This window comes from Capra hircus, chromosome 27, assembly GCF_001704415.2.
Source record: "Capra hircus breed San Clemente chromosome 27, ASM170441v1, whole genome shotgun sequence".
NCBI classification, from domain to species: domain Eukaryota; kingdom Metazoa; phylum Chordata; class Mammalia; order Artiodactyla; family Bovidae; genus Capra; species Capra hircus.
This window is the reverse complement of record NC_030834.1, coordinates 2,787,897-2,859,985: the sequence shown is the minus strand read 5'-3', so window position 1 is coordinate 2,859,985 and position 72,089 is coordinate 2,787,897. Positions and strand designations below refer to the sequence as shown.

Genomic DNA, 72,089 nt, shown 5'->3' with positions numbered 1-72,089 from the left:
TAATTTTGTGCACCATGATGGCAGTGTTGCGTGTTTTAATGTAAATATCTGTGTCCATCTATCAGAGATGATCGGGGCTTTTGAACTGCTGTTATGAACCTTGGGATACTTACAAGATGACACAGTGTTTCTGTTCTTCTCTCACATATTTGAAGTTTATGTATTTTTGGCCAATTGGCCGCTTATCTTGTTTGGCAGTCTCTCATGAATTTAAGCTTTGTCTCTAGCTCCAAGTTTTCCAGATGCAAACTCTTCACATGGGTGCTTCCAACCACCAGTTCTTATAATGATAAATTCTGTGTGTGCTAGTGTGGTTTTACACATTATATTTTACATATCGAAAATCACAAGTTTGGAGAGCTATGCCTTCATTTTCTCTATCACCTTGCTTTTTGAGATTCAAAATTCATTTTTACCTGATGATGGCAACTTGTTTAGATAAAGTCTCACCATTTTGATCGCGTAATTCTTTTACATATAACCGCTTTAATAAGAAAACTTTATCAAAAAAGCAGGTTTGAAGGAATAAAAAATTTTGGATGCATATATCTGAAAACAGCGTTAGATTATTAATGCTATTTTAACATTCGTAGATCAAGTATTTCAATACTGACAGGCATTGTTGAGTTTTTTACCCTAAGCATATTCTCTTGGTCCATCAGGGGGCTGTAAGAGAATGCCACACACCCAGTGGCTTATAAACAACAAACATTTATTTCTCACAGTGCCAGATGCTGAGACGCCAAAGATCTAGGTGTCTGGTGAAGAGCCCTCCTCCCAGTCCACAGACACCTGTCTCTCTGCTGTGTCCTCACATGGCAGACTGGAGAAGGGCCTTCTGTTCTTGAGAGTCCCACCCTCATGACCTAACCACCCCCCAGATGCACTCACAGTCGGGGTTAAGATTTAGCATGTGAACATTCAATCTGTATCACACACCAGTATTGACTTTGACTTGATATTACCATTTTTGATTGAGTAATCTGGTGTATAGGCAAAAGTGCCATCACTGTTATCATTGCAAGTTTAAAATTTTTAAAGCCACTTTGTTGTACAGCAGGAACCAACACAATATTGTAACATAATATATACTCCATTAAAAAATAAATGCATTTTTTTGAAGAAAGCAGTTCTCTATCTCTAAACTTGCCGCTTTGCACACTTTATCTTACCATTACCAAATGTAGTGGGAATTATTGTGTCCATTTCACAGGTAAGAAAATTAAGGCTCAGAGAAGTGAAGTAACTTCTCAAAGGTCTCTGACACAAATCAAGACAAAAGTCAAGAGACTCAATTCTTATGCATTTGAACACTGTTCTCCAAATCTCTGAAAAAGCATAGTGACCTTCTTGAGTTTGACAGGTTTCTACAAGTTTAGATGATTCCATTCAGATGGACTGCATACAGCTTAGAGCTCCGTGTTCTATACTGTCTCTTGGAGCTCCCCAGTTCAGTTGCCTGTGGGGATAATCTGCATGTAAGGCACTCTGCGGTGGTGGCTATAGACAAATGCTGGTGTCCTGAGCCCCGAATCTGTGTGCTGTCTTCTAGTGGGTGGCTTGATGGCATTAGGAGATCTGCCCAGGCTGAAGCCCGAGGCTCTGGTATTAAGAAGACGGTCACCATACTCCTGGCCAGTTATCTCTTCCTTAATCTTGTCTCTATTTCTGTTTCACCTGGTTTCACACTTCACTCCCCACCCAGTGACCTGACGTTTTTTTGCTGGCGATGCATTTGGGGCTGCCTGCACACATTTGGTAGAGTATGGATGTCACAGGGATCCCACCCAGGGGTGAGGGAACTCCTGTACTTGTCCGCTAACTCTTATCCATCGTGGTTTGAGGGCTGGGAGAAGCACGAATTCCCAGCATCTGTTGCCTGTAGGGATGCACAGATATGAGCAGAAAGGAGCTGGCCAGTGTGCCTCGGCCTTTTAAATGCCAAAGAGATGGGACTCCGACGCTGAGCATGTCTCCTACCTGTGGGTCTCCTGAAGTAGCATTTAATTATTTAGGGAGCAAATATATACAGTCTATGTAAAGTCATCTCCAGGAGGAGAAGATTAAAATGAGGATGACAATATTAGAAAGCAAAGATCATTGAGGGGGGTATAGGGAAAACTTTCTAGGATGTCTTCCTTTGCTTATACGCACAAGCATAGTACTCTTCTGCCATCAGACATGTTTTTTTCCCCGCACCAAGTAATCTCTGTGACATCAGCTGGATGTCCTGCAATTTAATTAAATTCTGATACTGATCTGAGTTAGTACAGCCCCATACGTTAAGGGCTAATCCCATAAGACTGCCCTCATTTTAAAAGTCAATAGTAAGTAGTAAGTCTCCAGGTTACTCTCAGTTTCTGATTTGGGTACAAGTCAGAGGTCCTAAGACCCCTCCTTGGATTGAATCACATGGTAGAACCGCTCAGAGAACTCAGGAAAGCACATTCACCAGTTTATTGTATAACAAAAGCTATGATAAAGGGTGCAGATGAATAGCCAGAGGAAGAGATGCATGCAGGGAGACTGGAAGGGCCCCAAGCAGCTCCGGTCCCTGTGGAGCTGGGTGCCCCATCTCTCTGGCACGGAGCTCCGTCAACACCCTGGAGGCTCTCTGAACCCCATACTCAGGGATTTTTGTGGAGGCTTCATCATGAGGGCTTGATCTATTCTTAACTCGGTTCTCAGCCCCTCTCCACTCTTTGGAGAATGTTCACAGCAGGTCTAGGGGTTACCCAGGGTAACGCTATGGTCGTTACAACACCTATCCCAGCAGGTTGCTGTGAGAATTAAAGATACACACACACAGCATCCCCAAATTTATACTTTCTTAGGATTAACATCAATGGGGATGCTACTAGTTGCTAGATACTTCTAGTTGGACATGATTCTTGGAGGGAGGCATTCATGAGACCATAACTTAGAGAAGACCAGTATCCCAAAGGGTTCCACTGGGTATATTTCTAAGAGACTGCATTAGAATTTTGCCCATCATCTAAAATATGTGGGTTTCTTGGCTCCATTTATATCAACCCTATTCACCTAAACCTTAACAGACATTTAGCAATCCTGATATTAAATTTAAGAATAAAGCAAATCCCAGTGCATTTATTTAAGAGGGAGAAAGAACCAGTTGGATTTACATGTGTATGACAAGAAACAGGAGGAGCCGGGTTCTAACCCTGTTATAAATCGAGAACTTGGGTGGGAAAGGCGCACACAGATGAATTCATAGGATCCTGCCAACAATGCTACTTTTAAAATAGCGCTTACAGGCTCTCTGGCAAAACAAAGGTGAAACCACTGGCAGGGCTCCAGCCTTAGGCTTGTAAAGCTCCCAGAGAGTGAACCCAGTGAAGAGAGGCGCATTCCGACCTGGAACCACGCCTCCTCTCCCGCACGCTTCCACCGTCCTACGCGTCCCAGCTCTTACAGAAATATTCAAACTTGGTTTACGAAACCATGACCTCAACCCACACTCACCACAGCCACAACCTCTTATCTCCTCTCCTTTGGCCGTTTCCCAGCACCCTGACTTCTGCCTGACTTCGCAGGCCTCGCGAGTCAGAGCAAAGCTTGTCTTCAGGAGAGTCGTTCGGAAAGGAAGTCACATAGGAGGGCGCCTGTGTACAGCGTTCGGGATCTTCATCCACATTTGGGTCCATTCTTCGGCTTCCAAAGAAGTATGAGTCAACCAGTTAGGAATCCCTATGGTGGCGTCCTTTGTTTATTCCAAATATTTTGAATTCTATTCTATGCCAAGCAATGTGCCAAGCACCAAGGATACAGCAGGATATGGTCCCAGCTCTCAGGGGGAGTCTGGCAGGGAGACAAGCAGATACACAGGCGCGCCAGGCGCCGTGCACACCCAGGAAGGGAAGCGGCAGGAGTGGTCGGGAGAGGCTCCTTGAAGACGGTGACTGTTCACCTGTCCTCTGTCAAGTGATGGGGGAGGAGGCAGATGTGAAAGGGATGGAGGGGATGACATATGCAAAGTCCTGGGGGTAACGTTCCGTATCAATGTGCCAACGAGGCTATTTTGAGAGTTGTGAGGGCACTCTATCCATGGGTCCTGAATTCCTGACCCACAAGCTGCAGGAGTTAAGAAAGTCCAGCAGTGCTGGCAGAGGCAACGGACTGAGACCAGGTGAGTTATACTGGGCGAGTAGAGTGTATTTGAAATTTGAGTGTGAACGTCTTTAGGAACTATGAGCTTTTGTTTGTTTGTTTTTTGCGGTTTGCCCCCATCCTGATACTTTCTAGTGCTGTCAACGAGTGGTTTACAAATTACGCTACCTCCCTGACACCTGGCAGATACTGACCCCTCAGTTCAGTCTCTCAGTCGTGCCTGACTCTTTGCAACCCCATGGACTGCAGCACGCCAGGCCTCCCTGTCCATCACCAACTCCTGCAGTTTACTCAAATTCATGTCCATTGAGTTGGTGATGCCATCCAACCATCTCATCCTCTGTCGTCCCCGTCTCCTCCTGCCTTCAATCTTTTCCAGTATCAGGGTCTTTTCAAATGAGTCAGTTCTTTGCAACAGGTGGCCAAAGTATTGGAGTTTCAGCTTCAGCATCAGTCCTTCCAATGAATCTTCAGGACTGATTTCCTTTAGGATGAACTGGTTGGATCTCCTTGCAGTTCAAGGACCCTCAAGAGTCTTCTCCAACACCACAGTTCAAAAGCATCAATTCTTTGGCACTCAGCTTTCTTTATAGTCCAACTCTCACATCCATACACGACTATCGGAAAAACCATAGCTTTGACTAGATGGATCTTTGTTGGCAAAGTAATATCTCTGCTTTTTAATATGCTGTCTAGATTGGTCATAACTCTCCTTCCAAGGAGCAAGCGTCTTTTAATTTCATGGCTGCAGTCACCATCTGCCGTGATTTTGGAGCCAAAGAAAATAAAGTCAGCCATTATTTCCCCATCTGTTTGCCATGAAGTGATGGGACTGGATGCCATGACCTTAGTTTTCTGAATGTTGAGCTTTAAGCCAATTTTTTCACTCTCCTCTTTCAGTTTCATCAAGAGGCTCTTTAGTTCTTCCTTGCTTTCTGCCATAAGGGTGGTGTCATCTGCATATCTGATGTTATTGATATTTCTCCTGGCAATCTTGATTCCAGCTTGTGCTTCATCCAGCCCAGCATTTCTCATGATGTACTCTGCTGCTGCTGCTGCTAAGTTGCTTCAGTCGTGTCCGACTCTGTGCGACCCGAGACGGCAGCCCACCAGGCTCCCCCGTCCCTGGGATTCTCCAGGCAAGAACACTGGAATGGGTTGCCATTTTCTTCTCCAATGCATGCAAGTGAAAAGTGAAAGAGAAGTCGCTCAGTCGTGTCCAACTCTTAGCAACCCCATGGACTTCAGCCTACCAGGCTCCTCTGTCCATGGGAATTTCCAGGCAAGAGTACCGGAATGATGTACTCTGTATCTAAGTTAAATAAGCAGGATGACAATATACAGCCTTGACATACTCCTTTCCCAATTTGTAACCAGTCTATTGTTCCATGTCCCGTTCTAACTGTTGCTTCCTGAGCTCCATACAGATTTCTCAAGAGGCAGGTCAGGTGGTCTGGTATTCCCATCTGTTTCAGAGTTTTCCAGTTTATTGTGATCCACACAGTGGCACAGCTTTGGCAGAGTCAATAAAGCAGAAGGAGATGTTTTTCTGGAACTCTCTTGCTTTTTCAATGATCCAGTGGGTGTTGGCAATTTGATCTCTGATTCCTCTGCCTTCTCTAAATCCAGCTCGAACATCTGGAAGTTCATGGTCCATGTATTGCTGAAGCCTGGCTTGGAGAATTTTGAGCATTACTTTGCTAGCATGTGAGATGAGTACAATTGTGTGGTAGTTTGAGCATTCTTTGGCATTGCCTTTCTTAGGGATTGGAATGAACTGACCTTTTCCAGTCCTGGGGCCACTGCTGAGTTTTCCAGTTTTGCTGACCTATTGATTGCAGCACTTTCACAGCATCATCTTTTAGGGTTTGAAATAGCTCCACTGGAATGCCATCACCTCCACTAGCTTTGTTCACAGTGATGCTTCCTAAGGCCCACTTGACTTCACATTCCAGGATGTCTGGCTCTAGGCAGTGATCACACTATTGTGATTATCTGGGTCGTGAAGATCTTTTTTGTATAGTTCTTCTGCATATTCTTGCCACCTCTTCTTATTATCTTCTGCTTCTGTTGGGTTCATAGAATTTCTGTCCTTTATTGAGCCCATCCTTGCATGAAATATTCCCTGGTGTCTCTAATTTTCTTGAAGAGATAAATCTCTAGTCTTTCTGTTGTTTTCCTCTCTTTCTTTGCATCCATTGGTCACTGAAGAAGGCTTTCTTATCTCTCTTTGTTATTCCTTGAAACTCTGCATTCAAATGGGTATATCTTTCCTTTTCTCCTTTGCTTTTCACTTCTCTTCTTTTCACAGCTATGTGTAAGGGTTCACCTCCTTGATTTTTAATATAAAGAGCCTAGTTGCTAGATACATAGATCATTCATTGAAAAAATAATGATTTTGAAACTATGATGAGGACTAGATATAAACTGGTTATTTTAACTTTCATGGACCATATAGTCTGAAATAAAAGACAGATAAGTAAATAGCAAATGGGTGTATAATATTTAAATTATGACAAATGCTTTGAGGGTATATTGTCACCCTGCTTATTTAACTTATATGCAGAGTACATCATGAGAAATGCTGGACTGCATGACGCACAAGCTGGGATCAAGATTGCTGGGAGAAATCTCAATAATCTCAGATCCCAGAGGACATCAGACTTATGGCAGAAACAAAAGAACTAAAGAGCCTCTTGATGACAGTGAAAGAGGAGAGTGAAAAAGTTGGCCTAAAGCTCAACATTCAGAAAAAGAAGATCATGGCATCTGGTCCCATCACTTCATGGCAAATAGATGGGGAAACAATGGAAACAGTGATAGACTTTATTTTCTTGGCTCCAAAATCACTGCAGATGGTGACCTGAGCCATGAAATTGAGACACTTTCTCCTGGGAAGCAAAGCTATGACCAACCGAGACAGCATGTTAAAAAGTCAAGACACTACTTTGCCAACTAAGGCCCATCTAGTCAAAGCCATGGTTTTTCCAGTAGTCATGTATGGATATCAGAGTTGGACTATAAATATATCTGAGTACTGAAGAATTGATGCTTTTGAACTGTGGTGCTGGAGAAGACTCTTGAGGGTCCTTGAACTGCAAGGAGATCCAACCAGTCCATCCTAAAGGAAATCAGTTCTGAAGATTCATTGGAAGGACTGATGCTGAAGCTGAAACTCCAATACTTTGGCCACCTGATGGGAAGAGCTGACTCACTGGAAAAGACCCTGATGCTGGGAATGATTGAAGGCAGGAGGAGAAGAGGACGGCAATGGATGAGATGGTTGGATGGCATCACCAACTCAATGGACGTGAATTTGAGTAAACTGCAGGAGTTGGTGATGGACAGGGAGGCCTGGTCTGCTGCGATTCATGGGGTTGCAAAGAGTCGGATACACTGAGCAACTGAACTGGACTGAACTGAACTGAGATGTAGTAAATGTCTGCATTAGGCTGGGTCTCTCTGAAGGAGAACATTAAAGCAGAGACTGGATGAGGAGAGTCTTTGGAAGAGTGTGGAGGAAATGTTTTCCAGACAGCAAAGGTGAAGCGGGTAAGCCAGGACTTGCACAAATGTGCTTCTGCTCATCGAGCCAGGCGCCCTGGGACCGGGCCGTGTCTGACCAGAGGGAGGGGTGTGCGGGTTACAGAACGAGGAGCAGACGCCCCTGAAGAAGGCCCTGGCTAGGGGAAAAAAAAACAGCACATGATTGCACTTGGGAGAACATTTGTCCCTTTAAAGTAAAATAAATACCTGGGAGGGTAGAGTTGCGGCACAGATTACTCTGCTCATATTGTGGGAAGTCCAGTAATGCTGAGGCAGGCAGTTTGTGGAGACCAGGGTGGCAAGGATACACCAAGGAAGATCTCTACTTGGAAGACCCAATGAGACACGTTATCTGGCTTCTGGGTAGATCAGTGCCCTGGGAAGCAAACACGTGGTGATACAAAGAATCAAAGGAACAACGCCAGCCTCAGACTGATGGATCCTGGCAGATACTGGTCTCCAGCTCCATGGGAAAGAGGAAGGAAATCCAGGGGACATGTACAAAGCTAAGGAATGGAGCAGAAACCCAGTCGCCAGAACTGGGATCAGAAGAGAAATAGGACAAAGCTTTCTGGTCTTGGTGCTATTGCTTTCTGGGCCTTTGAAATCTTTTCATACAGAAATTCAAGGAGGACAAAACTTGGTTTGCACAAAGGAATTACGCTCCTTCAGATTGGAAGATTAGACGGACAACGGAGAGGTGGTGATTCAGGCCAGTCATAGCGTAATCTTCCCATCTGGCGCTTTAAACAAAGCAGAATGTGGATTTAGCTTGCCACGACTCAGTCTGGGTGTACCAGTGGCAACTGTTAGTCACTCCTGCATTCTTCTCTGGATTGCATCAGACATTCCTTATCCACCACCTCAGGTCCTCTCTGCCACGCCTGTCCCTGGGGCTCTCTGCCATTTGTTTTCCCAGCTGCTATGGCGACTACACTATCGTGGGTACAGCCCAACCATGCCCTGCTTCCCACCCCAGCTGAACATTGGTTGACTGCCTCTCTGGACTTTCCTCGTAGCCTCTAAGCTGTGAAATGTGGTGGAATCTGACCTGGTGTCAGGCTATGTGCAGTTTGAAAGTGTGGGAGAGTCAATGTTCTGTGAAGGAACCTTGGGTCAAGGTGAGATGCAAGCTAGCTAAGGAATTCTTCCTTTTACTGAGACACAGAGATCCACGGGGCTCAGAAGATGATTGCATGAGATGGAGCAAACAGCTGTCCTTGTTTCTAAGCTGCAGCCAACTCGGTGACCTTCCTTCCTCGCTGCGTCCCTCTTTGTCTTAAGTCTACTTCCTGACATCACAGCTTTAATGAAGTAGTGGTATATAAGTTTTTATCTCTGCCAAGATAAAATTAGTTCTAGAACTGTGCCAGGGTTAGTAGCTTATAGGTTAGTACATGCACAACCCAATATTAGCCAACAGCTGCTGCTGCTAAGTCGCTTCAGTCGTGTCCGACCCTGTGTGACCCCATAGACGGCAGCCCACCAGGCTCCCCCGTCCCTGGGATTCTCCAGGCAAGAACACTGGAGTGGGTTGCCATTTCCTTCTCCAATGCATGAAGGTGAAAAGTGAAAGTGAAGTTGCTCAGTCGTGTCCGACTCAAAGACCCATGGACTGCAGCCCATCAGGCTCCTCTGTCCATAGGGTTTTCCAGGCAAGAGTACTGGAGTGGGTTGCCATTGCCTTCTCCAAGCCAACAGCTACATGTGGCTATAAGACCACTCAAAATGTGGTTGGTCCTAATTAAGACTGTGTAGGTATAAGATACATGGGTTTCCTTGGTGGCTCAGATGGTAATGCAGGAGACACAGGTTCGATCCCCAGGCCAGGAAGATCCCCTGGAGAAGAGAACGGCACCCACTCCTATATTCTTGCCTGGAGGATTCTGTGGACAGAGAAGCCTGGAGGGCTATCGTTCATGGGGTCACAAAGAGTTGACACTATTGAGTGACACACACACACACGTACAAGATACATCTTTACATCTTGGAGGTGGTACCAAGACGTCAGAGTAAGACTATGAGCTCACCTCTTCCTATGGGCACACCAACATTAAAACTGTTTAAAACCAATTATTGATGAGAAGGACCCAAGGAGTAGGAAGCAAGATTTTCCACAACTGAAGAGATAAAGAAGGAAACACAGAGATGGGTAGGAAGAGTGGGCCCATGGTGCAGTCAAGCCCCGCCCCCTGAGAAGACACCCACGTGGGAGGGTGGTTGCAGCTGCAGAGCTTCTCCCCAGACCCCCCAGCCTGGGAGTGCTGCTCGGGAAAGACGAGCCCTGGAGCAGCTGGCCCGGCAGGCCTGCAGAGCTTGTGTGCAGGAGCTGCTGGAAACAGAGATCTTGCTCTTAAAGGGCTCACGCGTGTCTCACGCTGTCTGAGTCCCAGCTCAGAGGCAGGAATCGGAAAGGTGCCTGGGTCAGGCTCGTCTGCTGGATGCCCTCGTGGGACAGAATTTTGGTGGTGTCTCTTTTGGGGAGCTCATTCCGTTACGAGGACACTTGTGTTGCCAAGTGCCATTTAGGCGCCTTTCCTCCAGCCTATTGGAGCGGGGCTTACCTGTCTATCGGACATCAGCACCAGTCCGGGGCCCCCCGGGCCACACGCTGGCTGTGAGGAGGCCTGGCCCCGTGCACCACTGGGCAAGCGGCCCCTGAATGAAACAGCACCTGGCGGCCAACCAGGGGGTGGGCAGAGGAGCCTTCCAGTCTTCTCACGGCAGCGGGCCCGTCACAGCAGAGGCGCCCACACAGCAGAGCGTATGGAGAGTGCTTCCTGTCTCCATAGGACGTCTCCTCCATTCGCCTCTTCTGCAAGGTCAGGAAACACAACCAAGATGCCCACTGAAAGTGAAAGTCACTCAGTCGTGTCTGACTCTCTGTGACCCCATGGACTGTGTCCATGGAATTCTCCAGGCCAGAATATTGGAGTGGGTCGCCTTTCCCTTCTCCAGGGGATCTTCCCAACCCAGGGATCAAACCCAGGTCTCCCACTTTGCAGGCAGATTCTTTACTGTCTGAGCCACCAGGGAAGCCCAAGAATACTGGAGTGGGTAGCCTATTCCTTCTCCAGAGGATATTCCCGACTCAGGAGTCAAAACGGGGTCTCCTGCATTGCAGGTGGATTCTTTACCAGCTGAGCTACCAGGGAAGCTCAAAGATACCTACTACATGGAAATAAATACAGGGGGACAAGGCAAACATGAAGTGATAAAGTAATATCTTGCAAATGAAAGAACAAGACAAAACTTCAGAAAAAGAACTAAACAGAGTGGAGATAAGCAACTGACCTGATAAAGAGTTCAAGGAGATGATTTTAAGGATGCTCAGTGAACTTCAGAAAAGAATGGATGAACACAGTAATAACTTTAACAAAGAGGCAGAAAATATAGAGAAGAGCCACACAAAGTGGAAGAATATAATAACTGAAATAAAAAGGGCACTAGGAGGGACCAGGAGCAGATTACATGACACAGGAGAAAGGGTCAGCAAGCTGGAAGACTCAGTAGCGGTGATCACCCTGCAGAAAAAAAATTTAATGAGGACAGTTTAAGATATCCCTGGGGCCACATTTAGCATTGGTTACATAGCGGTGGCAGTAGGGGAAAATAGAGACACCGGGGCAGAGGACTTAATCTGAAGACTATAGCTGGAAACTACCCAAACCTGGAAGAGGAAACTGACATCCAGATCCAGGAAACACATCAGTCCCAAAGACGGTAAACACGGTGAGCTTCAACCAAGACACATTCTGATTAAAATGGAAAGTTAGATACAGGGAGACTGTTAGAAGCATCAGAGGAAAGCAACAGTTATGCACAAGGGAACTCCCATAAGTTGATCAGGTGAATTTTCAGCAGAATTTTGCAGGCAGAAAGGAGTGACATTTTATATTCAGCACGATGGAAGGAAATACATGACACTATGTATTAAAAACCCTAAAGATGCCACCAGAAAAATTTAAAACTAATAAATGAATTCAGTAAACTTGCAGGATACAAAGTTAATAAATTTGTTTCATTTCTATAATAACAACAAACTGTCCAAAAAATAAATTTAGGTAATGATCCCATTTAAAATTGCATCAAAAAGAATAAAACACCTGGGAGTAAATCTAACCCAGGAGGCAGAATACTTGTATTTGGAAAAGTACCAATAGAAGACATTAATTAATGAGATTAAGGATGACATAAATAGATGGAAAGGTATACCATAGCCATTGATAAGAAGAGTTACTATTTTAAAAATGATCATACTACCCAAGGCAAACTAAATCCAGTGAAACCCCTAACAAAATACCAAATGCATTTTTTCATAGAACTAGAACAATGATTCTAAACTTTGTATGGAAACACTAAAGACTCAGAACAGTCAAAATGATCTTGAGAGAGAAAAACATCTATAGGTATCATACTTCCTGATTTCAAACTATACTAATCCTAATTTGAAAAGATATATGTCTTCCAATGATCACGGCAGTTCTAGTTACAATCGCCAGGGTATGGAAGCAGCCCACATCCATTAACAGGTGAATGGATAAAGAAGATGTGAAGTATACACTTATACACCCACATACACACAGTGGAGTATTACTCAGCCACTAAAAATAAAATCTTGTCATTGGTGGCCCCACAGATGGATCTAGAGGGTATTATGCTAAGTGAAATATGTCAGAGAAAGACAAATACTGCCTGATTTCACCTATATGTGAAATCTAAAAGCAAAATAAAGCACAATGAAAACAGATTCATAGATATAGATAACAAGTTGGTCACTGCCAGAAGGGTGGGGGTTGAGAGGATGGGAGAATTAAGTGATGGGGATTGAGAGGCATAAAGCTCCAGTCGTATATAAATAACTTACAGTGGGTAACATACAGAGCAAGGAATATGGTCAATAACACTGTAATAACTTTGCGTGTGAATAGATGGCTAATAGAGAGTGCGATTGTTTCCGAATTCTGATCTGTGTGCGTGTGTGCTGAGTTGTTTCTGACTCTTTGTGATGCTGTGGACTGTAGCCCACCGGGCTCCTCTGTCTGTGGGATTCTCCAGACAAGAGTACTGGAGTGGCTTGCCATTTCCTTCTCCAGGGGCTCTTCCCAATCCTGGGATCAAACTGGGTCTCGCATGTCTTTAGCACTGGCAGGCGGAGTCTTTACCACTGAGACACCTGGGAAGCCCATTTCATAATTTCTGCAAATATCAAATCAATGTGTAGTACGCCTGAACTATCAGTGCTGAATGTGACCTGTATTTCAATAAAAATACATAATCATATTTTGGACACATGAAAAAAGGATTAAAAATATTTTGTCAATAACTGCTTATGTTTATTACATAAATGGTGATATTTTTGGATATATTGAGCTAAATTAAAATACTGTTAACATTTATTTCATCTGGTTCTTTTAACATTTTTTATTATAGCTATAGTATTTCCATTGTACAGCCCTTGTATAAAATTTGTGGAATTTACCTTTTTCCCCATTGAAAAGTTCTCGGTACTTGTTTTCTACAATTTCTTCAAGATTAGTAATCAACAGTGCTTTCCCTGGTAGCTCAGATGGTAAAGTGTCTGCCTGCAATGCAGGAGACCTGGGTTCGATCCCTGGGTTGGGAAGATCCTCTGGAGAAGGAAATGGCAACCCACTCCAGTATTCTTGCCTGGAAAATTCCATAGATGGAGGAGCCTGGTAGGCTACATACAGTCCATGGGATTGCAAAGAGTCAGACATGACTGAGCAACTTCACTGGTTCACTGGTTAACAAGTGATAATTCCAAACCAAGGCAGCTTTTTCATAGGGGTCAAAAGAAGCAGTGGCTTGCACAGTTTGTCTGTGTGAATATTAAAATGACCACCTGTATTTGTTAATGCCTAATATGTAGGGTGTTGGGTTTATAATGTGGACAGTACCTGATCAAGGGCTTCTATTCAATGCCTTACTAAGCACATTAGATTAAGTGCAGCAGATGTTGAGAAGGCTAACAGTTTTATAAGCACTAATCTTCTGTATATTTTATTACGTGCATTTTTCCAAGCTATAATTGAATATCATGAGCGTGGTGCCTAAGGATTAACGTTTGTGCTTTTTTTTCGGTGTTCACTGCTATCATCAATTACATGTTGTGATTTGTCAGGCTAAATTAAATTTGTTGCAGGATTTGGCCCCGATCCTTCTCTCGGAATTTCCTGTGGCTTTCTTGCCCAAGGTATTTCATCACCAAACTGTCTTATTGAGCTCTCCAGCACATGCCACTGGGGATGCACCACTTACTGTCCAGGTCAAGTAACTGTGGATGCTACTTTGTTCTATAAAAAGATAAGGTTCTGGCTTCAAGTCACATTCCTTCCGTGGGAATTTGGTTCTGGCAGGATTGAAATACTGTTAAGGAATAGTTTGGTGAGAAGAGGCTTGAGGGACAAGAGTGAGGTGAGCTTGTGTTTAAAAGGAATGTGACTTGGGGACGCGGGCGGAGCAGAGGATAAGAATCCAGCTTCAAGCTGAGCAGGGAACTGAGGGAATGGATGTTAAAGATTCAACAGGAGCAATGGTTTTATACCAACAAACCGTGATTATTCGTCACAGTTCCACTCTATTTAAACAGAAGATTTCAGTTTCAGCTGCAGATCAACACAGCTGTAGAATATGTTACTTAATGTTTTCGGTCGTCAACTTATTGTTGAAGAAAATCCAGAAAACATACCATCCAGGAGTTTGAAATATTGATGGAGGACTATTTATAACCAAGCTTGATTCCAAAGCTGATCCACAATATTGTCCCAACAGACACAATATTTAGTTGACCCCTGAGTCAGATTCAGAAGTGAGTTTACACGCCATGGATTTATTAATTTTCTATCTTTTCTAGCTTTGAAATTTTGTCTCTTTTCCTCTCAAAAAAAAAAAAGTGTGAACTCAATGTAGAGAAACAATTCTATCGAAAGTTTTATTTTGGTAAGTGAGAAATTAACAAAAAGTTCATTGAGGATGTGCTCGTGGGGACTTCCCTGGTGGTCCAGGGGCTAAGACTCCAAGCTCCCAGTGCAGGGGCCTGGGTTTGATCCCCAGTCAGGGAACTAGATCCCACATGCTGCAACCAAGACCCCATGCAGGGAAATAAACAAAGATTTTTAAAAAAGACGTGTTTCATGTCTGAATGGTTACATTAGGATTAACTTTATTCAAAAGCACAAGTAAAGCAGAGAGCCGGGACAATCACAATAAATCAGATGTTTGGAACTAAAGTCCCTAAACTGTTCTGTAGCCTTTCAGGGAGTTTAGAGTTACGGGCAGAACAGCAGGAGAAGAATAGATGTCGAGTCCCATTTTTGTCCCACGTGAATCTTTATGCCAGAGAAGTCCACTCACAAAGTTGATTTAAGCCCATTCAGCGACCAGTGGAACTGTGACGGCACTTGAGGGTGGTGACAGCCCCCCACGGGACCCAGTCGAGTCCAGTCTGGTTTTGTTTTGTAAAAGAACATCTTTTAAGAATTACTGTTAACAACTTTGCTCATAAAACTGAGATTATGCTGTTTATGACCCAGAGAGGTAGGTTATCACAGGCAGAAATGTGAAAGGAAATGAATTCTAGCTGGGATCTGGTTTTCCATCAACCAGCTGAAAGTACAGAACTGACAGCAAGACCATCACGGCAGTCACTTTAGAAAAGAAGGATCAGAGGGCGGTGTTCCTGCTAAGCTTAGAACATAGTTCTTGCCCAGCCTGGAGTCAGGAAGCAAGGGAAGGTCCAGGCCTTGGTGTGTGGCCAGCCAGGGCTGGGCGTATTTCGTCATTGCTGTCCTCTAGCCTCCAGATAGCCCCCACGTACTAGGTCCTTATAAATGCCTGTAGGGGCAATGGAGGCTGGGGGTGAGCTGTCGGGGGGCATCGCCGGCCCGGCAGCAGAGGTACCAGAGGTGTGACGGGCGTGAGCCAGGGGAGCGAGCAGCAGACGCTCACGGGGCCGTGCAGATAGGGGAGAAGCTGAGCCTTTCTGGGCCCTCCTGGACCTTCAGAACCACGTGTGCTTTGCTGCGAGGCTCCCTGGAGACGCTCCACGGGAGAGACAGCTTGAGAGGAGGTACGGCAGAGCCACACAGATAAGGAAAGCTTTCAGTCCTGGCTGTGCTCATGGGAAGCAGAGAACACATTCTGGGGCCGCAGCAGGAACCTGGGCAGAGTGAAATAAGTACAAATCTACCGAAAACACCAAACAAATGCTAAGTTCATCTGTGAAGAAAACCGCTGAGTACTGAGCCTTCAAAAGGGGATGACTAAGATCATAGCGCATTTGCAGTATTTATTCTAATGGTTTTCAGCTTTAAACACAAAATGGTGTCTGGACCATCACGTTCAGTGTAAGACACCAACGAGGAAGGTGGATTGAAGGCTGAGGGGAGACTGAGCTTCTCTGGGGCCATGGATGAACGCTTTGCAGCTCTGGTCCCCTCTGGCCCTCATGGTGTATTACTCACAGTGCCTCATAGAGAAAATGCCAGAAAGCCTCTTTTCCCTTATAATAACTCTAGAAGTAATAGGCAAATACATGGCTTACTATGTTTCAAACACCAAAGAATTTCTCTTCCATCCTTGTTGCTTTTCATAATCTCATTTTCCCTTCATGTATTACACACACGTTCAGGTGCTTCAGTCGTGTCCGACTCTTGGACCCTATGGACTGTAGCCCACCAGGCTCCTCTGTCCATAGGATTCTCCTGGCGAGAGTACTGGAGCGGGTTGCCATGCTCTCTTCCTGGGAATGTTCTCGACCCAGGAATCAAACCTAAGTCTCCTGTGACTCCTGCACTGCAGGCGGATTACTGAACCACCTGAGAAGCCCTTTACATATTAACAATTAACAATTGTTAATAATTAACAATTCAGTGCATTTCCAGTTCTTTTTATTTGCATCTATATAAATATACTTCACTTTTTAAATGTAAAAATTTATTGAGGAGCACAATTAATTGGAGCATAAGTATGAAATGATTTCATTTTTAAAAAGTGACTGTGATTTGTTTTTGTTTTTTTTCAACCGTGCAGCTTGTGGGATGTTAGTTCTGCAACCAGGGATCGAACCTGTGCCCCCTGCTTTGGGAGTGCAGAATCTTAACCACTAAACCACCAGGGAAGTTCCAAAAATGGCTATATTATTTTAAACTTCCCTTTTTCCTTTGGTGCTGAGTGGGCTCCTTAATGAAATCTCAGCTCCTCTTCATAACTTTCCTGTTATGTTCAGTGGTTAGAATGGTTTCATTTCAATATTCAGGAGTCTATTTATTTGAAAACTTCAGTCTCAAATGCAGTTGAGAGAGGGTCTCCTTCCCGCGTCCAGGGGCGGCCAGCAGCGGGTGTGGCTCCAGCTGGTCCCTCTGGCCGTGCGGCGGGGGCTGGCCGGCGGCCTTTGCTTCCTGGCTGCGTTTGCTACCCTAGCCTTTGTGAGCTCAGTGATGGTGAAAGTCCGCACACGCCCCTGACCGGAGCGGCCAGCTTCCACTCAGCACTGCAGGCCCTGCAGCTCCCGGTCACGCCTGGCTACCTCTTCCGGACAAGCCTGGCGGCCGCCGTCATGGTTCCATAGGCCGCGCCTTCGCCTCCTAAAGCACCCAACGCGGGTGCTTCTCAGAAGGGCTCTGCAGTCTCAGCTGGCTGAATGCGTCCTGAAGGCTGGCAGACACCGGCGGGAATCTCCTCTTCCGTGTCCTTCAGAAATCGGGACCCTCAGGGAGAGGACTTCTCTGGTGCTCCAGAGGTTAGTGCCAGGGCGGGGCGTGGGTTCGATTCTTGGCTGGGGAACTAGGACAGTGCAGGCAGCGAGGCCAAAAAAAAAAGAAAAACCTGAGGGGTGGGGTCTGGACTCTCTTTCCGCTGGTCTCTCGCCACCACCCCCCCGCCACCCCGCCTTGGCCTCAGTCTCCAGGCGTCTCCTCGGGCGCGGGGAGCGGGGAGCGGGGAGCTGTCCTCAGCTCTGCGGGCGTCCAGGTGGGAAACCGAATGCCCCTCTCTGCGCCTTGCCCTGTCTTTCCAAGCAGCTCCCTGGAGCCGCCTCGAGGTGGGAGGAGGCACAGCCTTCTGTCCCTCCTGCGTTGGGGTGGAGGGAGCGCCCTCTCCTCAGGAGGGCTTGCAGTCTGAGCCCGCTGAACCCCAGCCCCAGCGGCCCCTCGTCTCCCTCTGCGTGGCGCTCCCCTTGACCCCGCGCTGCTCCCTTAACCGCAACTGCGCCTCTGAAAAGCGTCCCTCTTGTCAAACTAGCCTTAGATTCTTTCAGTGGGTCCTCTGCTTTCTGTTGACCGTGACAAACGTGACCGCGTTTTCCCCTTAGAATATCCCCAGGTCTTCGATGTCATCAAGTACACATTTACTCACAGAGGCATGACTGAATCAGAGGACCAGCAGACAAAACCCAAACTGAGAGGACTTCCATACGAAAGAACCAGAGTGTCCTCTCCCAGGTCACGAAAGACAGAAGGCCAAGGGATGCTCCCAGATTAAAGGGAGCTCAAAAGACCTGGCAGTGAATGCCATGCCCACCCCTGGAGCAAAAAGAAAAAAAATTTTTCATTTATCTTTATTTTGAAAAATTAATTTTATTGAGGTGTAGTTAACTTACAAGAGTTTATTAGTTCCAGCTGTATAGCAAAATGACTCATGTATCTGTATAGTATATATATGTTCTTTTCCATCATAGTTTATCCTAGGGCACCACCACACTGAATGTATAATTCTTGGTGCTGAACAGTGGAAGCTTGCTGCTTATCCATTCTAAACGTAACAGTCTGCACCTGCTAACCTCAGACTCCCAACCTGTCCCTCCCCCAGCCTGCTCCCCTTCGCAGCCAGGAGCTGGGTTCCTACATCTGCGGGTCTGCGTCTGCTCCACTGATGGGTTCATTGGTGACATATTAGATTCCACATGTAAGGGATATTATCTCGTATCTGTCTGACTTACTGCACTTAGTATGACCATCTCCAGATCCATCCATGTTGCTGCAAACAGCATTATTGCATTCTTTTTTAATGACTGAGTAGTATTCCATGCATACACGTGCCGCAGTTTTTCTTTATGCAGTCATCCGTCGTTGGCACTTAGGTTGCGCCCACGTTTTGACTAGTGTAATAGTGCTGCTAGGAACACGGCAGTGCACATATTCTTTTCAACTATGGTTTTCTCTAAATATATATCCAGGGGTGGGATTGCCGGATCAGACGGTATTTCTAGTTTTCTGAGTAACCTCCAGACTGTTTTCTGTCGCGGCTGCACCAATTTGCGTTCCCACCAGCAGTGTAGGAGGCTTCCTTTTGCTCTCGTTCTTTCCAGTATTTGTTATTTGTAGACTTTTTAACGATAGCCATTCTGACTGAAGTGAGGGGGTACCTCGCTGTAGTTTTGATTGGCTTAGGAAGAAATGTTTTTAAATTTTGCTGTAAATGACAGGTTTGCTTTTGTGTGTGTGTGTATGTAGAGAGAGAGAGAATAAAGCAATTGTAATAAAATGTTGGCATTTGGGGATTCTCAGTACAGGGTAAGTGGAAATGCGTGTACTATCTTTGCAACTTCTCTGTAAATCAAAGTTACTTCAGAGTGAAAAGAGCGTAGAGTGCGCATGACTGCTGTCTTACTGCTGGCTGTTTATTCAGGTTGCCTCGTGTTTTTCTCCATTGCAAACCGCCCTGCAGCAAAAAACCTACTACACACACATCTTTCTGTCCTTGTGCCAGTATTGGTTGAATGGAATGGAAGAAGCAGAGCTGTTGAATCAAAGGTCAAACACGTTTGAATTTTGGTAGATTTTGCCACGTCGCCAAAGACTTGCTGTAAATGCCTACATACAATCTGCTTTATATTGCTGCAAAAATATGAGAAAAGTATTTAAACAGATGTAACCTGGACAGATGAAGTCTTTCAAACTGATGGAATTTAAGTCACTAGAGTTTAGAAATTTAGCCAAATCTAGGTTATTATTATACATGTTAACTGCTTTTTCTGCCCTTTATCACCAACATTTTCGGTGTCCTGTGGATTTCCTTTAGCCTGGGGTTTGTGACCCCTTTTCTTGTGGCCTACTTCTCTGAATTCCATTTGATCAAAAATGCTAGTTAATTTTACTCAGGAGGGCAAAAAAGTTAACATACCAAAAAAATTTAAAAAAAAAAGCAGAAAAAAAAGTTGAAACATTACTTTAGAAACAAATTGTACCTGACTTTTTGTATCAAGAATGACATTGCTTTCTTCCAAGAACATACATAGCCAAGGGTTGGTTGACAGGTAAAATCCCTTGCAAGATCATCAAGGGATCTAATATTGAGGTTGAGTTTGGAGACGCGACAGAATTACTGTACAGTTTAAAGAATGCATCTGTTCGCTTGCTCGTTGGCTGCAATCACATGTTCTAGCTGCAAAGAAAGGGAGAGGCCCTTGGGTCCACTGACTTCCTCTGTAGAAGTGGAGACTGATGTGCAGAGCTTGATGTTTGAGCTGGAATCACAGTGCTGATAATGCAGCGCAGTGGCTAAGCGCCGGTCTTCCTTTTTCACTTTTCTTTTTGACCATGCTCTGCAGGATGTTGGATCTTAGTTCCCCGACCAGAGATTGAACACACACCCTCCACACTGAAAGCACAGACTCTTAACCACTGAACATCAGGGAAATCCTGTGGTTTTCTGACTTTTTAAAGTGCTCTTTTCCTGCTTTATACCTGTACTATCTTAAATATCCTCTGTCCATGGGGTTTCCCAAACAAGAATGCTTGAGTGGGCTGCCATTTTCTTCTCCAGGGGATCTTCCTGACCCAGGGATTGAACGAGTCTCCTGCGCTGGCAGGCGGATTCTTTACCCCTTAGCCACCAGGGCAGCCTCATAAATGACTCATACAAAGCCCCTAACCAGGAAATATAACTGGGAAACTGGGTATTTCTCTTTGTATTGCTGGAAACTGCACCAGAACATATGAAAATGCCATAAATACCAGAAATATATAATGTGTCCTCAAAAAGTTTTGCCCAAATGGTAATTCTAGTGTGCTTCATATACACAAGGTCAAATGTTTCTTTATTTGGAAACGATTAGATTTTCCTAGATAATTAATGTAGCTGAAACTTGGGTGATTTGGTTTCTAATTTTCTTGACAGTGGCATAATTCAAACTAGATAATGTCATTTAGCTTTTATAATTGAAAGAAACTTTTCTTTGAGTGTTTATGCCATAATGACGGAAGATAGCCTGTTACGCAAGTATCAACACTGCCCCATCTTATCCCTGCCAGGTCACCCACTCTGGCTCTGGAAGTGTGTTCTGTATTCAGCTGTCTGTAGGTGTAACATTCTGGAAGCTCAGAAAGTCTCATGTACAATTGTAAAGTCCGAATGCCACTGTTAATAGATTCTGACTGTACCTGCTTCATTACTCTGGTGGGGTTACTTGCAGAGCATATTAGGATTTGAAGAACCTTCATGGATACGGTGGGAGAGGATTCTGTAGTGAGGGGTGTGTATTAGTTGCTCGCTCGTGTCTGTTTCTTTGTGACCGCATGGACTGTAGCCCACCAGGCTCCTCTGCCCATGGGATTTCCCAGGCAAGCATACTGGAGTGAGTGGCCATTCACTTCTCCAGGGCATCTTCCTGACCCAGGGATCGAACCCAGGTCTCCTGCATTGTAGGTAGAGGCTGTACCATCTGAGCCACCAGGGAAACCATGGTCGTGGGGGGAGGGGTAACTTGGCCATGGGTCTGATCATTGAGAGTAAGAGGATGGCCAGTGAGGGAAGAGGCAAGGCTCTGTCCCAGAGAACCCTGGGGTCTGACCCCGATTTGGATTGCTGTGATCGTCTAAGGAGAAGGCAATGGCACCCCACTCCAGCGTTCTTGCCTGGAGAATCCCAAGGACGGGGGAGCCTGGTGGGCTGCCGTCTATGGGGTCGCACAGAGTCAGCCACGACTGAAGCGACTCAGCAGCAGCAGTGGTCGTCTAAGGTGATCCACCTGGTTCGTGGGTGGCGGTAACAGGAGTTTCTGCCAATGGTGATGCCATTACTTGGGTGGTCCCCAGTCTTCAGCCAGTATTTTTAGGCTAAAAGGGGTTGGTAGTCGCTGACACAATGTTCTCTATTTAACACAAAATGCCTAGAACTAACACAGCACTGTAAACCAACTATATCCCAATATAAAATAAAAATTAAGCATAAATTAAAAGAGGATTTGCATGTGTTTGACAAACACAAACTGGCAAAAGATCCAATGCTAAAAATTTTTTTAAAAAACACAAATATTTGGTATATCCACTTAATATTCATTGATAAAATACTCTACACAGGTACTTTATAAAAATCAGAATGCCCTAACTATAAAATAAAAAAGAAATAAAAAGTGAATGGATAAAATTTCTTTTAATATAGAATGCTTGTGTACAAACCCCGGGAACGGTGCTCCCCAGACTTACCTGCGTGCACGTCCCCTGGGATCTTGTGAAAAAGCAGATTCTGGTTCATCAGGCAGTAGGTGTGTTTTGCTCTGTGCTCAGTCGTGTCTGACTCTTTACGACCCTATGGACTGTAGCCCGCCAGCCTCCTCCGTCCATGGACTTTTCCAGGCAAGAATACTGGAGTGCGTGGCCATTTCTTACTCCAGGGGATCTTCCCGACCCAGGGGTTGAACTGGCAGCTCCTGTGTCTCCTGCATTGGCCGGAGGATTCTTTACCATCGTGCCTGAGAATTCGAATTTCTAGTAACTTCCTGATTATGTTGGTGCTGCTGGCACCTGGCGTACACTTGGAGTAGCTTGGCCCTAAAAGGTATAACCCAAAAGAGCTTATATCCACAAATGCAGCCTGACACAGGCGTCTCAAATCGGCAATTGAATTATCAGGAGGCATTGCCATTGAATGTGACTCTCGGGTAATTCATAAACAAATGTTGCTGAAAAACCTGTTTGACTTCCCTTGATTTGCACAGCTAGTTGCATTCTGGCCCAAATGCTTTGCGCTCATGCGTGAAACACAGCTGGGTTCTGGACTCAGATAATGATGGATGTATTTTTCACCTCCAGGAATGCCCGGTGGGATGCTTGGCATTTTCATAGCATGCGGGGCCCCTCTTTGTATGCAAGGTTATGCCATGGATGGCAGAACGTTATTATCCTTGACTCCTGCCTACTATCAATAGCACACCCAATCCCGTGAGAAACCCAAATCACGCCCACAGATTTCCCAAGCCCTGTGGGGCACAGAATGGGATTGCCAGAGATGTGAATCGAGGCAGAGTGCTGAGCTCATTCTGCTAATTAGTAACCACGGCAGAAACCCATTGTGAGGTTGGCCAAACACTTCAAGGGCTAGCAGCCCCGGCTGCTCGGAAACAGGTGAGCCTGAGCTCCTTGTGATGTGTTGGTCCATTCGCTTATGACATCAGTACTATTTGGAACGCTGTTGGAGAAGGAGTGGGCTGGAACAGGACATGCCTCTCAGTGTGAAAGCATCTGCTGCTTGGGGGTCTTGTTAAAATGCAGGTACCGGTGTGGCAGGTCTAGAGAGGGACCAGAGATTCTGTATTTCCAACAGACTCTTAGGTGACGCCAAGGCTGGCTGCTGGGGCAACGTTTGCTCCACTCGCTCTGAACAGCGAAAGCTGTAGCACCACACTTGCTGAACTGGGGCTGTAGGTTGGAAAGAGTGCCCAGAACTGAGATGAGCTGAGGGCAGGCAGAGTGGACAACCATCATCCCGTGTTTGTATCCCCTCCGGAAACATCCCTTTTTTCTCACTCCTTGTTACTTCTCAAAGCAGTGCCGACTAGCAGAGGACAGAGAGCCAGCTTGTTTGCAAAGCCTCCTAGTTCCTCTCTGGAATGTGGAAGCGGCGGGTGACACTTTGCTTAAAGGTCATCTTTAGGTCTAAAAATACAGAATAAAGGGTACAGAGATTCTATTTATGTCATCCAAGGATTTAATTAGGTGTAAATGTCATACTGTTAATGGATACTTAAAAGCCAGATTTCCTGAAGATACCGTCCAAATCAAACAATGACTGACGATTGAGAATGTTCTCTGAAAATCTGTTAAGGGAACGTGGTTATTTGGTTCCAGAGTCAGGAAGATGGATTACAGCACGCATGCTCTAAGTCTCTCCTCCTGTGCTCAGGATGCGGCCCACAGGTTAAACCAGGCACAAAGTTTAAGGAGGCACCCGTTCTCTGGGTCGTGCAAGGGCCTCCTTACTTCTTGCCTTGGATGCCTCACTTGCTCACCCTAATCCTGATTCTGCCAGTGCCCATGACAGCTATTGCAAAGAGATGATGCTTATGTCGAGAAATGCATGGTGAGTTTGTCAGTTACATCCTCCATACATAGATGAATCCATGTGTCCTTGGTTAATTACCTATTGTCTGGAATACTGTCCTTATTCATGCGTTTTGTGGTCACCACAATAAACCTGGAAGACACAAAGATGGAAAAAAGAATCTCGACAATTCTTTAAACAAATTCCTCCTTCTCTGTATCTAACATTTTTCCTTGGGCTTCTTACAAATAGAATATCATTTTACCATAGAATTTCATAGCTTATATATTTGTTATTTTGAAAGCTAACCTAGGGCGAGAATCTCCAGGTTGAGTGAATAGAAATGGGCAAAAAAAACCCCAAACAGAGCATCAACTCAAAACCACAGATCACACCCCTTCCCCCACACAACATGTCGTCATGAGTGAATTATGAAAAATGTGCTATTTTTGAAAGAGAATGAGCTCCCAAAGGCCAAAACCAACACTTGAAATCCTTTTCTTGGAAAAGGCCTTTTATAATGTATTGTAGCTGATTTCCAATTGCTTTGTCTTAGATCTGCTGCGTTAGAACCTCTGTGAGTGAAGTGTGGACGTTAAACTCATAAGGTGGCAGAACTGCTGGTGTCCAGGCGGGATTGAGGACAAGAGCTCTCGGATGTGTCTATGTTTAGGCTGGCAGGAAATGTCCACATTGTCAAAACAAAGTTTCGCTTACTATGCTAACCTAAAGATATATGAATAGTGAAAGTCTTTTTCATTTAATTTATGGAAAAATGACCTTATAATAGCAATAACAAAAATAAAACCAACAAATTCCATAACCCTGATAAATGACTCACTTGTTTTCATTTTCTCTCTTTGCAGCTGGTCTGTCCTCAGGTTTCAGAGGCGTGTGACCTTGGCAGTGACACAGGGCCCCTACTCAGAAGAGCCCCACAAATTCCATAGCTGGTCATGCTTTATCCTCGTATGATTCTGCATGAAATTTTACCTAGCTCTGAGCCCAGGGTTGACTGGGAGCTGTGCTCTCTTTTTACTCGAGAATATATGATACGTATTTTTCGTGCCATTTTACGCTGTCATATCGTCTTCGAGACTATTAGTTTTTATGGTTATATAATACCAGATTATATTTAGAATTAAGCTCATATTCCCTTACCTTAATTTTACCCATATTAGATTGCTTCTTGATTTTCATTAATATGTAATTCTGTACCAGTGAGAATCTCTGTGTATTCAGTTTTATCCTTTGGAAATTTTACTCAGGACACTTTGTTTGGATAGGGACCCCTGGGCTGGGCTGATTATACTTCTCAGATTGCCTAGGACAGAGTTGGCTTATGCCTGATGTATTCATTCACTGCACCCCTTTTGGATCTGAGAAGTGCTCCCATGGGGGCTATAAATTTCATGCTTTTCTTGGCTGTGGCTGGTATTACGCCTATTGAGCACTTTTAGAAGGGAGAACTGATAAAATCAAATGGTAGTAATAAAATATTTTATACAACGCTGAGCATAACCACTTTGGAAAATAAAATAAGGGGAAAAGAAAAGCTTCTTGGGCTTCCCGGATGGCTCAGTGGTAGAGAATCCGTGTGCTGATGCAGGAGACACAGGTTCAATGCCTGGTCCGGGAAGATCCCCCATGTCGCAGAGCAGCTGAGCCCATGCACCGCAGCTGCTGAGTCAGGGCTCTAGAGCCCGGGGGTTGCACCTGTTGAGACCTTGCACAGCAGCTACTGAAGCCCCTGGACCCTAGAGACTGTGCTCCGTGATGGAAGAAGCCACCGCAGAGAAGCCTGCCGCAGCTAGAGAAAGCCCGCTCAACCCAACAGAGAAAGCCCGCTCAACCCAACAGAGAGAGCCCGCTCAACCCAACAGAGAGAGCCCGCTCAACCCAACAGAGAGAGCCCTCACGCAGCAGCAAAGCGCTCAGCCGAAAACAGCCAGATAATAAATAAACCTATACAAAAGAAAAGCTTATTTAGGAAAGATTGTCGAAATAGGTTTCAATTTTTCCACACAATCACATAATTAAGAAGAATGGGATGAATTAAATGTCAATAATCTTTGGGGGCGTTTTAAAAATTCTTAGCAGATATGTGACTATTAGTGACCCATGGTGGTGAGAAATACCACTTAAAAATCAAGATGTTATGTTTATTTTTAAAATCCACAGATAATTTTTGTATTATATTAAAATATCATTAATTCTGATATGACCAATTTGAAATTGGTGATAATTTCAGGATGGACTTTAAAGTTTCTCTCTGCCATATCAAGGAAAAATAGGACTTTGCTAATTGCACTCATCTCACATGCTAGAAGGTAATGGCACCCCACTCCAGTACTCTTGCCTGGAGAGTCCCAGGGATGGGGGAGCCTGGTGGGCTGCAGTCCATGGGGTCGCAAAGAGTCGGACACGACTGAGCGACTTCACTTTCACTTTTCACTTTCATGCATTGGAGAAGGACATGGCAACCCACTCCAGTGTTCTTGCCTGGAGAAGCCCAGGGACGAGGGAGCCTGGTGGGCTGCTGTCTATGGGGTCGCACAGAGTCGGGCACGACTGAAGCGACTTAGCAGCAGCAGCAGCAGCAGCAGCACGTGCTAGTAAAGTAATGCTCCAAATTCTCCACGCCAGGCTTCAGCAATACGTGAACTGTGAAATTCCAGAGGTTCAAGCTGGTTTCAGAAAAGGCAGAGGAACCAGAGATCAAATTGCCAACATCCGCTGGATCATCGAAAAAGCAAGAGAGTTCCAGAAAAACATCTATTTATGCTTTATTGACTACGCCAAAGCCTTTGACTGTGTGGATTACAATAAACTGTGGAAAATTCTGAGAGATGGGAATACCAGACCACCTGACCTGCCTCTTGAGAAACCTGTATGCAAGTCAGGGAGCAATAGTTAGAACTGGATATGGAACAACAGACTGGTTCTAAATAGGAAAAGGAGTATGTCAAGGCTGTATATTGTCACCCTGCTTATTTAACTTCTATGCAGAGTACATCATGAGAAACGCTGGGCTGGAAGAAGCACAAGCTGGAATCAAGATTGCTGAGAGAAATATCAATAACCTCAGATATGCAGATGACACCACCCTTATGGCAGGAAGTGAAGAGGAGCTAAAAAGCCTCTTGATGAAAGTGAAAGAATTGGCTTAAAGGAGAGTGAAAAAGTTGGCTTAAAGCTCAACATTCAGAAAACGAAGACCATGGCATCTGGTCCCATCACTTCATGGGAAATAGATGGGGACACTGTGTCAGACTTTATTTTTGGGGGCTCCAAAATCACTGCAGATGGTGATTGCAGCCATGAAATTAAAAGACGCTTGCTCCTTGGAAGGAAAGTTGTGACCAACCTAGATAGCATATTCAAAAGCAGAGACGTTACTTTGCCAACAAAGGTCTGTCTAGTCAAGGCTATAGTTTTTCCTGTGGTCATGTATGGATGTGAGAGTTGGACTGTGAAGAAAGCTGAGCACCGAAGAAGTGATGCTTTTGAACTGTGGTTTTGGAGAAGACTCTTGAGAGTCCCTTGGACTGCAAGGAGATCCAACCAGTCCATTCTAAAGGAGATCAGTCTTGGGTGTTTGTTGGAAGGAATGATGCTAAAGCTGAAACTCCAGTACTTTGGCCACCTCATGAGAAGAGTTGACTCATTGGAAAAGACTCTGATGCTGGGAGGGATTGGGGGCAGGAGGAGAAGGGGACGACAGAGGATGAGATGGCTGGATGGCATCACGGACTCGATGGACATGAGTCTGAGTGAACTCTGGGAGTTGGTGATGGACAGGGAGGCCTGGTGTGCTGCGATTCATGGGGTCGCAAAGAGTGGGACACGACTGAGCGACTGAACTGAACTGAAGTGAGGAATAGTATACTTAAGAATATAGGAAGAGGTGGCTGTTCACGTTGGATCATGAAAACCTCAAAGAGCTTCAGCAACTGCACTTCTATAACCGAAATGAAATGACTTGGTAAGCAGGGCTTTGTCGCTGGTTGGATTCATGCTTTGACTTGCTAATTCAAATAATTCTTATCTATTCATTGAATCCGAGTCTTTGCCAAATATGATTAGTATCAATACATCTAGTTCCAATTAGTATATGAACATGACCTTGGCAAAGCCTCACTTCCTTAACAATAGTGCTTCATCATTACATTAATTCTTCCCATTCCAGAAGACTAGTCCTTTGAATTTGTTCCAATTTTTTTTTCACATTTTTTGAGAGGTTGCATTTTCTGGATAAAGGGGGGAAAAAAGCAAACCATGTGTGTTCCTAAGACTTGAGTTTGGCTGTGACCTTGGTGAAAGCGAAGTGCAGTCCCGGATTTACAGGGGAGGGAACTTTGGACTGTCTCCTCCCTCCGGAAAAAAGACACGTGGAGGTTGGGGGTGTTTGCCGGGGGGCAGCGGTGGGGGCATCTGTACTTGGCTGCCGTGTGAAGGCCACTGGGGAGATCAGAGAGGCTGCTCCTGGAAGATTCCAGAGTTTTGAGGGTTTGATGGAGTGCACACACTGCCCAATCTGAGACAGCATTAGTTTAATCTTATCTTCTACACTGATTAGCTCTGGGACCAAGAGCATGTTCATCTTCTCGGAAACTCAGTTTCATTGTGTATTGGTAAATACATTTCTCCCCGCAGTTCCTGGGTAGTAAGTTTAGACTGGGTCCTCAAAAGAGCAGGAAAAGACAAGGGATACCTGGGAGGAGAGGCAGCCAGGAAAAACCGGGCAAGCTGGAGTTTTGTGTGATTCTCCTCGGGGAGAACAGAGCCCCATGCTGGAGGGGAGCAGGCAGGAGAGCTCTGGGCCGGCTTAGCCCACTTGATTAGCGGGATCGGAGCGGAGGAGTGCTCCTCTCTCAGTGGGTCCTGGCCTCGCCTTCCTCCGCTGTGTTCACCAGGCGGTTCTTCACGTCCGCGTCTCTATTTCTTCTCTGTAAACAGGTTCATCAGTACTGTTTTTCTAGATTCCATATACATGCGTTAATACCCAATTTTTCACTCTGTGTCGTCTGGAGGGGTGAGAGGGGTTGGGAGGGAGGTGCGAAGGGGAGGGCTACGTATGTTGTTATGACTGATTTGTGCTGATGTAGGGCGGAGACCACTGCTGCATCGTAAGGCCATTATCCTCCAGTTAAAAAATAAACACAAGGGATGATTAAATTATTAAAAGACAAACAAACAATAATGGATGACTGGCCATTTTGCCCTTGACAGGGGCAGGTGTCTTTTAGGTCAGTGCAGGCGCCAGAGGCTGGGACTTGGAGGTGATCAGTAAGAAGCAGTGGGGAGAGGGAGCACCCTCACTGTGAGGGCAGAAACCAGGAGAGAGGGGATTGGAGTGCCTCCAAGGAGGGGTCCATTGGGGCGATAAACTAACTCTGAGCCTGGATATCCATCCTAGGCCTTGAGGTTTTGATTCAGTGGCCTCTGAAAAGCACTGTTCATTCATGAAATCCTGCCTCGTTCTCTCCTTTATTTGTTGAGTGCTGACCAGGTGCTCAGAGTTTAGGCTGGGGACATTCATACGGTTCAGTGGAACTGTTAAGGCTGAGTGATGACCCCTCCTGGTTAGCCTGGCCTTGTTCTGCAAGGGACAACCAAACTTCTTTCTAGGAAGCAAGGCTAGATGTCCTGGGTCTGGGGATGGATCAGCCTTCACATCTAACTCGAGCCTTAAGAGCCAGCCTGCCCCACTGGTCCTGTCCCACCCACACTGTTGGGCTGCTCTGATGGTCCTTTCTTGGGAAAGGGGACTGCAGACCTCCTGCCAAGGCCTCATCCTTCTTGGTCGTCGTCCCAAAGAACTCGCTTTGGTTTCCTCGGAGTGAGGTCAGCACTCTACTTCAGCCGGTAGACTGGGAACTCAATCCCTCATCCCCGTTGCTGTCAGCACGGCTTCCTAGGACTAGGAGGCCTTACTCCTCGCTCCGGTGGTGTCTGACCACACCCCGAAGTCTCGGTTGTTTTTTTCTGTTTTGTTCACCATGGGTCTGAGAGCCTCTGGCTGTTCACACCTGCCTGGAGGCAGATGAAAATAGATACCATGTGCTCAGGTAGTTAGTGAGTAGAAACACCAGGAATTCAAGCCCAGGTGAACTGACCCCAGAGTCTGTTCACAGCTGCATGGCTATTGGTTATCTCAACTCCACTGTCTAGCGTCTAGCATTGCTTGTTCTTGAGAAAATCCAGTTCAGCCCACAGGGCGTTGCTTTGTCTATAGTCTGGTTTTCCTCCTCCCTCAGGAAGCTTTTAGAACCGGAAGTATATTGCCAGGGTTCTAAATTCGCAGTGTGTCGATTTAGGTCTTTCCCTCCACTCTTTCAGCGAGTGAATCCTTTCAATTTTTTCAGTTCTTGAATTTTTAAAAAAACTCATTTCTAAGGCTGACTTTCCTGTTCATCCATCTTTTTTAAGGGAAAACGAAATCCTACGTATTTGACCTTCTGGACCGATTTCTCGAATTCTTTTCTCTCATTGTTTTCATCTTTCAGTCTTTCTCTTTGGGGAATTTTCTCAGTTCTCTTTCTGTTGAACTTTTAATTTGGGCAAATATTTAAATTTCAAGGAATCTTGCTTGTTTTATATCATCCTGTTCTTGTTTTTTTGAAAAATGGGTTTAATAGGTTTAATATTTTGTCAGTTTTTTCTCATACCACCGACTAGAAAGTGTTGAGGTTCCCTTTTATTTCTAGCACCGTTTTTTCTTTTTTTGAAATAAAATTCTCTTTGTACATACCGATCTTTCTCTTTCACATGGAAAACTTTTTATAAATACCTGGTGATTCCCGATTGTTTTTTATATTTTAAAATTAGGTCCTGAAAGTTACTTGGGAGTTCTGTTGCCAAATTGGAGCTTATTGATAGGTGTCTCTGGGTAACAAGTGATGTAGTGGGAGCTGACCTGACCTGGGGCTCCCCAAATGTGGAAAGGTGGAGGTGCTTTTATATATATATATATTTTTTAAAATAAATTTTTAATGTATTTTCACTTTTAGTTAGTGACTCACATGTTCTCTAAAGTATTCAGCATCACTGTTTTTCTCCACTGCTTCTTTCTTTTTTTTAAAAAATCTATTGGTATATAGTTGACTGATGATTTTGTGTTGGCTTCAGGTGTACAGAAAGGTGAATCAGGTATACATGTACATGTCCCCACGCTTTCTTAGACTCTTCCCCAGTTGGTCATTACAGAGTGTTGAGTAGAGTCCCCTGGGTTATCTGGAAGGCTCTTACCAGTCGTTTGTCTTCATAAACAGAGCTCCCCGTGCTCTGTGTCGCAGGGAGCTCCGCTCAGTATCCTGTGATGGCCTCTAAGGGAAGTGCTCATGTCAACCCCAGCCCCCAGTTTGAGGCTCTTTATCTTACCCAAAGCAGACGCTTCCGATTTCTCGCCTGGGAGAGCAGATCCCTGTGTGAAACTCCCACGTGGAGCTGTGGTACCTGTCACGTCGTGTACTGGCTGTTCCAGCCTCTATGGCTGAATAACACATGTCCCCAAAGATTAGTGGCTTAGAGCAGTCATTTGTTACCTCTGAGGGTTTCTGTGGGTAAGAAGCTTGGTGGCTGACTGGTGGTTTGGGTTTGGGGCTGCTCGTAAGCTGGGGCCGCGGTCATCTGAAGGCTTGACTGGGGTTGGAGGATGCGCGTCCATGGGGACTTGATCATATGCTGGAGAGTAGGTGCTGGGGCCCGTCTCACCACGGGGCCTGACCACGGAGCTGCTTGAGCATCCATCCGGCACGGCTTCTGCACAGTGAGCAATCCAGTAAACAGAGGGGAGTGTGCAGGCCTCTGAAGACGGAGCCTCAGACACCATCCCTTGTCACTTCTGCTGTATTCTGCTTGCCCCCAAAGAGCGGTTCTCTGGTGGCAGGAGCTTAAGCGAACACCAGGAGCTAAGTATCGCTGGAGTCGGTCTTGTACGACGGGCACCGTGCGGACTTCCCGCTTGTCTCCCCGTGTTCAGGGGTGCGTCTTATTCCTACTTTCTGATGTAACTTAGTCTTTAATTTGGGGCCCCAGGGGCTCTGCAGGAAGGCAGGCAACTTCGGGCCTTTTGTTCATGTCTGCCTCTGTGTACACATTGCGGGATTCCTCCTCCCATCTCTCAGGGTTTTCTTGAAATCAGCTGTCAGCCAGGAGATTTCCTCCTGTTCTTTCTCTGATGGTAGATGTATATGTTTTCCATCACTATCATTAGTGAGTTATTAGGAGGATGGAGAGAGAAATGCATTTGGTCAACTCATCACTTTTAACTCGAAGCCAGAAACTGTGTTCTTAATACAGTTTCCAGAATGGGACATAATTTTATTTCATGGGCTGATTTTCTGATTATCTCTATGAATAAATTACCTTTCCCTAATACCTAAGAACAGCCTGTTACTCCAATTGATATTAAAGGATTTTTAAGAAGCTTCAGTTTATCTATAAGACATAAATAGTACTGGGTGCTGTATGCTGCTTGACACAAATTTTTTTAGCCTTATTTTGATATTAATGTAAAATTAGGACTGCCGTCTATAATAGGGTTCACGCTGTGAAGTTGACACTGTATTTCAGAAGGTAGCGGAAAAGATGAGCTTGATGACTGGGGATCCTGTCACTTCTGTGGCTGCAACAACTCTATAATGTATCTTTTTCTATCATTAGAAGCATCTCCTTTCATCACCAAAGACAATTTGCTTGTAAATATTTATAGCTCCCCCTTTCCCAGGCTTTTTGTTACAGAGGCCTTCATTTACCCTGATGTAGTCCTCTGTCTAATTTTTCTTTCTTTTTTGATTAATAGAGGATACACATTTTTCTTTCAAAATCACTAAGAAATTAAGTTTAGAAGAGCCAAAATATCTGATATTAGAGATAGGTTCACGCTCAAATTTTTCTTTCTTTCTTTGTTTAAAAAGTCTAACGATGACTGAGTGACTGAAAGACAACCAAACAATTTCAGTTGATGACTTAGCAATTTAACTATGAGAACAATTTAAATTGTTAACCTAGAAAACACACACAATCAGAAATAAAAATGATAAAAATCAGCCATAGTTTTACTACTTTCTTCTTGGTATATATCCCTTTGATTTGTTTTTTGTGCGTAGATGCTCATTATTCTCTTTATTAATTTTGTCACTTAATGGTTTATTATGACCATCTTTCCTTATTAAGAAATATAAGCCAGCTATTTGTCAGTTATACTTCAATAAAACTGAAATTTAAAAAGGAACATAAGCCTAAATGATCAACTTTAATGTCAGTATACAATTCCATTTTATGAATAAAATAATGTATTTAACCCATTCCTTATTGATGGATATTTAGGTTGCCATAAAACCTTAGTTATAATAAACAGTGCTGTGATAAATATTCATATATGTTTGTGTACAAACATATCCACATCCTGACGTTGACTATTTCGGAAAGGTAGATCCTTTGAAGTAGAATTTCTGCGCTGTAGGCTATCAGTCAGTTCAGTTCAGTTCAGTTGCTCAGTCGTGTCTGACTCTTTGTGACCCCATGGACTGCAGCATGCCAGGCTTCCCTGTCCATCACCAACTCCCAGAGCTTGTTCAAACTCATGTCCATCGAGTCGGTGATGCCATCCAACCATCTCATCCTCTGTTGTCCCCTTCTCTTCCTGCCTTCAATCTTTCCCAGCATCAGGAGGGAAAATCTTTTCCAAGTTCTTTGAATCAGTTCTTTGCATCAGGTGGCCAAAGTATTGGAGCTTCAGCTTCAGCATCAATCCTTCCAATGAATATTCAGGACTGATTTCCTTTAGGATGGTTGGATCTCCCTGCTGTCCAAGGGACTCTCAAGAGTCTTCGCCAACACCACCGATCAAAAGCATCCATTCTTCAGCACTCAGCTTTCTTTGTAGTCCAACTCTCACATCCATACATGACTACTGGGAAAACCATAGCTTTGACTAGATGGACCTTTGTTGGCAAAGTAATGTCTCTGCTTTTGAATATGCTGTCTAGGTTGATCATAGCTTTTCTTCCAAAGAGTAAGCGTCTTTAAATCTCATGGCTGCAGTCACCATCTGCAGTGAATTTGGTGCCCAAAAATGTAAAGTCTGTAACTGTTTCCATTGTTTCCCCATCTATTTGCCATGAAGTGATGGGACTGGATGCCATGATCTTAGTTTTCTGAATGTTGAGTTTTAAGCCAACTTTTTTACTCTTCCTTTTCACTTTCAAGAGGCTCTTTAGTTCTTCACTTTTTGCCATAATGATGGTGTCATCTGCATATCTGAGGTTATTGATATTTCTCCCAGCAATCTTGATTTCGCTTGTGCTTCATCCAGCCCAGCGTTTCTCATGATGTACTTTGCCTATAAGTTAAATAAGCAGGGTGACAATATGTAGCCTTGACGTACTCCTTTCCTAATTTGGAACCAGTCTGTTGTTCCATGTCCAGTTCTAACGGTTGCTTCTTGACCTGCATGCAGATTTCTCAGGAGGCAGGTCAGGTGGTCTGGTAGTTCCATCTCTTTAAGAATTTTCCACAGTTTGTTGTGGTCCACACACTCAAAGGCTTTGGAGTAGTCAAGAAAGCAGAAATAGCTGAAGCCTATCCCTTCTCCAGTGGATCTTCGTGACCCAGGAATTGAACCGAGGTCTCCTGCATTGCAGGCAGATTCTTTACCAACTGAGCTATCAGGGAAGCCCATGAGACGTTTTAGGTGAACAAAATAGACAACATATAGTTTGATTATATATTTTTCTACTTGTGCACACATAGGACAAATTCACCAAAGAATCAGAAGTGACTATCTCTTAACAGGGCAGCCCACTCCAGCATTCTTGCCCGGAGAATCCCGTGGACAGAGGCGCCTGGGGGGCTATAGTCCCTGGGGTGCAAAGAGTCGGACACGACGGGGCGAATAAGCGCAGCGCACACGATGGGGATGGAAGGCGCGCCTTCCCTCGGAACTTCTGGGATCCTTCAGTTACTTAGGGGCAAACGTTGCTTTAGCCTTTTTCTGAGACAGAGGGTTAGAGTCGGGAATTGTCCCAAAGAGGGTCCACTACACTTGTAGCTCTCCCTCTGGTCAAGGCTGAGAATTGGGGAGGTGGGGCAGATCTCCTTGCAGCTTTTTATAATCATCATTACTGCTGTTTTTCTCTGTCTCTTTCTGGCTGCAGTGCACGTGTGCAGGATCTTTGTTCCCAGCCATGGATTCAGCTGTGCTCCCTGTAGTGGAAGCACATAGTCCTAACCACTGGTCCACCAGGGAAGCTCCTCTCTGCATCTTAATACAAGTTCCAAGGAGACCATTATCCACTGCTGTGGCTTAGAAGATGAACAGCTATCGCCAGGAAAGAAACTCTTGACCCAGAAACCCTTCAGGGCCCTGAGTGAGATATGGGAGCTAGCTCTGGTACAACCGTGACATGACATCAGTTCATTTCTGTCTCTGGTGACCTGGGGAGCCCAGAGAGCTTTTCTGAGTTCCCATGAAGTCAAAACTATTTTCATGGTTATACTAAGATGGTATTTGCCCTTCACTCTCATTTTCTCATGAGTATGCAGTGGAGTTTTCTGCAGAGTATGATGTGTGATATTTCGACAGAGTGAATGCAGAAGCAGATGGCGTAATCCAGTTGTCATCGATTAGGCCAAGCATTGAAGAGATTTGCAAAAGTATAAAACAATGCTATTCTCTCGCTGCTTATTTTGTTTTGGCAAATAGAGTCATTTTTCATTAAATATGCTACTTATGGTATCAGAATGATCTTGTTATTTTTCATTTATAAATGAATAAGTCAATATTTCAAATTTTTATTTTAATTTCAAATATGGTTAATTTTGAGAAATATTTACCCACATGAGCAAAAGTCTTTTGGGGGTCCTGGATAATTATTACAGTATACAAAGGTCCTGAGATGAAGCAGTTTGAGAACCATGGTGTAAAGAAAAGAGACTGAACTGAACCCTAGGAAATGGTAGCACCAAGAGATGCAGAATTTCTACTGACCGATGAGCATTTGACAGACTATATTATTATGGATACTTGATTCCAAACTACTTTTAAAGGAGAATGAATACATTCTAAGAGCACTTTAAAAAGTTCCCTCAAACCTTTTAAGCAAAACCAGACACAAAGCCAAATAATTAATGAACAGGAAAACTTGGACTCAGGCTTCTAAAGAATTTAGCAGGACAGGAATTGAGAGGTTAATGATCATGCCTTGTAATGGTTCAGTTTTCTATTTTTTAATTTACTTTTAAAAATCTTTTTGATGTGGACCAATTTTTAAAAAGTCTTTATTGGATTTGTTAGAATATGTTTCTTTTTTATGTTTTGTTTTTTGGCTACAAGGCATGTGGGATAGTAGTGCCCCGACCAGGGGTCAAGCTTGCAACCCTTGCATTGGAAGATGAAGTCTAACCATTGGACCGCCAGGGAAGTCCTGGTGCAACGCTGTAAAATACGGATACATTTGAATGTAACTAGTGAGCTTGGAAAGTTTCTGAAAAATTCCTATTTTTATTTTGAAATTGTCATCTAGCTAAATTCATGAATACTTTGTTAAGCTCCCTTATTCATTTTTTTCTATATCGTATGTGCCAGCAGTTAGAATGCATTGTTTTAACTGATATGAAGAAAAAATAGCGGCTCAGTTACCAAGCCGATGTAATAGTCATTAAAAAAGATAGATTCTCAAAATAGCGTGGATGCTTGTGAATGTAGACTGATAGTATGTTTAACTACAACCTTTCAGCAGCGTGCCCCTGATCATATGCCCGATTCATCTTTATGAGTCATGATTAACAGCAGGACCTATTCGTATCTGTTTAGTTTGTGAGGATTGGGTAACAACAGGTGAGAGACTCCAGTGGTATCATTAAGATTCAAGAATCTTTACAAAGGCAGGTCTTTGGGATAACATTTCATGAATTGCCCATGTAGTTTTCAATCACTAACTAACCTCTATTCTGTAAGCTCCTTCTGAAGCATGCATTTCTTAAAATAACATTGATCACGTTTATATTGCAAAAAGAATACATATTCATTGTAGAAAATAGAGTTAAGCATGGAGATGTGAAAGAAGTAAGTATCAGAGGCACATTCTTCCCACAAAGATCACCCTAGTAACAATTTGGTATGTATCTGGTTAGCATTTTTGACATGTACATATACACATATTTTTTCTTTTGCAAAAATGGGACCATCCTGCAGATACCGTTTTGTAACTTGCTTCCCCCGAAACAGTATTTCATTAACATTTTTTCTTTCAAGTATACTTTTTTTTTTGGCTCAGATGGTAAAGAATCTGCCTGCAATGCAGCAGAACTGGGTTCGATTCCTGGGTCAGGAAGATATCCTGGAGGAGGGCATGGCAACCCACTCCGGTATTCTTGCCTAGAGAATCCCATGACAGAGGAGCCTGGTGGGCTACAGTCCATGGGGTCACAAAGAGTGGGGCACGACTGAACAGCTAGCACTATACTTTTCCTTAGTACTCACATTACCTAGAGTTCTCCAGATATTTCTACTGCTATTCTCTTAGATTGTAAGAGAATATCATGCTGTCTTCAAGGTTATATCACTCAAGGCTTTCATTGCAAACAGCAGAAACTGACACGGGCTAAATTTCCCAGAAAAGGAATTTGCTGGAAACATTGGCAGCTCCCAGGGTGGGGGTAATGAGATGGTCCAGCCAGAATCCGAGCATGGGAAGAAATGCCCACAGCAACGAAACGCTAGAGATTTCTACCTAAATCTGTGCTCATTTAAAAATTTAGTCCTGCCTGCTCAGCCATGCAGAATTTATCTCATTCACTTAGAATTGAGAGGAAATAGATGTTCGTGAAATGTCAAAATGGTGAAAAATGAACAACTGATACAAATGGGAAAGACTCGTGCAGATCAAGCCAGGGGGGTTATTATGTCATGAGACCAACAGACCGAAGACCCCTTGGCTGGCTACACTGGGAGTCAGACTTGAGATGGGCTGATTTCATTTCTCCCTTGTGGCAGCTGACGGGGCACACAGTGGCCTTAATTGTTTAAGTGATGCTCAGGACCACACTGTGGGCTCCCTTGAGGACGCTTTGAAAGGCAGCTGGAAACTGGCGCTGGACGATCAGTGGGCCACGCTCAGTCTGTGGCTACGTGGAAAAGCAGCAAGGGCGACCCAGCATGTGAAGGGTCCTCCGAGGTAAGGCTGTGCTGTGTTGCAAGGGCAAGTCGCCTTTCATCTCCCACCCCCCGCCTCGAAACTGCTGCCTGAGACCATGTGTTAGCCTGCCTGATACTACAGCTTGACATCAGGCCTTTTGAAATAGAAGATGAATTCTTGGGGGTATGAGAGGAAATAACGCCATTTTGAAAAGTCATCTTCTACCGAAACCACTGCTTAAGGGCATCCTGCAGCGCTAAAAATGACTCGGAGAAGAGAGGGCGCCTTGAGAATGGAATTTCTCTCAGCTTTCTTTAAAGTTCTGATGAGCTCTTCTAGAGACAAGTACCTAGGTTGGTGCAGGAAAACTGATCTCCCGTAACTGTTCTGCACGGGAGAGGCTGTCTCCCTACAGCGCTGCGCTCTTAGTGGTGGCAAAAAATAGAAATCCCTCCTCCTCCCCCCGCCCCCGACCTGCCTCCCCCAAAGGTGAGCCCCTGCTGCTGCTAAGTAGCTTCAGTTGTATCCGACTCTGTGCGACCCTAGTGATGCTTAACTCAAAATGGGAGCTTGCTGAAGAAATTAGTGCCCTAGTCTTTTTTTAATCAATGTGTTTCGTCAGAAAATAAGGCCTTCAAAGAGTTGACACTGAAAAGTAAAGAAATGGGCAGTTAAATAAATAAGAAAAAAGAAGCTACAACCGCTGCTGAGCACCTCCTGGACCCCTTCGCACGCATCTTCTCAGTTCACGCTCGGGCGCCTTCATAAGCAGGTGTTGGCGTTTCCATCTTAAGGAGGCGGTGGCGGAGGTTCAGAGAGGGAGAGACTTGCCCATGACCGCAGACGACAGCGAGGAGATACCAGGTGCAAACGGTGTTTTCCCCCCACTGCAAACTGTTTCAACACAATCCGTGTGTTGGGGAGGAGTGTCAAGGAAAAGCAAAGTGGTCAAGGACACTGCGCTGATGAGGAGAGCGGTGAAGAAGCGTGGCCGTTTCCCAGCATTTGTCGCTGACATCTGTTGGTATTAACACCTATATTTGTAGTTGACCACAATGTAACATAAAAGGGAAAATTATGTAGATGCAAAGGACTGATTATTTACTGACTTCATTTTTTTTAAATTAAAAAAAGTTAATTATTTGTCTTTGGCTGTGCTGGTTTTTCTCTAGTTGGGAGTGGGGACCACTCTCTAGTTACGGGGCAGACTCCTCATTGGGGTGTCCTTTTCTGTTGTGGAGTACACGCTCAGGAGCTCAGTGCAGTTCAGTCGCTCAGTTGTGTCCGACTCTGTGACCCCAGGGACTGCAGCACGCCAGGCCTCCCTGTCCATCACCAACTCCCGGAGTTCACTCAGACTTGCGTCCATCGAGTCCGTGATGCCATCCAGCCATCTCATCCTCGGTCGTCCCCTTCTCCTCCTGCCCCCAATCCCTCCCAGTATCAGGGTCTTTTCCAGGGAGTCAGCTCTTTGCATCAGGTGGCCAGAGTGCTGGGGTTTCAGCTTCAGCTTCAGTCCTCCCGGTGGACTCTCAGGATGGACTGCCTTCATGACGGGCTGGCTGGACCTCCAGCTTCAGCTGTTGGGGCTCCTGGGCCCTGGGCACAGGCTCAGTAGCTGTGGCGCCCGGGCTTAGTCTCTCCACCATGTGTGGGGTCTTCCCGGACCAGGATCGAATCCATGCCTCCTGCATTAGCAGGTGGACCCTTTACCACTGAGCCTCCAGGGAGGACCCTACCGAATTTATTTAACAACACACTCCTAACTGCTAATATGAAAACGCTGTTGCTCAAATGTCATCCTCTTCACATGGTCAGAAACGTGTTTGTGATACTCCTTCCACTGTCTGCTGAGCTTTGTAAATGGCCGTATCTATTTATTGATCTTCCATTAGTCTCTCTTCTCATACGTATACACATCTGTTCATATACACTTGAACACATACACACACACTCAAAAAGAGGTTTTAATTCTTGAAACATCTTTAGGTTTTTGCTATTTAAAGCAATATAATAATACTTTTTGATTATAAGCAAAATTCTTGTTCATTAGTAAAAAGTTTGTAAGTGGGACAAAAATCAATATCACTCAAATCTTATAAATTGGTGGAAACCACTGCTGTTTGTTCTGTTTCCATGTATTCTAAACACTATATGTATGGGGGAAAACTTTTCCATTTTGAGATAATTATAGAGTCACAAGAAGTTAACAAAAATAGTACAGAACTGTCCTGCACACCAGTACCCAGTTACACCCACTGGTCACATCATATATAACTATAGTCTAATCCCCAAATCCAGGGAATTGACATTAGTAAAACGCACGTGTATAGTTCTGTCAATTTAATCACATGAGTATATTCAGGCAACCATCCCCACAATGAAAATTGTCTATGTAATTTTTAAAAATGGGAATATTCTGTATAATATGCCTTATAACTTTTTTCTTCCTCTAACAATACAGTACACTGAGAACATTTTTCAGTGCAGTGAATATCTCTCCTATAATGATTATATTTTTGTCTGTGTCATATTCCATTGTGTTGATACAAAGCGTCTTGGACACTTTGTTTATAGGAAGTAGGATTAGGAAGTCAGTGGCTATGGGCATGTTAAAGGTACTTGTGGCATGCTAATACCCACTTCTTGAGATAGTGTATCAATTCCTACTCATGTAAGCAGACTGAATGACTTGCTCACTAACCAGTGCCTTGGCCAACACGGGTATTAGTAGTAAAGGAAATCAGTACCTTTTTGATAAGCTGAGAAGTGTTGTTTTATTGTGCTTTAATTTGCTATGTGTGATTGATAGTAAGGTTGAATGTTTCTTATGCTTATTGAACATTAATGTCTTGATTATAAATTTTTATTCCTATACCATGCCATTTTTTTTTCTATAGAGGAAATTCTTTCTTTATATATTTGTAAGCATCACTTATCTATGAAGGACATTACCCACTATTGCATACATAATGATTTTTTTTGGTAGGTTTGTTTGATTTGTTGCTGGGTTTTAAATTTTGTTTATAATGATTTTGCTGTGCAGAAGTTAATAATTTTCTTAAATTAATTTGTTTTCTTTTTTAGTTTCTTCCTTTGAAGAATCCTTTTCCACACTGAAATAATCAAGTTGTTTTCTTTTTGTTCTTTTAGGATTTTCAAAACAACGTTAAATCTTTTAAAATCTTTGATATTTTAGCATACAGTATAAACAAAGTATCTAGTTAACGTTAATTCTAAATTGTTGTCTATCCAAGCAACAACTGTTAAAATCCTTTCATTAATCTGAAATGTCTCATTTATCATACATTAAAATCATACATATGCTGCACAAAGGATAGAAGGTGGAAAGTGGCTTAGAGCTCATAACCGTTTGCTTCATTTCCTCACTCATTCATTCCTGCACTGACTCATTCCACAAACATTCATTCAGTCCCCGCTCTGTGCTTTAGACGCGGTGGTCAAAGTGATGCTCAAGATGGACAGGGAGTTGTCATGGGACTCTTTTGCTTTTAGGAGTGGGCTGGGGAAAGCTAAAGGTTATAGCAAAACGGTAAAAAAAGAACGAAAAACTTGAGTAGAAGGTGTATGAGAAGGAATAAATACGACTGCCACTGACCTCACACCCTCGCCCGGGTCTCCATCGTGTCCTGCCTGGATTACTGCTGCGGTTTTCTGTCCATCGTGTCCTGCCTGGATTACTGCGGTGGTTTTCTATCCATCTTTCTATCCATCGTGTCTTGCCTGGATTACTGCGGTGGTTTTCTGTCCATCGTGTCTTGCCTGGATTACTGCGGTGGTTTTCTGTCCATCGTGTCCTGCCTGGATTACTGCGGTGGTTTTCTATCCATCTTTCTATCCATCGTGTCTTGCCTGGATTACTGCGGTGGTTTTCTGTCCATCGTGTCCTGCCTGGATTACTGCTGCGGTTTTCTGTCCATCGTGTCCTGCCTGGATTACTGCGGTGGTTTTCTATTCTGGCCTCTTTTAGTCTATTCTCCTGGCAACCACCAGAGTAATGTTTCTAAACCGCAAGCTAGATCACCCAGTTCCTCTGCTCCAAACCCTCCGATAGCCCACTCTTCCTTTCTGTTGCTAGGTAACAAATGACTACACAATAGCAGCTTGGACCAGCGCCATCTGCATCTCACTGTTTCAGGGGTCAGGGGTCAGGGCTGGTGGGAGCCCTTTTAGCATCTGTCTGCCACCGAGAGAAGAACGCAGGGCCTCATGTGGCACTGGAGCCCCCTCGTGCCCTCCCCTGCCCAGCACCCCGCTCTGGCATGGCCCTCCTCGCCCCTCCTCCGTGCCCATGGGCCCTGGCTGGGCCTCAGACCCGCCAGGCACCGGCCAGCCTCAGGGCTCTGGCTGTTGCCGCGCTTCCTACACACACGCTCTGCTTGCCTCCTCTCCTCCAGCTCTTTGCCCCTGAGTCACCTCTCCGTGTCCCTGACCACTTGCAGAAGGATGCTTGTCTCCCTCCTGTCGTGGACACCCTGCTGCCCGTCTCTTGTACCCTGTGCCCCGGCTTCTTCTTTGCACAGCTTCCAACAGGCTATTGCTTCTGAGATGCTGTATTTGCGGTACTTGCCCTTTATCACCTGTCTTGTCCCCTGAGAAAGTAACCTCCACAAAGGCAGAAATCTTTGTTTTCTTGCTGGAACCCCCAAATGCACCTGGCACAAAGCCAGCAATTCATATATAAATGTTGAATAAATGGGGATGGCAATGACTTGAAGCCATTTGAGCCGAGCTTTGAATAAGAGGCCTTTTCCAAAAAGATTAGTGGAAGAAAGATCATTTCATGCATACTTTTGAAAAAAAGATTTTATATGAAAGCTCTTCCAAGCACTTTCCAAACATTACTTCACTGAATCCTCTAAAAACCCTGTGATTATGTACACCTATTATCCCCATTATACAGATGAGGAAATTTAATAACTCACTCAAAGTCACACTGTTAATATTTAAATAGCGAGCCAGGCAACATGGGACCAGAGTCTGTATGCTTAACCTCTATGCTTTGCTGCCTTTCAAGGCATAGCCAGTGCAAATACCCAGAGGCTCAAAAAAAAACGTGGAGCTTTTTGGGCAGTAAATAAACCCAGTGTGGATGGTGTTTATCTAGGCATGAGCAACATGATATGAATTGAGTCCAGAGATTAGGCAAAGATGACGACCTAGCCAGCCTTAGACTGGAGTAACGAGTGAGGAAGAGATTGTTCTGATTGCTGGAGGTTTTTAACTGGGCAATGCTGTGATTCGATTTAGGTTTAAAAATAATTTGCTCTGGATACTGGCTGGAGAAAGGACTTGTGACGGTGAAGACGGAGGTAATGAAAAAGCAATTGTCATGAACAGTTCCGTTAACTCTGTTTCTCCTAGATGTATTTTTTTCTCGTTATATTAATTTAGAAGTACCTCCTTGAGTCTGTTTGATTCTTAGTTCTGCCAGCTAATGGAATGTCTTTGCATTTTCATTATGTTATGTCGTGTCTGCATGTGTGTGTGTGTCGTGTCTGTCATCTGTGTGGCGTGTCTGCATGCATGTGTGTGTCCTGTCATGTGTGTGGTGTCATATGTGTGTGCCATGTCTGCACATGTATGTGTGTGTGTCCTGTCATGTGTGTGTGTCGTGTCTGCATGCATGTGTGTCGTGTGTGTTGTGTCTGCATGCGTGTGTGGTGTCATGTGTGTGTGGTGTCGTGTGTGTCCTGTCATGTGTGTGGTGTCATATGTGTGTGCCATGTCTGCACATGTATGTGTGTGTGTCGTGTCATATGTGTGTGTGGTGTCGTGTGTGTGTGTCGTGTCTGCGTGTGTGTGTGTCGTGTCGTGTGTGCGTTGCGTCTGCATAGTGAGCTTTATGAAAATTGCAGACGATGCCCGTCATAACTGTAAATGATTGACTGAAATACGCTGACTTACAATGTGGAGTTAGTTTCAGGTATATAGCAAAGGGATTCAGTTATATGTATACATAAATTCATTCTTTTTTATATTCTTTTCTTATGTAGCTTATCCCTGTGCTATACAGTAGGTGCTTGTTGGTTATCTATTTTATATATAATAGTGTGTGTATGTTCATCCCAAGCTCTTGATTTATCCTTACCCATCATGTTTCCCTTTTAGTAACCATAAGTTAGTTTTTGATGAAAGTGAAGAGGAGCAAAAGAGCCTTTTGATGAAAGTGAAAGAGGAGAGTGAAAAGGTTGGCTTAAAGCTCGACATGCAGAAAACAAAGATCATGGCATCTGGTCCCATCACTTCATGGGAAATAGATGGGGAAACAGTGGAAACACTGTCTGACTATGTTTTTGGGCTCCAAAATCACTGCAGATGGTGACTGCAACCATGAAATTAAAAGATGCTTACTCCTTGGAAGAAAAGTTATGACCAACCTAGATAGCATATTAGAAAGCAGAGACATTATTTTGCCAACAAAGGTCCATGTTTTTCCAGTGGTCATGTATGGATGTGAGAGTTGGACTGTGAAGAAAGCTGAGTGCCGAAGAATTGTTGCTTTTGAACTGTGGTGTTGGAGAAGACTCTTGAGAGTCCCTTGGACTGCAAGGAGATCCAACCAGTCCATTCTGAAGGAGATCAGTCCTGGGTGTTGATTGGAAGGACTGATGCTAAAGCTGAAACTCCAATACTTTGGCCACCTCATGCGAAGAGTTGGCTCACTGGAAAAGACCCTGATGCTGGGAGGGATTGGGGGCAGGAGGAGAAGGGGACGACCGAGGATGAGATGGCTGGCTGGCATCACCGACTCGATGGACATGAGTCTGAGTGGACTCCGGGAGTTGATGATGGATAGGGAAGCCTGGCGTGCTGCGATTCATGGGGTTGCAAAGCATCGGACATGACTGAGCGACTGAACTGAACTGAACTGAAGTCTGTTTCTGCTTTGTAGGTAAGTTCACTGTAGATAATTATCATTTTTAAGTTAGATCCCATGTATGAGTGATGCCATATGATGGCTGTGTATCTCTGTCTGACTTGCCTCACTTAGTACGATCATCTCGAGGTCCATCCATGTTGCTCCAAGTGGCCTGGTCTCATTCTTCCTCACGGCTGAGTAGTGCCCCATCGTGTGTGTGCCACGCCTCCTTTACCCGTCCCTCTGTCAGCGGGCATCTAGGCTGTTGCCTGGCTGTTGTAGACGCTGCTGCTGTGGTGCTGGGGTGCCTGCCTCCTCCAGATTGTGTTTCTCTCTGGATGTTTGCTCAGCAGTGGGTTTGCTGGGTCATGTGGTGGTTTTATTTTTCATTTTCTGAGGACACGTCAGCCTGTTCTGCACTCTCTCCACACTTCCTCCGGCGCTGACTGTGGGTGGCCTTTCTGATGGCGGCCACGATGACCCGTGGGAGGTGATGCCTCACCGTAGTGTTTGTTTGCATCTCTCTGGTTATTTGCGATGTTGAGCATCTTTTCTTGTGATGTGTGGTCATCTGTAGTAACAGAACTTTTGAGAAGACAGAAAGGCATCACGCACACTGATGTCAAGCAGTAATCAATTCCTAACACCCCGGCTCGCTTTCAGACTGCAGTCTCTGTCTAAAAACAGGTTTCCTGAGGCATCATTTGCATACTGTGCATTTTTTGCAGGCTCAGTGAGCGAGTCCCTGATTTCCAGTCTATCTGCTGGGTAGCGCAGCGGCTGTCACCGTCCCGTTTTAGAACTTCCCGTCACACAGACTTCCACTGGACTCGCTTGTCTTTCTCACCATCCTTCCGAGAGAGCCATGAATTTACTCTGTGCCTACATATATATATGTTTTCTGGACATTTCACATGAACGGAATCACAGAGTACATAATCTTTCATGTCCAGCTTCTTTCACTTAGTGTCATGTTTTTGGGGCCCATCCATGCTTCAGTGAGTATCCGTACCTCATTGCTTTTTATTATTGAATAGCATTCCACTGTGTGAGTATACTATGTTTCATTTGTTTTTCATCAGTTGACAGATAACTGGGTTATTTCCACTTTTGCTTGTAATAAATAAAGTTGCTTAAGACATTGCCATTTACATCTTCGTGTGGACATGTGTTTTCATTTCTCATGGGTAGAAATTTTTTTTGAGGAGCAGAATTTCTGGGTCTTTTGGAAAATCTTCATTTAAATTAATTTTCAAAGTCTTAAATAAAACTAGAATAGCCTGCACCATGAATTTATTTTGATAAGTTGTCATCTCCAAATAACTTTGATTATTTTTTATTAAATGTAAATTTGTAAAGCTAGCTTTTGTTATGTACTTGACATTTTGACTTAATAAGGAATGTCTTTGCATTTCATAATGTTTCAAACATTGAGAAATAATTTCTCCATGCTCATAGGTTTTTCCCTTGGTACTCAATTTGTGATTTGATTAAAAATGTCTTTAAAAACAAGATGTTCTCTAAATCATTGTTTTAGGCAACGTACCATATGGAGTTATTTCTGCCTTTAAAATACTCTTCCGTGGAGAAGGAGGCTTGAAAACCACCGAGTGAATATCTTTCTTCTTTGTTATTTTAGCTGCTGACATTTTAAATTGAATTTAGCAGTGGCCTTATATTTTTAAAGTTAATGAAATGGATTTCAGGTTCAGTTAACAGTAATTTAAGATGACAATTAAATTATTAGTGAAGCTAATTATTAAGTGGAAAACTCACGGTAATGCCCAAGCTAATGATGAAATAAAATCTTAGTTCCAAGAGCTGTGCAGACCGTGAGCTGAATGGGGTATAGATTTTTTAACAAAGGATAGTGGGAAGGTTGACAGGTGACAGTCCCATGTAAGGTCTTATTTCCGGCAGGCTGAGGTTTAATATTTAGGTTCACATCGAGATCTGTTTTATTTATCTAAGTCACACTGGGTGTAAAACGCTGTTTCACAACGTCTTAAGCGATGTCTCTAAATATAAATACATCCATTATGCTTATCCCATTTTTCTCAAACTCACATGACAAGCGCAGTGATTGCCATGTTTATAATAAACACAGAAGAAGAAAAATGCTGCTAGGAGCCCTCCCTGTGCCTCTATTTCGGTAAGCAAGGGCGTGTGCTTCCTTGAGGGGTTTGCCTGAAGCGAAACTCCTGGATAGTGAGCAATGCTGCATCCAAGTCATAGACGAAGCCAGGCCTTTTCCCCAAGTGGTGAAACCGCTCTTTTTAACAATAACTTTTTTTGGAGTGTATTGGAGTAGAGTTCCTTTACAATGGTGTGTTAGTCTCTGCTGCACGGCAGAGTGAACCAGCTCTGCGTGTACATGTCCCCTCTTTCGGGAGCCTTCTCCCATCCAGGTCCCCACAGGGCGTGGGGTGGAGCTCCCCGAGCTCTCCCCCGCTGGGGTCCACGGGTCTGCCGTTTGCTTCTTAGTGCTTTCACCACTGCGTGTGAGCGTGTCTGCTGCTCCTCCTGGTTTGAATCGGGAGAGCTGGAAACCAGGCAGGTTCATCAGCAGTGAAGGGGTGACTAAGACCTGATTCGCTGTCTCCAGTGAGACAGCAAATGGCGTCGAAAATGAACTGTGGGCTCAGTTCAGTATGCTTGCATCTCAGAGCACGATGTTCAATAACTAAAGCAAGACATGAAGTAAAGCATACTGAAAGGTCCCTATTTTTGTAATAGTCAAAGACTGCATTAAGCTGTGGTGTCAGAAGTCAGGACAGTGGTTGATCTCAGGGAAGAGAGGGCCTCGGGGTGGGAAGGGCAGGAGAGGCATCTCCAGGTGCCCGTGGCCTTGGCTTCTGGGCCTGGATTTCTTCCTTTTCTGACGTCTCTGTGAGCTCCATGCTTACGATCTGCACGCCTTTGTGTGCACATGTTAAATAAACCAAACAAAAAGTAAAAGGCAAGTAGGTAGTCAATGCAGAGAAACATTACTTTTTATCTTCTTTTGATTTTAATTGTAATATTGATTTGCACTGAGGCAGAATCCTTCAAGCAAAATGTATCACGAAACGCTTTCACATGAATAAAATTCCTTGATATAGGCTCTGAATTTGTCATTCATGTATTTTGAAACTAGTTGAACTGTTTCCTCATATAATTATTTTATAAATTTCCAAAAATAGCTAGGAATTTTTTGTGAGTCCTTTGCGAGTTAACTTGGAAGGTGTTGACATCCTTATGGATGTTTTCAGCTAGGTTTACCTATGATGCTTGTCTGTTTGTCTGTTCTTGTGCTGGTTAGTATTAGTCATTTTTCTTTTAAAAACTCAATTATAATCACATCATTAAAATACAAATATGTTCTTATTGTTGAAATTTAAAATATTAGAAATGAGTCTATAATCTCAAATTTGGATATATCTTTTTCTCTTCCACAGGACTGTCCATAGTTATCAGTCTCCAAATAACTAGGTATCTACGTCTTCTTCAGCATCTCTATATACGTAAATATGCCCAGAGAACACATATGGTCTCAGCTCGTCATTCTTTTGCCTACATGCACTATACCAGGTACTCCTCATTTGTGTGTATTTTACTTTTTATTTTCCGCTCCCAACAAATGCTTTAGAGCTCTTTTCATGAAAGAAGATTAGAATTCCCTCATTCTTTTAATTTGCTGACTGCTATCAGTGGAATGGGCTAGAATGGATATGCAATGGATTGTTTATTCATCCTATTGATGAACATGTAGACTGTTTCCATTTTTATGATTATAAACAGTGCTAAACCATAGCTATATGCATCTCTTTAAGCATGCTTGCAGGTCTTTCTCTAAAGTAGACTTTGAGAGTTAGAACTGGTCAAATGTTATGCACATATGAAAGTTTGATTAATACTGCCTGAATTCTTCCCTACAATTATTTTTCCAATTGGCATGCCTTCTAAGAATATTTTAAAAGTATTCATTTCTATCCTCTCACCAAAACCTCATATATTAAATACCATGGGGAATGTTAAAAATGAATGATTCCTGTGCTCATGGAATTTGTAATTGAATGTGATTAAGTACATAAATATTTGTAATATAAGGCAATGCAAATAATGCCTTAAAGTCAGCTGAACTTGTGGAAATTGTAGCTTGTGGTGCTTGGTAAGAAGCAGAGAGGATACCTTACCTCTGGAGTGCCTTAGTGACGACTTCCCAGCCAACAGGGCTGACTCAGAAACCCAATTTATTGGCTTCCTGAGTGGATTCAATTCTCAAGAATAGATTCACAGTAACCAAACTAATGGAAAAACAGAAATAGCAGAGTCCAGACCTGCTCTGCAGCTGTCGTCTTCTGTCCGTGGACACCCCACACAGAAAGCCAAATTACCATTTAAATGCCAAGTAGCCCAGTTTTTAAGAAAATCTATCCACACGGCAGACCATTTGGCATATAGCTTCTGTGAAACTTCTCAGTGGAGAAACCTGATTTATATTCTTGATCAGTGAACGTGGAATGAGGAAGAGGGGAGAGTGGGGGGAGTTACAGGAATCGCCTCCTCCACAGCACGGCGCACCTGCCTCTGCTCTGCAGACAGCTCCTTGGCAGAGACACCCTCTCCCCTGGGTACCGCTGTGCTGAGCCCAGCCGGCGTTCGCCTCGCGGCTTCTCTCTTCTTCTGGACTCTCAAGGATGGATAGCCCTCCTCCTGATGGGCACACATTGCAATCGCGTGTTATTCTCTGGAAGCGACCATGCTATTTAATCCTAATGATAAAATCAATAATTATAGTCAGAGATGCTTATTTAAGGCTTATGATGTGCCAGGCACAGTTCCAAGTGCTTTAAATACATTAACTCATTTAATCCTCTTTAAAATGTCTTTCTTGATCTCCCTTTTTGTCCGTCATGTGTTGGTTTGATAGCTTATTTATCCAAGGGAGCCAAACTGTTTGTTTTATTTACACGTTCTTGGGGTGACCCTCAATATAGATGTAACATATGGAAACACAATTAAAATAGGGCAGAGACACTAAGTAGAAGAGATTCTTTTCGATTGGGTCAATAGGTGAAATTTCTCAAGAAAGAAGAGATGATGCTTCAAAGCATGAGTTGAATTTTTATTGGCAGTGATAGGATAAGATTTCATGCCTTAAATAAATGAATTTCGCTGCTTAAAAGTGAAATTTCACTTCCCTGGAAAGTTTACTGACTTGAAATATCTAATATCTTATTAATGTCTGATAACCAAGATGTATTTGATTAAGAATTTTGCTGTTTGGAGTAGAGGTAGAGAGAGAATACAGGTATTTTCCTGTACTGTTTTTGTTGTCTGGTTAAACTATAGAATTAAAACAAAACTGTCATTGGCTCTGTGAGCTTTTTCTTTCTAAATGTTTCTTACACATTTGCAGCACAATTTATATCTTAATGAAAATGAGGCTCAAGAGATGCTCTTAGGATCCAGGAGGGGAAATTAGAATGCTTTGCCCTTGATTACAGCATCTGTTATTTCCTAGGGGAAAAAAGCATCAGTGGTCACTTGTAAATTGTAATTCTGACCTACATTGCAGAGCTTGCAAATTTCCCTGGGAGCCTGATCAATAACACACTGTTAAAAGGGAACCTTGCTAACAGCTTTTTCTAAAAAAAGGTTGACAGTCAAGAAAACAATTTGTTCAATTTCACCTACTCTCCTGGAATTCCCATGAGGTAAAACTGCTCCCTATTTCGTAGTCACAAAAGCATTTTGTTTAAAATGATAATGTTGATGTTTATTATATTTTAACATGAAAGATATACATATCAAATATGAAAAGGATCTCTGGATTCTTGTGGTAGCAGGCTGGCCTTGTCTGACATCCTTCTCCCAGCTTCTGGGATGGTACCCTAAAAAGATTCACCAAAAACTGGCAACAGAAGAGGTAACTAAAAGGAAGGCAGCCAGTCAAATCCTGCATGAGATGTTTTCTAATTCTAGTAAATTAAGAATCCTATTTTTGGACTACACACCACCTGCCCGCTTTGTGCATCTGAACTGTGCGAAGAGGTCCGGAGACGATGGGAAGAGAGCTGAAGTCAGCCCACGTTTAAAGTGGGCCGTTCTCTGAGTTAGGAGTTCTCAGTCTTGGCACTGTTGACATCACGGTTAGGATTAAGGCTACAGCTAGGATTAGGGTAGCAGGCTGGCTGGGTCTGACACCCTTCTCCCAGCTCCTGGTATGGCATCCTGAAAAGATGCACAGAAGGAAAAAAACAGAGGAGGGAAGTAAAGGGAGACAGTCAAGGCTGGCCGCAGGCCCGGTCCTTCTTTGTTGTGGGGCTGTCAGAGTATCGTGGGAGATAGTCAAGGCTGGCCGCAGGCCCGGGTCCTTCTTTGTCGTGGGGCTGTCAGAGTATCGTGGGATGTTTATAGCATCCTGGTCTCTACCCACTAGCTGCGAGAAGCACTCCCCACTCTTATCTCTGGCTTTGACAAAAGCAGTGGTCTCCAGACATTGCCAAACTCCTTGAGGGCAGAACAGCCCCAGGCTGAGACCCAGGACTTAACTGACCAGCGTAGCCAGAGCTGGGGCAGCCCCTCTCCCGCCTCTCTTTTATCACCGTGCTGCGTTTAGTGGCTCAGTTGTGTCCTGCCGGGCTCCTCTGTCCATGGAACTCTCCAGGCCAGAACACTGGTGTGGGCAGCCTTTCCCTTCTCTGGGGATCTTCCCAATCCAGGGATCAAACCCAGGTCTCTTGCATTGCAGGCGGATTCTTTACCAGCTGAGCCACCAGGGACGCCCGTGGTACCTCTTTTTTTCACTTTTTATGAAAGGAACTGACCAGGGACAGATTGAAGTGCTCTGAAGCCTGGGGCAACTTGTTTCTAAAAAAAGTTTAAGGGAACATGTTTGGACCCCAAATCGTCAGTGGTGGTAGAAGCTAAAGTAATGGTTACTTTTGAGACAGGGACTGTCAGCAGGGTGGGGACACAAAAATGGCTTCTCCAGTGACAGAAATACTCTGTGCCTGGATCTAGGGATGGGGATGCGTGTTGAAAGGTCCTCAGGCCCAACTGTGCAGCTGAGTGCACTTTGCTGTGTTTAAGTGATGATTCAATTAACAAAATCATCATCAAAAGAAAGAAAGGCACAGGGCAGAAACCCAACTCAGGCAGGAAAAGGGCAAAGGATCATCTGTTTGCAGAGTAACATACAGAGAGCATCGTTCTGAACGTGAAGAGCCAGGCGCATGTTGGCCACCCGAGCTTGGTTCGGGGCGGGGGTGACTCCTGGATTCTCACGAAGTCCGTGTGGAGCTCCACAAGCCCCGTGGGGTGAAGGGAAAGCTAGTGTTAGAAGCTGGTCCTCGGGACTGGTAGGTGCAAGCTACTACATATGGAATGAATAAACAATGAGGAGAGACTGCATAGCACAGCGAACTATACTTAACACCCGTGATAAACCATAACGGAAGAGGATGCAGCAGAAATGGGTGTGACAATGTAAATCCACTGTTCTTTAATAAAATCAAGTTTTTAAAGAAGCAGGACCTGTCTTCAACCAACTGCCATAGCCTTAGAGAAGTTTCAGGAAAACGCAAAGGCGATGGATCAGTTTTAAAGATGCAGAACCCCCTAAATGTCTGCAGGTCTTGTCCTAGGAGACCTGGGCAGCAGGAGTCCTACCCCTTAGCTCTCCAGGTCCTGACCCTCCAAGCCCTGCCAGGGGTCAAGGGAGTGCCCGTCAGTGGCTTCAACATAACGCTGTCCTGCCTCCTGCCTTTGTGTCAAAGGCGCCATGATTCGTCCATTTGCTTATTTCTTAGTTCATGTATTCACCCAGCAAGCATTTATTTATTGATAATTTTATTGGAGTCTAGGTGCTTTCCAATGTTGTGTTAGTTTCTGCTGTACAGCAGAGCGAATCAGCTACGCACACACGTGTAGCCCCTCTTTGGGGGTTTCCTTCCCATTCAGGTCACCACGGAGCGCTGAGCAGAGCTCCCTGAGTTACACCGTGGCTTCTCATTAGTCGTTTATTTTAAATATAGCATCGATACTGTGTATACGTCAACCCCAAACCCCCGATTCATCCCACCACCACCGCCTCCTTCCCGCTTGGCGTTCTTAGATTTGTCCTCTATGCCTGTGTCTCTATTTCTGGTTTGCAAATAAATCATCTATACCCGTTTTCTAGATTCTGCATGTATGTTTTAACATATGATATTTGTTTTTCTCTTTTTGACTCACTTTACTCTATACGGCAGTCTCTAGGGCCACCCACATTTCTACAAATGACCCAGTTTTCTTCCTTTTAATGGCCGAGAAGCATTTATTATTTCATATAGACTGTATTCCAGGCGTTACTTTCTGGGTGAGGGCTATAGTGGTTTATGTGACAGACAAGATCCCTCTTCCCTTGCAGCTTATTTCCTAGTGGAGGAAACAGACCAAGTCAATCAATAAACAAGTATATATTAGAGAATGATAAGTGCTATGGTGTAAACAAAGTCAGGACATGGGATATTGACTGGGCGTGGTGGGGTAGAGAAGGCGTAGTTTTGTCTATGCAAATGAGAATGCAGAGTCTTTAAAGACCCTAAGGTAATGAGGTGCTTGGTGACTTGCTAGCCTACTGGTATCCACTTGTTCCCTTCTTAACAGACCTCTTCTCAGGGAGACTGAGTGTCCCAGCTCCAGTGTGAAAGGCCCTGGGTAACAGCCCTAGTAATGGTGGCCCACGCCCTTGACAACGATCGGCCTAAAAATCTGGGCCTTAAAACATGGGGTTTTCCTGTCCGCTGGCTTTGGTTCAGGAGGGGTCCCTGGATCCAGCCTGAAGCGGGAGATGTGTCCAGGGAGTGGTGGCGGGTTTCTAGAAACATCTGGGAAGTTTCAGTTCAGTTAAGTCGCTCAGTCGTGTCCGCCTCTTTGCGACCCCATGAATTGCAGCACGCCAGGCCTCCCTGTCCATCACCAACTCCTGGAGTTCACTCAAACTCACGTCCATCGAGTCCGTGATGCCATCCAGCCATCTCATCCTCTGTCGTCCCCTTTTCCTCCTGCCCCCAATCCCTCCCAGCATCAGAGTCTTTTCCAATGAGTCAACTCTTCGCATGAGGTGGCCAAAGTACTGGAGTTTCAGCTTTAGCATCATTCCTTCCAAAGAACACCCAGGGCTGATCTCCTTTAGAATGGACTGGTTGGATCTCCTTGCAGTCCAAGGGATTCTCAAGAGTCTTCTCCAAAACCACAGTTCAAAAGCATCAATTCTTTAGCACTCAGCTTTCTTCACAGTCCAACTCTCGCATCCATAAATGACCACTGGAAAAACCATAGCCTTGACTAAACGGACCTTTGTTGGCAAAGTAATGTCTGCTTTTCAATATGCTATCTAGGTTGGTACCCTTAATAGGAAGAGATGGCCTGTTTTTCACTAGCTGAGAATGAGGAGGCAAGAAGCTGTGGCCGTGCAGGAAGTGGGCTCAGAGCTGAGTGCAGGGAAGGAGTCTACCCGGCTCCCGGGGACATGAGCGAGCCCGTGGCACACACTGCAGGTCTGCTTGGCGGGCTGGGCCTTCACCCTGCGCGGCCGGAGCTCCTGTGTGTGCACAGAGCTGGAGGAAGGGCCCCGGAGGAGTGGTCCTCAGCCAGAGACAGGGAGAGGTGGTGGACGACTGAGACAGCTCTGAGCATCCCTTGTTCTCCAAGGAGGGACCACTTACGCTGAGCCCTGGATGACAACAGGAAGACGTGCGAGAAGAGTGCTCCCAGCTGAGGCAGAGGTCGGCAAAGACCCTAATCTGGGATCTGTTTTGGCCCATTCACGAGTCAGCACAGAGGAGGGAGAGCATGACCAGCGTCTGCAGTCAGGGAATCTGGCTGAAGTCCTCGTCTGTTTCTGGAAAACCATTTATGTATGCATTTGACTGTGCTGGGTCTCAGTTGGGGCTTGTGGGATCTAGTTAGACCAGGGATTGAACCCAGGACCCCTACTTTGTCAGTCGTGATATTCCTGTTGGAGCTCCCTGTCTTAGTCACTGGGCTATCAGGGAAGTCCCTAGAGTTCTCCTCATTTTTCCTGCAACTTGATCTTTGATCTTGAGCAGTTTGATCTTGAGTGGGAGCTTCCTCTCCTTTCAATGGGCTGAACCATAGCTTCCCCAAGTCAGGGCTGTAATTGAAACAGTGTAGACGCTCCTGTGTCCTTATCTTTTGTAGGAAAATGCTGACTTGGGAGATAATGATTAGGAAATGCAAAGATGTGGAAACAAAGAATAGCTGTTGGGCTGAGAAACTGGTAACAGTTTAGCCTATAATTCTGCCACGTAAGGGAATCACCAAATCCCCAGGTCCCTGAAAGATATAGATAGAAGCTTGCATACATTCCTAAGCTGCTTTTACAGGAAGCAGACCTCCCTCCAGATGAAAATGCTGACCACAAGAACATAGACCCTAGACTAGTTGAAAGCAGAAGGCTGATGATGCTTGAAACGTCACCTTGATGACAACCGATCCAAGAACTGCCCATGAGCTGACCACGTCCTGCTCCTTGAACACTATACAGGTCCTCGTGACCCCCCCCAGGGTGGATCACAGTCTTCAGGGCACTAGGCTAGTGTGCCCCCTTCGCCTGGCAAAGCAGTAACAGCTGCTCTTTCCTACTTCACCCAAAACTGTCTCCGTGTTTGTGTCTGGCACCAGTGAACAGAGGCAGAGATTCAGCAACATAATGAGACTCAAACCAGCTCCTGAGTGTGAAATGTCTGTTACGGCCCTTGGCCCAGAGAAGCTGTTCTCTCACTTGGATCAGGTTTGCTCACAAATGTTCAGTTTGCCATGGGTTTTACATTTTTGTGTGTGTGGGGTCATTGTCAGAAGGAGCAGAGTGAGATCTCACCCAGCTGAACCTTGGGACAATGAGAGCAAGCCAGCACAGATCAACCCTGAGGAACCATAGCTAAGCGCCTGTCATAGAGGGGTTATCCAGATCCACTTAGAGGGAAGATGCCCCACAGTTCATTTCCTTGTCAGAAACTCTGGGAGCAGGCCTTCAGAGCTTGCACAGTGTGGGATGAGGGTGTCATCTGGGCCAGGACACATCACCTCTCCGGTAGCCCTGTCTACTGCAGAGTATCAAGAGATACTCTCCACGTCCATAAAGCTTGTGGCTCACAATACACACTTCGGTCAATCTGTCCATCAAATAAAATGGAAAACTCACTATGGACATGTTATTGGGAGGAGCTAGAAATTCTGATATGCTTTCCCTGGAACACTCATGATTGATTACCTGGTAGACCTTGACAGGTGCCTTGTGCCTGCTTCAAAAGCTGCTCTAAGGCTGACTTTCTACTCCTAATGGAAAGAAGCATCCAGAAAAGAGCCTGGACTTTCCCTGATGTCCAGGGTCATCAAAAAGTTCCCGCAGCCGTCAGCTGTGTTCAGTTTCCAAGGAAGCCACTGGAAAATTGCTCATGTTAATTGCACAGATGATGCAGTGCCATGAATTCAGAGCATACTTGCAGAAGAGGAATTCCATCCAGAATGCTTTCAGCAGAGTGCTATCAAGACGTTGGGTTTAATCACGTGTATTCCTTTATGACAACAGAGACGGAGAAAATGTGTTTCAACGCTCCTGTCGCTAGTGATATTTCTGTTAAAGTACCCTGTCAGAGAAGTCTCATAAAATACTAGCAACGGCCAAGTAGTATTTATCTAGGGCAAGTAATATTTTTCTGACCTCTAGGAAGCTCTGAAAGGAATCAAACCTCTCCATACTCAGTCAAAAGCGATTTCGGGACCATTTCTGTCTCCCATCATGGACTAATTTTCTATAATTATGGACTATTAAACATGAAATGAAGAGATAAAGAAGGATTCAATCCCGAGCTCTGGCAGTTACTCATTCTTTGACCTTATTAATAATCATGGTAATAATGACAGTTAATATTTATGACAGCTTACCGGGTCCCAAGCCTTATGCATAGCACTTAACTTATACCCGCCTCATTTAATACCTGCACAAAGCCTTTGGGCCAAATGTATTATTGTATTCTTTGTATAGATGAGAAATAGAGACTCTAAAAGGTTATGACTCTCGACTCTCGTTTAGGTTCACAATCTTAGCGGGCGCCTGGGATGCCTTTCCAGCCTGGGCCGCCTGCCGGGGGATCACTAGTCACAGTCTAGAGTCCACCTCCTCCGGGCCTGATGTCCTCAGCTCTGTTTGTCTTGCTCTCCGATGTAACTGGGGAGGCCAGGGCCTGGCAGACTGAGTTTCCGGACTCGGCGTGGGGGGACCAGGAGTGGCTCAGCTCTGATGTGGCGTGGCATGGAGCAGGGTGAGGCTGGAGCCGGGGCTGTGGCCGTAGGACAGCACCGGGAGCAGACGTGCCCCTGGAGGCGCCCGGTCCCCTCCTAGTGACCCATGTCGGGGACCAGCTGCAGAAACGCTGTGAGACCGAGCAAGGGTGTTCGGAAGGCAGACGGCAGAGATTGCCTGAGGCCGGGCGACAGAAACGGGGGCTTATCAGAGGCTGTCCGGGGAGGGGGCACGGCCAGAGCTGTCCAGGGAGACCCGCACAGATTCCGGCCCCCGTGCGGCAGAGGGCCCCGGCGCCCCTGCCTCCACTCACCACCTGAGGACTCACGGAAGAGCCTAGCGCAGGCAGTTGCAAACTCTCCAGTGAGGACTTTCAGTGCAAAGCATCGTCTGTGTCTGTGCACGCCGGATAAGATGAACCTGGCTGTCTGGTTCTCCCCCAGCAGCCCGGCTATGGATTTCTGGTGCCGGACCCCTCAGCCGGGTTTAGGGCTAGGACAGAGGTAGGCAGATGGTCATGATGGAGAAAGAAAGAGCTTCCTGTTTTGTCATTGTTGTGAGAGGGGATCTGTGAGGGAACCAGGAGGAGGACCAAGCCCACTGCAAGTTAATGCTTGACCGCGATGGTCTCTGGAGGACACCACGTGGCCTGGTGACAGCTGGAATTCAGGACTTGGAGCCTGTGCGGCGGCTTGTATTCTGTAGCCACAGCTCAGCAGCGTTCGTTTGTGGCAGAGGGGTGCGCCAGTGCTGGGGGGCACAGGGCGAGCAGCCAGGAGACCCTGGGAGAATCTGAGACCCCGGACCTTGGGACGCAGGCTGGAGACGGGCAGTGGGGGTCCCGCTGCTGGCTGGCTCTTTCAGCCCGGGGAGCTGAAGCGAACAGAACCCGAAGGCAGCTGGCTTCCCGCAGCCGCTGCGGGCTTGCGTCCAGCGGGGTGGTGAGGCTTGTGTCGGAGCTGGCTGGCAGCAGTGGGCGGGCAGAGGCGCAGCTGTTACCTGGCACGGTGGCCGGGCACACGACAGGCTCGCGGCGGAAAGCCGGAGCTTCTCGGGCTCCGCCAGGGCTGGAAGAACTCGCGCAGAAACATGGTTCTGCTGGGAAGGCCCTTGGCTCCCCTTGCACACCGTTTAGTTCAGGCCGACTGGGAAACAGACACTGACACCAACCAGCCCTCTGCGCCGGAACCTGCCAGAAGGATTCCAAGGACAATCAGGAGATACAGGTGAACCCGGTCTTTCAATCTGTGGAGGAAACACTAAGCCAGGGTCGGCCTGACCCTCTTGGAGGAACCAGCCAGAGGAGCTCGTGGAAAGACTCCGAAACAGGGAGACACCGAACCCCCGCTTCAGGATGTAGGAAAAAATGGGCAAAGAGTTCAAAGTGATGGCAGATGGAGAGCTTAGGAGCAGAGAGGAGAGATTACATAGAGGTAACTGAGATTTCTCAGAAAAGCAGACCAGGCACTTCCCTGGTGCTCCTGAGGGTGAGGCTCTGTGCTTCCAGGGCAGGGCTGAGGGTGTGGCCCTCTGACGGCCTCTCTACGATAGGAGACTTTGGAAGAGGTACATTATGGGAACAGATGGGGCAAAGATTTGGTGTAAGAATGGACCTATGCTCTCTGTTTTGTAACAACCTGTAAGGGAGGAGGGGCTCCCAGATGGCGCTAGTGGTAAAGAATCCAGCCGCCAGTGTGGGAGATGCAAGACACGTGGGTTTGATCCTTGGGCCGGGAAGATCCCCTGGAGTAGGAAATGGCAACCCACTCCAATATTCTTGTCTGGAAATTTCCGTGGACAGAGGAGCCTGACAGGCTACAGTGCATAGGGCCGCAAAAAGTTGGATATAACTGAGTGACGGACCACATAAGGGAAAAGAATCTGAAAAAGCATATAAAAAACTGCATCACTGGGCTGCAGACCTGAAAATAATACATTGTGAACCAACTATGAAAGTGAAAGTGAAAGCTGTTCAGTGTCCGACTCTTGGCGACCCCACGGACTACACAGTCCACGGAGCTCTCCAGGCCAGAATACTGGGCTGGGCAGCCTTTCCCTTCTCCAGGGGATCTTCCCAACCCAGGGACAACCCAGGTCTCCTGCACTGCACTCGGATTCTTTACTAGCTAAGCCACAAGGGAAGCCCCCCAACCACAATTAAAAAATACACTTTAAAAAATTTTAAAAATAATGGTGCAAGCATCTTATTATAGCAAGTTCTATCTATTATCCATCCATCCACCTCATTCCATTTCTGAAAAGGTAAGCCAAGTAACTAGCAAAGAAAGTCTCCTGAAAAAATGACTCAAAGGTGAACTCTAGCTGACTTAAAGATGCGAAGGGCAGTGATGGGAAACTCATGGGAAAAAGGCTCTGCGCTCATTGCAAGGCACGCAGAAATTCAGTGTGAAGACCTGTGTTCAGTATGGCTCTAAACCAAGTGAGTGTCAAAATCTGAAAGAAACACGTGTAATAGACATTTGTCAGGACAGGTTACGTATATCCATCCAAAGCACTTGACACACAGCACATGCTTTATAAACATTTGCTGGATGAGGGTCGCAAAAGTTTAGTATTATAAACTCTGAGGCGCTTGATGAGGCTCTCTGAGCAAGCAGCTTCAGTCCTGCATTAGGAAGTCGAAGTGTCTGCTTCTGAGAGCAGACGGGTGTCTTTTGCCTTGTAAGCGTTGCCATGTCAAGGGCCTGCAGGGAAAAAGCGTCTTTCCTGGTTTCTGACTGTCAGCCGTGGAATCCGGCCCAGGAACATCACACCCTTCCCTCACCTCTGTGTCAGTGTGACTCTCCAGTTCTGGCTTTCTCAGTTTGTTCTGGATTTACATGACTCAGAGTCACGTTAGTCTGGTTTTTCAGGTATAGGGAATTGACTGCAAACTGATGGGTAACCATGATTCGCTGGGTCTTTTAAAAGAATGAATCAGTCAGTTTATTAATCTGGTGGCACCAGGTCTCAGTCGTGACAGGTGTAATCTGGTTCCCTGCTCGGGGTGGAGCCTGGGCCCCCTGCATTGGGACTGCAAAGTGTTAGCCGCTGGACCACCAGGGAAGTCCCTTGATCATGATTCTTTCAAGATGACTACTTACCAGTGGGCCACCGAGTTGGCTGCGTAGGCGTCCGTATCAGACACCCCGTTCGTGCCAAACAAGCTGATCCTCTGCATAGAAACAGCCTGCTCCGAGGGTGAGGGCTCAGATGAGCAACCCACAGTGGGCTTGCGTTATGAACAACACAGGGTGGTCTGCTTCTAGCCGCTCTAGGGCGAGGGCAAAACTAGCAAGAACCATTTGCCTCGTTTGTCCCTGAAGATCTTAAATGAATGAGACCTGTTCTGGGTTGGGGATTAAGACCAAAACCCACCCAGGACGTTGCAGGCAGGAAAGCTGATTGTGGAGATGACGGATTCCAGAGCCAGTGTTTCACAGACTCCAGGGGTGACAGGATTTTCAACTTGAGCTTTATTATCATTCACGTATATTGCATTATCTTTTTAAAAATGTTCAAAATTCTTTTACCTATTACTTTCCACTAGGGTTTATCCCAGGATAGTGAATATCGTTCCCTGTGCTATACGGTAGGACGGTTTATCCATGCTGTAGACCACAGTTTGCCTCTGCGGATTCCAAACTCGCATTAGGAGCTGCCATTAGGACTGGGAGTTCGCTACTTTGGGCGGCCAGGCGTGTTTCCTGGGGTGAGCACGTGTCTGGAGACTGAAGGTGCAGGCTAGGTGCTACTGGTACTACACGGGGCACAAAGACACATTCTCTCTGCCCCCTGGAACGTGCACTCCAGTAGGGACACCAGTATGAGTCATATAGCCACCCAGGCATCGCGGATTCAGTCGTCGCTTATTCATCCATGCATCCACTATTTTTTAAGCACCTGCCGCGTGCCAGGCAGGCACTATTTTAGGTTTTGGGGACCCTGATTCATCAGTAACGAACAGGACAACAGGATTCCTGCCCAGGAGGGCTTTAGAAGGTGCCAAACTCTCTAGGCTGGAGCTACCTTTCCCAGAATTTCTTTCTCGGTGCATTTCTGGGATGGGAATGGCCCAGAACAATCTGTGACAGTTCTGTGCGGTGAGAGCCCAGCTCTCTGTGGCACCGTCTCTGAAGGTCGCTGCGGGGGCAGCTCGTGACACAGGAGCAGACCCGCTGGACCACCATCCCGGGGCTGGGGTCACCTGCAGGCTTGCTGCGAATCTTTCGCTTCCTTTTCTGAGGCCTGGGTCCAGCTTGCTGCCACGTGAGGGCAGAGGACCAGTTTCTGCTGCGATTCTGTTTGACCCCGGGGCTGGAGGCAGGTCCCAGGTGGTCCCTGTGAGCGCAGCCGTGCCCCCGCTCGCACGCACGCCCAGGTCTCCTTCCTGACAGCCGGGGAGCTGGACTCCAGGCTCGCCAGCCTTCACCAGATGCAGAGGCGACAGCCCCCACGGCCACACCACCTGCTCCCGCAGCCGCACGAGGACTAACCCCTGACATCTGTTCTGTCCTCCCGCGGCTCTCCTGCTCTGGCTGAGCCCTGATGGATAGCCCGCCCTGGTGCCACTGACGCCCTGACATTCTAGATGACTGCACCAGGGCAGACTATCCTTCAGGGTTAGTTATTAAGCAAATAGCTTAATAGACAAGCAAATTATGCAGTAAGTTTAAGAGGGGAAGGTGTAATGGAAAGAAAATTAAAGAGTCAGAGGGACCCAGGGCGCCAGGGGTGAAAGCAGGCAGACAGGTGTGGTGGGAAACAGGGCCGTCACGGTGAGCCTCTCTGAGGTGGGATGTGAGGGGACTGGAGGGAGGGGAGGGGCCAGCCAGAGGAAGACTCCAAGGGCAGGAGGACACAGGACGCTCCTGAGGCAGGGGGACGCCAGAGCACTCCCGGAGCTCCCAGGAGGCCCGCATGACCGGAAAGAGGGGGCACGGGGGACGGAGGGGGTGAGGCCCTGGAGGCTCTGCTGTGTGTAGCATGCGTGCCTGCCTGCTAGGCGGCTTCAGTCGTGTGTGACTGTCTGCAGCCCCACAGACTGTAGCCCGCCAGGCTCCTCTATCCACGGGATTCTCCAGGCAAGAATGCTGGAGTGGGTGGCCAAGCCCTCCTCCAGGGGATCTTCCTGACCCAGGGATCGAACCTGCGTCTCTCACCTCTCCTGTGTCAGCAGCGGGTTCTTTACCGCTTGCGCCCCCTGGGAGGGGTCAGCAAACTCAGTCTGGTGGCCGCGTCTGGCCTCCTGCCTGTTTTTGTGTGGCAGGTCTCACGGGTGCTCAGCCGTGCTTGTTCATTCCCACATCATGCACAGCTGCTTTCTGGCTACTGCGGCAGAGCTGGAAAGCTGTGACAGGGATCGTATGGCCTAAACAAGCAGAAACAGTCACTCAGAAGGTTTCCCGATGCCTGGTCTAGAATCGATGTTTTGCCTTTTAATCTGAATGAAGTCTAGAGCCATTTCAGAGCTTTGGGTGGAGGAGAGCCATGCTGAGACTTCCCTTAAAAGCGAAAGCATTAGTTGCTCAGTCGTGTCTGACTCTTTGGGACCCCATGGACTGTAGCCCATCAGGCTCCTCTGTCCTTGGAATTTTCCAGGCAAAAAGACTGGGGCGGATTGCCATTTCCTTCTCCAGGAGGTCTTCCCAACCCAGGGATCGAACCCGTATCTCCTGCATTGCAGGCAGACACTTTATCATCTGAGCCACCAGGGAAAGCCCTTATTTCAGGGTTATTCCTGCTGCTGTGTTGAGAGCAGATGGCAGGAGGCAAGGGCAGAAGCGGGAAGACTCACTGGGACGCGACTGCAACAGTCTACGCTGAGATGGGCGTGGCTTGGTTGAGAGCGGCAGCAGGAGGGAGCAGAGGAGGCCGGACGCTGATTATCTTTTGGAGGCTGAGCCAAGCCGACAGATTGCATCTGGGCTGTGGGGAAAACAGGAGTCAGCAACTGCATGACTGCAGGCATCTTAAGAGCCGGTTTCAGGCGTCCCTTGGAGAGGCCTTGGGGGCCACGGGGATGGGATGCTGCCGGGCTCCCTGCGCAGCTGGAGCAGCGCTGCGCTGTCTGTTCCGCGTGTTGGACTTTCCACTGGAAGGAAGTCTAGTTTTCAGTCTTGGCTCCAGGTTAGAGCCGCCTGCGAGGTCTGGCGAGGTCTGCTGCCTGGGACCCACTGCCCCCGACCAAAGTCATTCATTGGCTCCCCTGGTGGTTCAGACACTAAAGAATTTGCCTGCAATGCAGGTGACCCAGGTTCGATCCCTGGGTCTAGAAGATCCCCTAGAGAAGAGAACGGCTACCCACTCTAGTATTTTTGTCTGGAGAATTCCATGGATAGAGGAGCCTGGTGGGCTACAGTCCATGGGGTCGTGAAGAGTCAGATGTGACTGAGAGACTCACACTTTCTTGACCTGAGCACTAGGATTCATAAAAGGTTCCCAGATGATTCTTTGATCAGCCAAAGTTGAGAATCACTGCTCTGATATTTTCTTTGAACAAACTTTCTGTGCCTTGCTTTTTTAGATTTGAATATTGCTTTTTTAAATGAAAACATTTCTATTGGAGTACAGGTGAAATAAATTTATTTACAAAACAGAAACAGACTCAGATCTTGAAATTAACTCTATAGCACTTGAATGATGGAAATGGGCTGATTTGAGGTCTAGAAGGGTGCAGTGGAGTTTGTCTTTTTTCCTTTCCTTTTTCTCTTCCAGCACTTGGCACCTTCACAACACCTCCTTGAGTTCCTTTGAGGAAATTTTCCGTCTCCCCTTTGTCCTTGGCCTTGCTGGTAATAACGCCTGTCCCGCCGTCTCTAAGGTGAACTTCCTGGGTCTCGTCTCAGCTTTTCCCTGGTGCAGTCGGATGGCAGCTCTTTGACTTGAGCCCAACCAGGTGGACACACGGATGTCAGAGATGGTTGAAGGTGATGCTACAGCAGTGGCCAACATGCTGCCAGAGTCTGAGCAGGATTTCCCACCACTAGGTGGTTGCTGAGCCCTGCTCCTGGATTTATGGTCCTCAGTGTCCTGGCTCTTTCCATCTATCCCCAAGCCTGCCGCCCCCACTTCCTGTGGCTTCTTTCAGGCCCCTTTGCCCTGCCTTCTATCATGTCAACAAATCTCCTATTGCCTAAGTTAGCTTGAATTGCTAATCAAGAACCTTCCCGAGGCAGAATGCCTGGGTAGCACTCTGCTCCATTTGTACCATGACGTTATTCCAATCTATTCATTTGGCAACTGTGCACTGTGGCTTCTTTGATGGAAAAGAGCAAACAGCAGAAATAAGAATCTCTTGAACTGGGCTTATGCGATAGGGAAGAGACAGATACGAGTTGGAGCCCAATCCTTCAGAGGTTATAACAATCCTTTATAAAACGAGCATAGCTGCCAGTAATCACCAGTAATTCCCAGGTGGTGCAGTGGTGAAGAATCCACCTGCCAATGCAGGAGCTGCGGGAGACACAGATTCCATCCCTGGGTCAGGAGGAGCCCGGGAGGAGGAAATGGCAACCCAGTCCAGTCCTCTTGCCTGGAGAATCCCACGGACAGAGGAGCCTCTGGGGCTGCAGTCCATGGGGTCACAGAAGAGGTGGACGCAACTGAGTGACTAGGCACACAGCACATTAGCCATCTGCTTCTTGAAATACACACATTTGATTTGATATTCCAACAGATGCAAAGACTTTGGTTGAAAAGCAATGTAGATAAAATCTTCAAACTGGTGAGTTAACAAGACCTCTGTCTGGAGCCATGTGTCCAACATCCAGAGGAGGAGCGATCTGCGCTGGCTTCAGTCCTGTAGGAAGCCGGCCGAGACGGAACTAGAAGTGCAAGAGGCAAGAGGTTTCGTGTAGGAGGTACCCGCGGTAGATCAAGAGGAGCGGCCGTAGAAGCCGCTGGAAGGAAACCTCAGGCCAGGCTGAGGGGCTGGCACCTGCGAAAGGAGAGCGGAGGGGAGAGAGGAGCCTCGGGAACCCTCGGGGCGCAGCGCCCTGAGAAGGTCTCGGCTGCGCGGATGGAGCTCCAAAGCCACGGTGGCCAGTCAGAGGGTAGGGGTCTTGCATTGGCCCGAGGAGACGGCGGAGCGCAGGCATCCGTGAGAGCAGCCCCGCAGAGCGACCCGATGTGGACGGTGGGGCGGATCTCAGAGAGGCAGCGGCCGCAGGTGGTTGGCTAAGCACGTTTCCTGCTGCAAGTTCGTTCCTGAAAGATGTGAGCGGCACCCTTCCGTGGGTCGTAAGCTAGAGGGCCAGAGGAGGCAAGACAGGATCAAAAAAAAAAAAAAAATTCCTTCTTTCTTTTCCTTCTTCCCTCCCTTCCTCACTCTCTCCCTTCCTTCTTTCCTTTCCTTTTTTTTTCACCTTTGCGGAATCTTAGTTCCCCAACCAAGGGTTGAACCTGCGCCCTCAACCTGCAGAGCAAACATGCAGCCCTAACCGCGGACTCGCCAGGGAATTCCCAAGGGAGGAAACTCTCTTTCAAAAATCAAGGTCAGCTCCCCACACCTGTCCTGATCATTATTCAAGACCACTTAGGGCCTGAGGACTGTGTATATGAGGGGAGGGCTTGTTCCCCTGTGCTTTCCGCCTGCTTTAGTAAGAGGTCTTCCAATCCGCTGTTTGAGAAGGATGAGGCATTTTGGAAAATGAGTGCCTCTCCTTCCCTCTGGAGAGGGGTCAGCGCTGGGCTCTGGAGGGAGGAAGAGGCGTTCTGTTTCTCAGGATGGGGCGCTGGGGAGGGTAAAGACTCCCGCACTTCCTGTCGGCTCCAGCTGTGTTCCTCTTGTTTTCTCCTCTCCTGAGCCATGCGTGCCCCTTTTCTCCTGAGCCATTCCTGTCGTTATGTAAACGTGCTCTTGAAGAGCTTCCCTTTGTCCCAGATTCCTCTGCAATCAGCCTCCTCTTATTCCACATCCGTTCAAGACCAAGCTCACCAGCTCTCTCCTGTTCTTTTACACACACTCATTCTTCCCTTTATCTGACTCCAGTCTCACTGCCCTTGAAAAATGCAGTTGTCAAGGGCACCAGAGACCTCCATGCAGCAAACTTAACGACCAGGTCTCTGTCCTTGCCTGTGTGACCACTGGCCACTAACACCGCTGAGACCCCCTTCTTCTTGAAACACCTACCTTTCTCGGTTTCCCATCTCCTGTTTTTCCCCCATCTCTCTGGCTACTTCCTCTTTAAGTGTCCTTAGCTGACTCCTCTTCCTCAGTCAAGTCTGAACTTGGTGCTTTATCCGTGTTCTGAGCCGCACGCTCCTTGTCTTCTCTGCTTTCTGCAGCGTTTCTTGGTCAGGATGCTTTGGGCCTTTGGGCTCACGTGCTAAGCCACGTCAGCTGTGACTGACTCTTTGCCACCCTGCGGACTGTAGCCCAGCAGGCTCCTCTGTCCCTGGGGTTCTCCAGGCAAGAATACTGGAGTGGGCTGCCAGGCCCTCCTCCGGGGGATCTTCCGGACCCAGGGATGGAACCCGTGTCTCTTATGTCTCTGAAACTGGCAAGCAGGTTCTTTACCACTAGCACCACCTGGGAAGCCCTTTGGCCTCTTGGGGAGGGACATTCTTTGTTGTGTGAGGTTTTTATGGCATTGAAGGACTTTTAACATCCCTGGTCTCCAGGCACCTAACTCCATTGAGACTGTGAGTTTTTCATCTGTTTTCCAGAAGCCAAATGTGAAAAGAGGTATTTGTGTCAGTTTATTAGGAAAGAGCTCCCTGAAGAATCGGAAAGGGTGTGGGGGAAGCCAGACAGGGAACGGGAGAAACTGAGACTCGAAGATGTTTTGGGCCAAGTTCCAGCCTCAGACAGATCCCTGCAGTAGCTCAGAGTGTAAATTACACCTCAAGGTTGCTCTGGCTTGAGAAGGGGAGCTGGGTTTTCATATTCCTACTTAAATCAGTCATCGCCTAAGAACTGCTGTGTATATATGTGTGTGTGTGTGTGTGTGTGTGTGTGTTGGGGACCAGGATGTGTGGTGTGAGGGCTCAGATAGGAACGCGGAAGTGCTTTTAACTCTCCGTTTTTGCAGCAACGCAGTCCAGTAGCTCAAAAGGAACCCCTGAAGAAAGTTGCCGATATGAGCCCTTAGAAGCAAAGCACCTTGAAGCTGGGGGAGGGGTGCTCAGAGCTGGTCAGGAGGATTCCCAGGACCTGGGAGGAGCAGGGGCAGCATCAGCTGTAATTGTCTAGAATGGAAACGTGGATGGAACAGGGTGGGTGGAGGCTGAGGGTGCGGAGGAGAAGAGGGGAGAGTGCCTCTCACCCGTGAGAGTGGTTCCCAGGGATCTGCTTTCTGGAACGTTCTCAGGGGAGCACCTATAAGAAGACAGCTGTGCGAGTCCCAAGGCGAGTTCCCAAGAGCTGTGCTGGTAGTGCCTGCATCTACCTCCTGGTCCAGGAATCGCTCGCTGGGGTCAGCTGACCATCATCTGCACGCGAGGCCGGGCCTGCGAACGCCCGTCACGGCCTGGGCTGGTCTCGGCCCAGAGCCCCGGCACCCCACCAGCCTCCACACATGTGTGCAGGTGAGTGCCGGCCTTCTCCTCACTGGGGGCAGTGAATAGGCATGTCTGATTTGCTGTGTCTTTCAGACTGAGGTTTCATAATTTAAAAATCACTAATTAGATGAGGTAAACATGGAAAGAATAAATTCTTCTGTTAAAAGTGAGGAAACTGATTAATAAACCATTATATGTACAAGTTTGGAAAGAGTGCATATAAATACACCACAAGTTGGAAAGAGAGGGAAAGAGGGAGCTGGCTGCTTCATTATGTGGAAATGCTGAGAAGCAGGGCAAGAAAAATCACCTTCAACCCTAACACCCAAAGGTATCTGATTTTAACATTTTATTTCTTTAGGATATTTTCCATCTATACTGCTTTCATATAATGCTTTCCCTTTCTAACGTTACAATAAAAGCCTTTGCATATGCTATAGAATATTCTTGGAAACAGTATTTGAAATCGCTGCATAAAGTGCATATTGAGCTTTGCTCAACGCTTTCCCAACTGTTGGATATTGCAGGGTTTTATGCTTTTGTTTTATAAATATCACTGCAATGGACAACATTATAGAGGTCTGTGTGTATGTATGCTTTGGACAACTTCTCCAAGATACCTTATAGCTTGTTGTGGTTTTACACCGTGTCTTTCCCCTTTTCTTGAGTATGAAAATGAGATAAGCTTAGTGACCTGCATCTAATGAGCAGGCTATGGCAGAAGTGGTTGGTGTGACTTTGGAGACTGGGTCATAAAAGGCCTGCGGCTTCTTCCTTGCTTTTTCTTGGGCCATGTGTTCCGAGTACGCCAGTTGACATGTTATAAGGATGCTCAAGCAGTCTTGTGGAGAGGTTCATGGGGTGACCAGCCTCCAGCCAGGCAAGTGAGTCATTTGGGAAGCAAAGCCTGTAGCCTCAGACAAACCTTCAGATGGATGTAGCCCTAGGCACATGGGTTGACTACAGCCTTACCGAAGAACGTGAACTAGGAACACCCAGCTAAGCTGCTCCGAAAGTCCTAACCTGCAGAAACTGTGGGGTGAAAAATCCCTGTTGTTTTGGGGGTAATTTTCAGTGTAAAAACAGATAACTAATATAAGGCTCTTGATATGTTCAAATTGCCTTTTCAAAAGGTTATACAAATTTATACACTCATCAAAAACATAGATAAAATGGCTGTCTTTCTGTGTTACTTTTTCTACAAAGTTTGTGCTAGAAAGCAAGGTCTTTTATTTAAAGTTGTTTATTTCTTAAAGAAGGTGGCAGAGGAGGAGATCGAGATGGTGGATAAGGAGGATGCTGAGCTCACCTCCCACCATGAACACATCAAAAATACACCCCTGTGTGGAGCGACTTGCCCTAAAGACAACGTGGAGGCCGACAGAGGGGCTCTTCAACAACCAGCAGTGTAAAGAAAGAGCCAGGCTTCCCCAGGGGCTCAGCAGTGAAGAGTCCACCAGCAATGCAGGAGATGGGGTTTCTATCCCTGGGTCAGGAAGATCCCCTGGAGGAGGGCCTGACAACTCACTCCATTATTTTAGCCTTGACACAGGAGCCTGGCGGGCTGCAGTCCATAGGGTCACCAAGAGTCAGACACAACTGAAGCAACTTAGTAGGTAGGCAGGCAAAGAAAATCCATGCTGGGTAGGAAGGGAGCAGTGAATACTAGATAAGCAATAAGGATATACTGTGTAGTACAAGAAGAAATAACCAGCATTGTGTAATAACTTTAAATGGAGTACAATCTATAAAAAAACTTGAATCACTATGTTGTATATCTGTAACTAATATAATATTGTAAATCAACTGTACTTTAATAATTAAATAAGGTAGCAGAGAGCCTTGTACTCCAACAAACAAGGAAGAGGGGGGTGTGAAATGTCAGCGGACAGTACAGCCAGGGGATTAGGAGTGGTGTCCTTGGGTGGTGCCCCTCTCCACGGGAGTTAGAAATCTCCCGGAGGAGGCAACATGGTGAAAAAAAGGACAGGCAGGATGTCGGAGAAAAACAGGTTACATGTGCACATCTCAGTAAGCAACTTGAGAGCTGCGTAGAAAGAGCGCCATCGCAGGATGGTTGGGCTTTGCCAGAACGAGAAAGTTCAGGAACTCTTGGAAACTGTCAGATCTGGTGATCTGGCTGGGAACCGGCTATGAGCTCCAGGTGACTCAGCTGAAGCCTCTGAACGATGGTAAAGAAGTCACAGACTGGGTGTGAGTAGAAGTGCGGAACCATGCCGGGGGCAGAGCCCCGGGACCCAGAGATAAGGAAACGGGGGCTACGAGAGGCTAGATGACTTTTATCTAGGCCGCTTAGTCGATATGACACACCACTTATCTCTACTCTCAAAAATAAGAACTAGCGTGAAATCTCCAAGGAGGCACTTAGCAAAGTGTGTTGAATGGCTACATCTGTTTATCTCTATGAGCAAATACAGTCATCCAAAGAATTCCAGAAAAAACAAACCAAACAAAACACCCTGGTTATCAGTTAATTCAGTATTGCAGTGAAAATGGAGCTTTTGAGCCTCAGCCCCTGTCTCCTGCCCAGCCCTGTTGCTGGGCAATTCACTGTGCTTGATTTGTAGGAGGTTACCCCAGGGATGGCAGTGTCATCAGCTCACTGAACACAGAGAAATGGGATTGTGGAGAGAATTTTTAAATGCAAGAGTGAGTTCATTGCTAAGAGAGGATACAAATGGGCTTGCTGCTTTTAAAATCACATTTAAATACACTGAACATGAAAATACAGAAATTTTTTTGATCTTCTGGCTATATTTTGTAGTTTATGAATCATCTTAGTCAACTTTTCTGGAAAACAAAGCAGTTGGTTTCACTCCTCAATGTCATGTTACTTTACGTGTCAATTGACCACATCCTCATTAATCTGGTTGCAGTGACTCAGCAGTTTTCAAAAGTCTTGGAGTCAGGGAAGTGTTTGTAAGCCTTTCCTTGCTACATAAGTCATGCACATAAAAATAATCATTGTCATATCAAAATAGAATCATCCCTTAAGCAAAAGCCCAAATTTCCATTTTTCTCTACACTCTTGAAAGATTAGAAACAGGGAGGCAGATTTGTAGCAACATGGATGGGCCAGGAGATTGTCATTCTGAGTGAAATCAGTCAGACAGAGACGGAGAAATATTGTGGGACATCCCTTCTCTGTGGAATCTAAGACTAAATGGTACAAATGAACTCACAAAATAGAAGCAAACTCACAGGCTCAGAGGAGGAGCTTCTGGTAGTGGGTGGGGGCGGTGAAGTGAGGTGGGGGGAGCGGGGCAGAGGGAATACTTAGGGAGTTTGGGACCGACATGTACAAAGACATATACACACTGCGGTATTTAAAACGGATAAGCGGCAAGGACTCAGTGCTACTTGGCAGCCTGGTGGCAGGGGAGCTTGGGGGAGAGTGGACGCATGTATGTGCATGGCTGAGTCCCTTCCCTGTTCACCCGAAACTGTCACAACGTTGTTAATCAGTTATACCCCAATCAGTTCAGTTCAGTCACTCAGTCGTGTCCGACTCTTTGCGACCCCATGAATCGCAGCACGCCAGGGCTCCCTGTTCATCACCATCTCCCGGAGTTCACTGAGACTCACGTCCATCGAGTCCGTGATGCCATCCAGCCATCTCATCCTCAGTACAATCTAAAAAGTTTAAAAAAATATGGAGGCAGTGTTCTTGCATTAAAACATCAAGAAAGCTTTGAACAAAATGTGTTTGTAGGTTTTCAAATAGCCTCATATGTGAGAATGAATATGCACGGTATAATCAACTACTTTCTGATTTCTTTGTTTCCAAAAGCTCATCCATTCCTCGTCCTCTTTATTTTGAGTTTATAGAGCAATTAGGAGCCACTTTTGTGAGTGAAAATGGAAAGCTGTATTGCCTGTTCAGTCATGGAAGCCCAGAGCTGTTGACTGTGCTGTTTTCGCACCAGCAGCACACTCTGAGCTGCCAGTCGGGCGTGGTGGGGGCGTATAAACCAGAGCAGGACTCTATGGTCTTTACCGCCTGTGTCCTCAGCCTGCTTCATGTCTGGAGAAAACCTTCGCCAAAGAAAGAGCTTGATCAGAGAACAAAATAATGCCGTTTGCGGCACAGAGGCAGATGAGCATGCTAGATGAAGCAAGTTAGGAAGCGAAAGAGAAACACCATGTGATGCCACTTATATGTGGACTCTAAACTATGACACAGATGGCCTGTCCATGAAACAGTCAGAATCGTGGACAGAGAGAGCAGACCGGGGGTGCCGAGGGGGAGAGGAGGGCGCGGAGGGCTGGCTGGGAGTTTGGAATCAGC

The 72,089-nt window shown here is 45.9% G+C and overlaps 1 long non-coding RNA gene across 1 annotated transcript; it reads left to right on the top strand.

The window, feature by feature from the left end:
* On the top strand, window positions 17,253-35,704 carry LOC108634078. The gene is made up of 2 exons (XR_001917355.1): window positions 17,253-17,437; window positions 35,118-35,704. It is a non-coding gene; the product is annotated as an uncharacterized LOC108634078 (long non-coding RNA).